This window comes from Bos mutus, chromosome 28 (genome assembly GCF_027580195.1).
Source record: "Bos mutus isolate GX-2022 chromosome 28, NWIPB_WYAK_1.1, whole genome shotgun sequence".
Classification (NCBI taxonomy): domain Eukaryota; kingdom Metazoa; phylum Chordata; class Mammalia; order Artiodactyla; family Bovidae; genus Bos; species Bos mutus.
Genome location: NC_091644.1, coordinates 14,556,057 through 14,628,145, shown reverse-complemented (window position 1 = coordinate 14,628,145; position 72,089 = coordinate 14,556,057). Strand labels below are relative to the sequence as shown.

Genomic DNA, 72,089 nt, shown 5'->3' with positions numbered 1-72,089 from the left:
TGCTGTCCAATACAGTAGCCACTGGCCACATGTGTCTATTGTGGTTATAGTGACTGAGGAACTGAGTCTTAAATTTTATTTCACCTTAATTAAATTCATTTAGGCTCATGTGACCAGTGGCTCCAGTGTTGGGGTGTGCCTTTAGAAGTTGTCCTCCTCTGCCTGGCTGTGAAAGGGACTCCGCCAATTTACCTTGTAGATTTCAGGATGGAGTGGAGGAGGAGGGGTGAGAAGCTTCTGAGGACGCACACGGTTCTTGTTGTATCCCGTCGGTCAAGACTGGAGGGACAAGCCTCGCTGAAAGGGAGTCCGGGAAGTGAAGTCTCTAGCTGGACAGCTGTGTGTCCAGCTGACACTCAACCGTTGCTGTTACTAAAAGGAAGAGGTGGTGGGGAATAGATATTGGTAGACAGTGAGAGACAAGGAAACTGGGTAGCTTTAAACTGTTGCCGGGAGTCAGGAGGTAAGGAAGACTGAGAACCACACCTTGAGGCCTCTAAGGCAGACATGAAGCTCAGAGTTCTCACTGTGTTGCTGATCCTGTATCTTTGTCACTCTGTGACTCCTGGGTCACAACTGTGGGGTTCATATTATCACCCCAAATCTTACAGCAGGATCCCCAAGTTCCATAACTAGCTGTATGTTCATCATTTCACCCTCAAATTCTTGGAGAAAAGAACTATCACTATTCTCCCTCCAATCTCAGCTTCCACCTTCACATCACCTTCTTCTCTTTGTGTCTGTCTTGAATCTCCCTGTGCCTCTCTCTCATGAGGACACTTGGCCTTGGATTTAGGGCCCACCTAGATAATACAGGGAATGCTCCTCTTCTAAAGATCCTTAACTTATTCACATCTTTTGCCATATAAGGAAATAGCAGTTCTCAGAAAGGACATAGACATATCCTTTTGGGGGTCACCCTTCACCTCTGCTGCTGCTGCTAAGTCGCTTCAGTCATGTCCGACTCTGCGACCCCATAGACGGCAGCCCACCAGGCTCCCCCGTCCCTGGGATTCTCCAGGCGAGAACACTGGAGTGGGTTGCCATTTCCTTCTCCAATGTGTGAAAGTGAAAAGTGAAAGTGAAGTCGCTCAGTCGCGTCAAACTCTTCGCAACCCTATGGACTGCAGCCTACCAGGCTCCTCCGTCCATGGGATTTTCCAGGCAAGAATACTGGAGTTGGGTGCCATCGCCTTCTCTGACCCTTCACCTCACTATAGCCCAACTCACAAACCTGGTAAAGAAGGTCGCTGGGTTTCACAGTTCCAGGGACATGGCGTTTAACCTGGTGGCCCTATTGGTGACAGCAGAGCTAGGATCTGAATCCAGGCCAGCCTGATTCCAAAGCCCACTGTTTCCATCTAGAATTTAACCTCTAGAGCTTTGAAAGTTAGGGCAGTTCAAGAACAGAGAGATGTGGTTGGTGGCACACTTTTCTCATCGTTGAAGAAGTTCTCATCCTGGATGAACTCTCAGCTCTGCCATTGTGGGTTTTCTTCCCTCTCTCTCTTCCCTCTCTTACTACTTAGTCCCTCCCCTGCACTGGTGGGGTGTGCTGTGCCTCTAGAAGAGAAGAATTCTTCACATCTGTAAAGTGCTTTACCCTTTATGAACAGTTTCATATAATATAAAGTTGAGGACATTTTTTTAAAGAATTGGCACCACTTATTATTCTTGATTTGAAAAGCAGAAGAGTTGAGATCCTTTGGTATTTTTCAAGGAAAAATAGCCTCCAGATTAAGTTGATTTTGTAGCTGACCCTTGCTTGATTTCTTCTTGAGGTCAGTTGCCTTTGATAGGAAAAAAACCCCAAAAACTCCCCACGCCTGCAGCCTGAGGAAATGAACAGATGAAGGAGGCATGAACAGCCCAAGGCAGCCTGTTGTGGGGGCTGCTGTCCAGGGCAAGGGGCTGTGGAGAAGGAGCTGCCCATAGGCCTTGCTTGCCTCTGTGCGGATGCTGGTTCTGGGCTCTTCAGGGCTGGGTGCCAGGTGGGGAAGCGGTACCCAGGGCACCAGCCTCTGACTGGTTGTGGCTGCTTTTCCCTGAATCCTGGTATGTACACCCTCGAGAGTACTCATGCCTGCTCACTGCAAAACTGCTCACATATCCATATTCAAAACCCACATCAACACACGCTGGTATATATGTGTGCATACACACACACACACACACACACACACACCCCGTGTCTATGCTAGCACTTTTTAGCCACTTACTGTGTACGAGGCTTCCCAGGCGGCTCAGTGGGTAAAGGGTCCTTTTGCAGTGCAGGGCACGCAGGAGATGTGAGTTCGACCCCTGGGTTGGGAAAACCTCCTAGAGAAGGGCATGGCTGCCCACTCCAGTATTCTTACCTGGAGAATCTCATGGACAGAGAAGCCTGGAGGGCTACAGTCCATGGGGTCGCAGAGAGTCAGACACCACTGAGTGAGTGATCACACATCTTACTTTACTGGCACCATTTGATCAAGTGCTTTTCATTCATGAATTTGTTTCAGTCATTACCACAAGCTTGTAAGATAGGTAATATTATTTTCTCTATTTAACAGATGTTGAAACTGAGGCACAAAGAGGCTCAGTCACTTGCGTGAGTTGGATTTGAACCCTGCCCATCTGGGCCTAGGGCTTCCCAGGTGGCGCTAGTGGTAAAGAATTTGTCTGCCAATGCAGGAGACACAGGAGACACTGGTTTGATCCCTGGGTTGGGAAGATCTCCTGGAGGAGGAAATGGCAGCCCCCTCCAGTATTCTTGCCTAGAGAATCTCATGGGCAGAGGAGCCTGGTGGCTATCGTCCATGGGACTTCAGAGAGTTGGATAAAACTGGGCACACGCACGTGCGTGCATGCACACACACACACACACACACACACACACACATCTGGGCCTAGAGTTTCCACACTGCTTCACCCTGGCCCCCATCTATTCTGCTGTGACACATATGGTTACACACACACACATGTTGCACCACTCACAATGCTACCAATTCGTGTGCAAATGCACTCTGACATACACACTCACTGCTGACCCTACATGTGCACTCTTGCTGCCCCTCTGGCCTTCCTTCCCCTCCCAGGGACCTGTTTTCTTCCGAAGCCAGTGACTGAGGCCAGGCCAGCTGGGTGTCAGGGTCAGGATGGGGGTAGGGTGGCTGCTGACAGGGTGATGGAAAGCAGGAAAGTCACAAATAAGCAAACAGCCCCGCCTGGACACAGCTTCGCAGAGTGTTTCCTGAATGTCCAGGGACTTGTTTATTTTTCGACGACTGTCCAGAGCCGACCCCATGTCTTTTCCTTCCGAATGGCCGTCTTGATGGAGCCACGGTGCTGTGGGTCTGGCTGGCTCAGAGCTGATGTTTACAAATGTCTCTCTTCTCTAACAGAGGCTGGGAGGCCCTCGTGGGGTGGGTCCTGTCTTACTTTTCAGCCTTGTCCTTCCAACCCTGGATTCCAGCTGCTGGCTGGCTTTGTGATCCCTCACCCTTTGGCCTACTCCAGCCCCTCTGCCTTTGTTTGAGCTGTCCTCTGTGTGGGGTGGCCAATTCCTGTTCTCTAGGTAAATCCCACTCTCCTTCCTGGATCCAACTCAAATGACACTTCCTGCAAGAAGCCGTCTAGGATTCTTTCAAGGTATAAGGAATCTCTTCATTTTCCTGGCACTTAAAAAAATTAAATTTTAATCATGGCAAAGTACACATAACATAAAATTTGCCATCTCTAAGTGTACAATTCGGGAGTGTTAAGTACATCCACATTATTGTGCAACCATCACTACCATGCATTGACAGATTTCTTTATATTGCAAAACTGAAACTCAGTTCCCATTAAACAGTAACTCTCCATTCACCTCTCTCTAGCCCCTGCAACTACCATTCTATACTCTGTCTCTATGAATTTGACAACTCTTGGTACCTCATATCAATGGAGTCATATAGTAATTTTTAATGGGACTGATTTATGTTACTTAGCATAATATTCTCAGTGTTTATCCATGTTTCAGCGTGCATCAGAATTTCCTTCCTTTATAAAGGCTGCATGTACATACCACATTTTCTTTAATCATCCATCAATGGACATTTGGATTGCTTCGACTTTTTTGCTATTGTGAATACTGCTATGAACATGCGTGTATATCCCTTTGGTACTTTGTTCTTTCACAGCCCTTGTTTGTCCATTCATTTGCTGATGGATATTTGACTGTTTTCCAGGTTTTGACTATTACAAATAAAGCTGCTATAAATATTTGTCTACAAGTCTTTCTGTGGACCTATGCTTTCATTTCTCTTGGATAGATATCTGGGAGTGGGGTGGAAACGCTAGGTGTATATTTAACTATCTAAAGAGACTGTCAAACTGTTTTCCAAGTGGTCATACCATTCTACATTCCTAGCAGCAATATGTGAGAGTTCCTGTTCCTTCATATCCTCACCAACACTTGACAAATCTTTTTAATTTAAACTAATAGGTTTGTAGTAGTGTCTCATTGTGTTTTTGATTTATATTTCCCTATTGACCAACCTAGATAGCATATTCAAAAGCAGAGACGTTACTTTGCCAACAAAGGTCCGTCTAGGCAAGGCTATGGTTTTTCCTGTGGTCATGTATGGATGTGAGAGTTGGACTGTGAAGAAGGCTGAGTGCCAAAGAATTGATGCTTTTGAACTGTGGTGTTGGAGAAGACTCTTGAGAGTCCCTTGGACTGCAAGGAGATCCAACCAGTCCATTCTGAAGGAGATCAGGCCTGGGATTTCTTTGGAAGGAATGATGCTAAAGCTGAAACTCCAGTACTTTGACCACCTCATGCGAAGAGTTGACTCATTGGAAAAGACTCTGATGCTGGGAGGGATTGGAGGCAGGAGGAGAAGGAGACGACAGAGGATGAGATGGCTGGATGGCATCACTGACTCGATGGACGTGAGTCTGAGTGAACTCCTGGAGTTGGTGATGGACAGGGAGGCCTGGCATGCTGCGATTCATGGGGTCGCAAAGAGTCGGACACGACTGAGCGACTGATCTGATCTGATCTGATCTGATCTGATTGACCATTGTGGAGAAGGAAATGGCAACCCACTCCAGTATTCTTGCCTGGAGAATCCCAGGGACAGAGGAGCCTGGTGGGCTGCCGCCTATGGGGTCGCACAGAGTTGGACACGACTGAAGCGACTTAGCATGCATGCATGCATGAGTGCATTGGAGAAGGAAATGGCAACCCACTCCAGTATTCTTGCCTGTAGAATCCCAGGGACGGGGGAGCTTGGTGGGCTTCCATCTAGGAGGTTGCACAGAGTCGGACACGACTGATGCGACTTGGCAGCATTGACCATTGTTTCTCATTTATATATGTATGTTTTTCTTTGGGAAACTGTTCAGATCTTTTGCTGATTTTTTTCATATTGGGTTGTTTGTTTTCTTATTACTGAGTTTTCAGAGTTCTTTATATATTCTAGATTTAATACCTCTATCAGATATGTGATTTCAAAACATTTTTCACAGTCTATGACTTGTCTTTTTTATTATCCTGATAGTGTCTTTAAAGAGTAGAAAAATTGAACTTTGAAGTCCAAGTTATTATTTTTTCCTTTATGTCTTATGTTTTCAATGTCATATCTAAAAAATTTTTCCCCAACCCAAGGTCAAAAAAATTTCTGAAATTTTTACAGTTTTAGATTTTGCATGTAAGTCATGATCTATTTTGATTTTTTTTACATATATATATTTAATATCATCTTCCATTATAGGTCATTATATGATAGTATAGTTCCCTGTGCTATATAGTAGGTCCTTGTTGGTTATCTATTTTATATGTAGTAGTGTGTATTATTTTAATCCCAAACTCCTCTAATTTATCCCTCTGGCCCCTTCATTTTCTTTCTGTATTTTTTTTAAATATTTTTAATTGGAGGATAATTGTTTGACAATGCTGCATTGGTTTCTGCTGTACAACAATGTCAATCAGCTATAAGTATACATATGTCCCCTCCCTCTCATTACCACTGCCATAAGTTTGTTTTCTATGTCTGTGAGTCTGTTTCTGTTTTGTAAATAGGTTTTTATTTGTATCCTTTATTTTTTAGATTCCATATATAAGCAATATTATATGATATGTCTTTCTCTGTCTGGCTTACTTAGTGTGATCGTCTCTAGGTGACATTATTTCATTTTCTTTTTATTCAGTTCAGTTGCTCAGTCATGTCTGGCTTTCTTTGACCCCATGGACTGCAGCACACCAGGCCTCCCTGTCCATCACCATCTCCCAGAACTTGCTCAAACTCATGTCCATTGAGTTGGTGATGCCATCCAACCATCTCATCCTTTGTTGTTATCTTCTTCTCCTGCCTTCAATCTTTTCCAGCATCAGGATCTTTTCTAATGAGTAGCCCTTTGCATCAGGTGGCCAAAGTATTGGAGCTTCAGCTTCAGCATCTGTCCTTCCAATGAATATTCAGGATTGATTTCCTTTAGGATTGACTGGTTGGATCTCCTTGCAGTCCAAGGGACTCTCAAAAGTCTTCTCAACACCACAGTTCAGAAGTGTCAATTCCTTGGTTCTCAGCCTTCTTTGTGGTCCAACTCTCACATCCATACGTGACTACTGGAAAAAACTTTCTGTAGCTGAATAATATTCCATTGTATACATGTACCACATCTTCTTTATCCATTCATCTGTTGATGAACATTTAGGTTGCTTTCATGTCTTGGCTATTATAAATAGTGCTGCAATAAACATTAGGGTGCTTCTTTTTGAATTATTTGTTTTTCTCCAGATATAAGCCCAGGAATGGGATTGCTGGCTCATATGGTAACTGTATAGTTTAAGAAACCTCCATACTGTTCTCCATAATGGCTGCAATTTATATTACCACCAACAGTGTAGGAGAGTTCCTTTTACTTCCCTAGCATTTATTATTTATAGACCTCCTGATGATGACTATTCTGAACTGTGTGAGGTGGCACCTCATTGTAGTTTTGGTTTGCATTTCTCTATAATTAATGATGTTGAGCATTTTTTCATGTGCCTTTTGGCCACATATATGTTTTCTTTGGAGAGATGTCTTTAGATTTTCTGCCTATTTCTTGATTTTTTTTTTAATATTGAGCTTATGAGTTGTTTGTATATTTTGGAGATTAATTCCTTGTCAGTGGCATTGTTTGCAAATATTTTCTACCATTGGAGAAAATATTGGTATTTTGGGTTGTCTTTTTGTTTTGTTTATGGTTTCCTTTGCTCTGCAAAAGCTTTTAAGTTTAATTAGGTCCCATTTGTTTATTTTTGTTTTCATTTCCATTACTCTAGGAAGTGGATCCAAAAAAATCTTGCTGAAGTTTATGTCAAAGAGTGTTCTGCCCATATTTTCCTCTAGGAAATTTTTAGTATCCAGTCTTACATTTAGGTCTTTAATCTATTTGAGTTTATTTCTGTGTATGATGTTAGAGAATGTTCTCATTTCATTATTTTATCTGTAACTGTCTAGTTTTCCCAGCATAATTTATTGAAGAAAGCCTTTTTTTCATTGTATATTCTTGCCTCCTTTGTTTCGTATTAATTGACTGTATGTGCATGGGTTTGTTTCTGGGCTTTCTGTGCTGTTCCTTTGATCTATATTTCTGTTTTTGTTCTATACTGTTTTGATGACTGTAGCTTTGTAGTATAGTCTGAAGTCAGGGAGCCTGATTCATCCATCCTCTGTCTTTCTTTCTCAAGATTGCTTTGGCTACTCACAATCTTCTGTGTTTCCGTACAAGGTTAAACTTTTTTTTTTTTTGCTCTAGTTCTATGAAAAATGTAGTTGGTAATTTGATAGGAATTGGATTGAGTCTTTAGATTGCCTTGGGTAGTATAGTCATTTTGACACTATTGATTCTTTCAATTCAAGAGCATGGTATATCTTTCCGTTTGTGTCACTGTTGATTTGTTTCATCAGCATCTTATAGTTTTTGGAGTACTGGTCTTTTGCCTCCTTAGGTAGGCTTATTCCTAGTTGTTTTATTATTTTTGATGCAATGGTAAATGGGGTTGTTTCTTTAATTTTTCTTTCTGACCTTTCATTGTTAGTATATAGAGATACAACAGATTTATGTATATTAATTTGTATCCTGCAAGTTTACCAAATTCATTGTTGAGCTCTAGTAGTTTTCTGGTAACATCTTTAGGATTTTTAATGTATAGTCACATGTCATCTGCAAACAGTGAAGTTTTACTTCTTTTTAAATTTGTATTCCTTTTATTTCTTCTCTGATTGCTATGGCTAGGACTTCTAAAACTATGTTGAATGTAGTGGTGAGAGTGAACATCCTTGTCTTGTTCCTGAACTTAGAGGAAATACTTTCAGATTTTTATCACTGAGTTTGATCTTAGCTGGGGCTTCCCTAGTGGCTCGATGGTAAAGAATCTGCCTGCAATGCAGGAGACCCAGTTTTGGTCCCTGGGTCGGGAAGATCCCCTGGAGAAGGGCATGGCTACACACTCTAGTATTCTTGCCTGGAGAATTCCACAGACAGAGGACCCTGGAGGACTACAGTCCATGGGATTGCAAAGAGTTGGATACAGCGATCCAAGGAGTCGCAAGGAGTCGGACACGACTGAGCGACTGAACTGAACTGAACTGAACTGAAGCAACTTGGCACTCATGATCTTAGCTATGAGTTTGTCATATATATCCTGTATTATGTTGAGGTAGATTCCCTCTATGTCCACTTTCTGGAAAGTTTTTATCATAAATGGATGTTAAATTTTGTCAAAAGCCTTTTCTGCATCTATAGAGATGATCATATCATTTTTATCCTTCAGTTTGTTAATGTGGTATATATCATACTGATTGATTTGCAGATATTAAAAAATCCTTGCATCCCTGGGATAAATCCCACTTGATCATAGTGATGATCCTTTTAATGTACTGTTATATTCAGTTTGCTTGGAGAAGAAAATGGCAACCCACTCCAATACTCTTGCCTGGAGAATCCCATGGACAGAGGAGCCTGGTGGGCTACAGTCCATGGAGTCGCCAAGAGTCGGACACAACTGAGCAACTTCCCTTCCCTTTACATTCAGTTTGCTAGTATTTTGATGAGGATTTTGTGTCTATGTTCATCAGTGATGTTGGCCTATATTTTTCTTTCTGTGTGTGTGGTATTTTTGTCTGGGTTTGGTATCAGGGTGATGGTGGCTTCATGAAATGAGTTGGGAAGTGGTCCTTCCTCTGCAATTTTTTGGAATAGTTTCAGAAGGATAGGTGTTAATTAATCCAATTTTTTTAGATGGTATGAGGTCTAGATTGAACGTGATTTACGTATTCAGTTGTTTCAGCATCATTTGTTGAAAAGACTATTTTTATTCACTAAATTGCCATTTCATCATTGTTGAAAATTAATTCATATCTGTTTATGTGTAGGTCTTTTTCTGTTCCATTGATCTATTTGTCCATATCAATGTCACTATCACACTATCTTGATCACTGTGGCTTTATAATAGGTCTTGAAATCAAGTAGTAATAGAGTTCCAGCTTTGTTCTTTTTCAAAGTTGTTTGGGCTACTCTAAGTCTTTTGTATTCCACATGGATTTTAGAATCAGCTTGTCAATTTTTTTTTTAAATCTGCTAGGATTTTGATTGGGATGGCTTTGATCCTGTACATCAATTTTTGGAGAAGTGATATCCTAACCATATCCTGACCTATGAACATATGATATGTCTCTCTATTTAGGCCTTATTTTTCCCTCAGCAATGGACATGAGTTTGGATAAACTCCGGGAGTTGGTGATGGACAGGGAGGCCTGCTGTGCTGTGGTTCATGGGGTTGCAAAGAGTCAGACATGACTGAGCGACTGAACTGAATGGTTTGTAGTTTCTAGTACACAGGCCTTACACATCTTTTGTTAGATTTATCCCTAGGTAGTTCATATTTTTGCTATTGTAAATGAGATATTTTTTCATTTTGATTTCCAATTGTTAATTATAAGTGTATAGAAGCATAATTGTTTTTGAAATTAATCTTGTGTCCTGTAATCTTTTAAACTAATGTATTAGTTTTAGTAAGTTTTTGTAAATTCCAATGGATTTTCTATATAAATCATCTTGTCATATACAAATAAAGACAGTTTGCTTTTTTGGCCTTATTGGATTGTCTAGAACCTCTAGCACAGTGTTGAATTAGAGTGACAAAATCTAACAGCTTTATTTTGTTTCTGATCTTAAGGGAAAACCATTCAGTCTCTCACCATTAATTATGACGCTGGCTGTGAACTTTTGATAGTGTCCTTTATTAGGTCAAAGATGTTTCCTTTTATTTATGGTGCCTGAAAATTTTCATCTTGAATGGGTGTTGGATTTTGTCGGATTCTTTTTCTGCATCTGTTGAGATAAGCAATTAGCTTTTAGCCCCTTCATTCTTTTAATATGATGTATCACATTAATTGATTTTTGGATGTTAAATCAACCTTGCATCTTTGGGGTATAAACCCTTCCTGGTCATGATATGTTACTCTTTATTTACCAGTGGATCCGATTTACTAAAATTTTGTTGATAATTTTTGTATCAAGTTTTATAAGTTATATTGGTCAATCGTTTTCTTTTTTTATAAAGTCTTTGGTATCAGAGTCATGCTAGTTTCATAAAATGAGTTCAGAAGTATTCTATGCTCTTCAGTTTTCTGGAAGAGTGTGTAAAATTAGAATTGGTATTCTTTCTTACTTAAATGTTTGATAAAATGCACCAGTGAAGTCTCTGGACCTGGGAAGTTTGTAACTACAAATTCCAATTCAATATCTATAATAGATACAGGAATAGTCAGGAAATCTATTTCTTCTTGAGTAAACTTTACTAGGTTGGTGAAATTTTTTGGCCATTATTTCTTCTTTCCCCTCACCTTTTCTTTGTGGATATATGAGGTATAACATCCACATATATAGTAGTCCGCTGGAGTTTTTCCACACTTTGCCGATGACAAGCTAATTTTATCAGGTCTTTTTTGTGTCTTCCATGTCTCTCCTTAACATGTTTGCTGTTTATTCTAGCTTTTAAATATGGATACAGTTATAATAACTGTTTTGGTTTTCTTGTCTGCTAATTCTAATATTTATATCAGTTCCAGATTTTTACTGATTGATTTTTCTCCTTTTTATTGGTTGTACTTTATTATTTTTTTTCTTTTTGCATATCTGGTGACTTTTGATGAATGCCAGGCATTTTGAATATTACTTTGTTGGTGCTTTGTATTCTTGTAAGTCTTCTTGGGCTTTGTTCTGGATGCTTGGAAACAATTTGATCTTTTTGTGTCTTGCTTTTAAGATTTGTTAGATAGAAACAGAATCATATTAATCTAGGATTAATCTTGTCTCACTACTGAGGCAAGACCCTTCTAAGTGTTTGACCCAATGCCTGTTGGAAACAGAAGATATCTATGTTCTTCTAATCTTTTTGGGTAGTTCTTCCCCTGGCCTTTGGTATATACATCCTTATATACCATTCACTACTCAGTACTCTGCTGGGAATCGAAGTGAGAGCCACCTATCCCTGGGGTTGTCTCTCTGTGCAGCCCTTCCCTCTCCAGAACTCTATCCTGCAAATGTCAGATGCTCTGGTTTCCTCAGAGACCATCATAGCTCCATCTCCTTAACTCATTAACTAAGCTCTGCCTGGGGCACCCCCTCCCTTTGCGGCATCCTGGAAAATCTCTCAAGGCAGTAAGTTGGGGAAAGTTCATGGCTCACCTCATTGATTTCCCATCTCTGTTGGATATTCAGTGGCACAAAATTTGTCTCGTATACTCTGTACCGTGCTTTAGTTGTCTCAGGAGGGAGGGTAAATCCAGTCCTTGTTGTTTTACTGTGGCTGGAAGAGGAGGGTGTTGGTGCCCTTTGGCTTTTAGCAATAGTGCCATCAGACTGGCAGGCAGCAGTTCTGGGGGAGACTGAGGAGGCTCATGGGGTTGACTGGAAGAAGGGTCAGTTATAGAAAGGGCGAGCATCTCTGAGCCTGTGGTTGCATATCTGTTATCTGTAACTGCACATCCATCTGTACGTCCATCTGCACATCTGACATGCATCCTGTTGGAGTCTGGGAAGCTGTCTATGGCTGGCCTCTGGAACAGAGTCCCTCCTTTTGTCTGCTCAGGTGAAACTCCAGGCTTTTCAAACAATCACTCTGCCAAATTTCTGGATGTCCCACACCAGAGTCCATGAGACCTGGGCTGGCCTGAGGACAGGCTGCAGATGAAGCAAACAGATGTTGCCTTTTGTAGTGTGGTTGGGAAGTAGAGTGGTTTTCCTATTTTGAATCAGCTGGGGCTCATTTAGGGCCCTGTCTTTCTTTCCCTGTCCACAGCAGCCCAGTAGGCCCCAGGCTGAACCTTCTGTAGTTTCTGGCTCAAATGCTGGGCTTTCTGAGCATAGAATGGGCCTGGTTTTTGCTATCAGCCCAGCCCAGGCCTTGGAGGGGCACGACTTGACGTTTTGCTCTTTGGATTTTTCCATGGGCCTCCAGCAGAGCCTGTACCATCACACTTCCAGGAGATCCAGTCTTTTCCAGGACTGTCTCCTATTCCTCTCCTGCTCGTGTCGCCTGTGTCAGGAGGTAAACAAGGGCTGACACTGCCCAGGCCAGCTCCAGAGCATCCAGCTCATTCTGTGGCCTTCTATCTAAGGGTGGACAGTAGTACATGAAACTGTGTCTATGGCAGGTAGCAACATTCCCATGACACTTGGAATAGAAGAAAGGTGTGCTTTTTCCATTTTGTTAACATATATATTTTATTGACATATAGTTGACTTCCAGTGTTTCAGGTACACAGGGAGGTGGTTCAGTTATATGTATACACATGTTATTTTTGAAACTATTTTCCATTATAGGTTACTACAAGATATTGACTGTAGCTCACTATGCTGTACAGTAAACCTTCATTGCTTGTTGCATATCTACTTTTTAAAATTAGAAATCTAGCATTCTATTTACACTAAGTCGAACAAGTAGAATCAAAATGTCATAAATTTTTAAATTAGGCAAAAGTTCGTAAGTTTTCTAAAGTATATATTATATATTATTTATATATATGCATACAAAACCTTTTTTATTATGCTTGATAAAGCCTTGAGAAAGGACATCAAAAAAAAAAAAGGAGATGGAGATATTGGAAAAGATAAGCTAAATGAAATGGGAGCACTGAATATGAAATCGAAAAAGTGAAACAAACCAGATAAAAGTGAAAGATCAGCATACGGTCCAGTTGTTTTTAAACATGACTGCTCACTAGAGGAAGGTGTATTTTTTAAAAATCAAATTAAAATTGGTTCAGAGCCCTGCTTATCAAGATGGATAATCAGTCCTAAAATTCTAGAACTTGTTCAGACCAAAAGAAGAGTGGGGGATTTAATGCAATCTTAATTGGATTAGGTATCAGATCAGATCAAATCAATTGCTCAGTTGTGTCCGACTCTTTGCGACCCCATGAATCGCAGCACACCAGGCCTCCCTGTCCATCACCAACTCCCGGAGTTCACTCAGACTCATGACCATGGAGTCAGTGATGCCATCCAGCCATCTCATCCTCTGTCGTCCCCTTCTCCTCCTGCCCCAAGTCCCTCCCAGCATCAGAGTCTTTTCCAATGAGTCAACTCTTCGCATGAGGTGGCCAAAGTACTGGAGTTTCAGCTTTAGCATCATTCCTTCCAAAGAAATCCCAGGGCTGATCTCCTTCAGAATGGACTGGTTAGATCTCCTTGCAGTCCAAGAGACTCTCAAGAGTCTTCTCCAACACCGCAGTTCAAAAGCATCAATTCTTTGGCACTCAGCCTTCTTCACAGTCCAACTCTCACATCCATACATGACCACAGGAAAAACCATAGCCTTGACTAGATGAACCTTTGTTGGCAAAGTAATGTCTCTGCTTTTGAATATGCTATCTAGGTTGGTCATAACTTTCCTCCCAAGGAGTAAGCGTCTTTTAATTTCATGGCTGCAGTCACCATCTGCGGTGATTTTGGAGCCCAGAAAAATAAAGTCTGACAACTGTTTCCACTGTTTCCCCATCTATTTGCCATGAAGTGATGGGACCAGATGCCATGATCTTCGTTTTCTGAATGTTGAGCTTTAAGCCAACTTTTTCACTCTCCACTTTCACTTTCATCAAGAGGCTTTTGAGTTCCTCTTCACTTTCTGCCATAAGGGTGGTGTCATCTGCATATCTGAGGTTATTGATATTTCTCCCGGCAATCTTCATTCCAGCTTGTGTTTCTTCCAGTCCAGCGTTTTTCACGATGTACTCTGCATATAAGTTAAATAAACAGGGTGACAATATACAGCCTTGATGTACTCCTTTTCCTATTTGGAACCAGTCTGTTGTTCCATGTCCAGTTCTAACTGCTGCTTCCTGACCTGCATACAAATTTCTCAAGAGGCAGGTCAGGTGTTCTGGTATTCCCATCTCTTTCAGAATTTTCCACAGTTTATTGTGATCCACACAGTCAAAGGCTTTGGCATAGTCAATAAAGCAGAAATAGATGCTTTTCTGGAACTCTCTTGCTTTTTCCATGATCCAGCGGATGTTGGCAATTTGATCTCTGGTTCCTCCCTGATGACCTGAGAAATCTATATTCTAGGGAAATTTTCTCACAGGTCCATAAGGGGACATCGAGATGTTCACAGAAACATTGTAGGTCGTGGTGTGGGTTTGGCGGCAGTCTGGCTGATATCCTGCCAGAGGTGGAATACCAAGCGCAGGGAAAGCCTTACAGTGCAGTCTCTCTCACTCTACCATGGCCTTTGTTTAAATTCCTCCTGTGACGAGCAGCTCAGAGTGACGTGCTATGTTGCTGGAAAGCTCAAATTGTGCCAGATTACTTCTCACTGCAGATGATCACAGTGAACTTGGTGGAGGTATGCATTTGGAAGAAACATTGTGTATTCATTCATTCATTCATTTGACAGCTGTGGGTCTACAGCCTCTGCTAGGTTTGGGAGATGCAAGGGTCTCCACTTACAGTCTAGTGGAGAACCAAATATTAAACAAATGTGTCGTCAAATCTGTGATTCTAGCAATAAAGAAAAATAACAGCACTGGTGTGATAGAATTAAAGTCCCTGGGGGGATAGATAAAGGAAGACCCCTCTGAACAAGGAACACTCAAATGAGACCTGAGAGCTGAGTAGAACTGAGAGGGGAAGGGAGTGGAGCAGTGTGTTCCCGGTGGGGTCCTAAGGCATTGGCCCCTTCAAGGAATCCTCTGTCTGGCTGGAGGGAGGTATGTGAACCAGAAGGAGCAGAGGAGAGGAGTCTGGGGACAGAGATAGGGAACATGCAGAGCCTGCTGCTTGATAAGGTGACCACGTAATTTATCATCCAGACTAGGACACATTGGAGACCGAAAGGGTGCTATTTATAATAACGATGGGATCACAGGTCACCCTACTGCAGGTCAACGTAAAGAGTTTGAGCTTTATTCTCAAGGATATGAGAAGCCTCTGGGGTCTGGAGGAAAGGGAGATATGACCTGATTTGTACTTGGAGGGCCTGAGATGGGGCCACAGGACTCAGAAACCTCCCACCTTTCTTCCCATCCATGTGGAGGAGCCTCTTGAGAAAGGTTTGGGAGATATCAGAAATCTTCAGGTGACAGCAGCAGCCAGGAGCCCAGAAATGGCCTTGGAGTCCAGTGGGAAGGGCAGGGAGCTAGTTACTGTGAGCGTAGCAACCCCACCCCACCTCCCACCCCCGTGGCCTTGGTTTAGGTGCTGCCTGTCTCTTGCCTGCTTCCTGACAGAGGCAGCTCCCAGCAAGTGAATCTGCCCCTGGTTGGATAAGGAAACAGTGATGAGAATTTTCCCATGGGTGCCACAGACTTGGGGCAGTGTCGGGGTGAGGCCCTGTCCTGCCCCAGCTGCAGGTAGAGGTGAAAAGGGAACAACCTTTGTATAATAGCCTAGATCAATTCGACTGTCAAAGATAATATCGAACAAGAGTGTGACATATATGAATAAGATGGTAAGGCTTCCATTTTGGTGCCCTTGGTCTCCAGCATGCTGGTCTCCACCTTCCTGTGGGCGAAGTCTGCTAGGAAGGGCTCTTCTTCCCAAATGAGCAGACAAAGGCTTGACTAGATAATTCCTTTTTCCCTCTCTCTAACCCTTTACCCTAAAACTAAACTAAGAGGAACTAAAAAGCCTCTTGATGAAGATGAAAGAGGAGAGTGAAAAAGTTGGCTTAAAACTCAACATTCAGAAAATGAAGATCATGGCATCTGGTCCCATCACTTCATGGGAAATAGATGGGGAAACAGGGAAACAGTGTCAGACTTTATTTTTTTGGGCTCCAAAATCACTGCAGATGGTGACTGCAGCCATAAAATTAAAAGATGCTTACTCCTTGGAAGGAAAGTTATGACCAACCTAGATCAGATCAGATCAGATCAGTCGCTCAGTCATGTCCGACTCTTTGTGAACCCATGAATTGCAGCATGCCAGGCCTCCCTGTCCATCACCAACTCCTGGAGTTCACTCAGACTCACGACCATTGAGTCAGTGATGCCATCCAGCCATCTCATCCTCTGTCGTCCCCTTCTCCTCCTGCCCCCAATCCCTCCCAGCATCAGGGTCTTTTCCAATGAGTCAACTCTTCGCATGAGGTGGCCAAAGTACTGGAGTTTCAGCTTCAGCATCATTCCTTCCAAAGAAATCCCAGGGCTGATCTCCTTCAGAATGGACTGGTTAGATCTCCTTGCAGTCCAAGGGACTCTCAAGAGTCTTCTCCACCACCACAGTTCAAAAGCATCAATTCTTCAGCGCTCAGCCTTCTTCACAGTCCAATTCTCACATCCATACATGACCACAGGAAAAACCATAGCCTCGACCAGATGAACCTTTGTTGGCAAAGTAATGTCTCTGCTTTTGAATATGCTATCTAGGTTGGTCATAACTTTCCTCCCAAGGAGTAAGCATCTTTTAATTTCATGGCTGCAGTCACCATCTGCGGTGATTTTGGAGCCCAGAAAAATAAAGTCTGACAACTGTTTCCACTGTTTCCCCATCTATTTGCCATGAAGTGATGGGCCCGGATGCCATGATCTTCGTTTTCTGAATGTTGAGCTTTAAGCCAACTTTTTCACTCTCCACTTTCACTTTCATCAAGAGGCTTTTGAGTTCCTCTACACTTTCTGCCATAAGGGTGGTGTCATCTGCATATCTGAGGTTATTGATATTTCTCCCTGCAATCTTGATTCCAGCTTGTGTTTCTTCCAGTCCAGCGTTTCTCATGATGTACTCTGCATATAAGTTAAATAAACAGGGTGACAATATACAACCTTGATGTACTCCTTTTCCTATTTGGAACCAGTCTGTTGTTCCATGTCCAGTATTGAAAAGCAGAGACATTACTTTGCCAACAAAGGTCCGTCTAGTCAAGGCTATGGTTTTTCCAGTGGTCATGTATGGATGTGAGAGTTGGACTATGAAGAAAGCTGAGCGCCGAAGAATTGATGCTTTTGAACTGTGGTGTTGGAGAAGACTCTTGAGAGTCCCTTGGACTGCAAGGAGATCCAACCAGTCCATTCTGAAGGAGATCAGCCCTGGGATTTCTTTGGAAGGACTGATGCTGAAGCTGAAACTCCAGTACTTTGGCTGCCTCATGCCAAGAGTTCACTCATTGGAAAAGACTCTGATGCTGGGAGGGATTGGGGGCAGGAGGAGAAGGGGACGACAGAGGATGAGATGGCTGGATGGCATCACTGACTCGATGGACGTGAGTCTGAGTGAACTCCGGGAGTTGGTGATGGACAGGGAAGCTTGGCGTGCTGCGATTCATGGGATTGCAAAGAGTCGGACAGGACTGAGTGACTGAACTGAACTGAACTGAACCCTTTACCCTACCTGAACTGAAGACATGATGCTTTCTGGTACAGTAGCCACTTTGTAACCAGAAGGTGAGAAGCTATCAATACAATGCAAGGATGGTGGGACAGGAAGATAGAAAGAGTCTCTGGGTTCTTGAAGTCATTGTTGAGCTGCACCAGTCCTGGATGACCTGCCTTGGCCTTCCTGTTATGAGAGACAATTAACCCATATTTGTGTAAGCTGCTATAGCCCAGCATTCAGTGTCACGCCTCCAATGTCTGGCCTTGACTTCCACCCCTGTGAAGCAGCTGAGGCTGAGTTTTGGGAAGCCCAAACTGGTCATAAACACCCTCTTCCAACAACACAAGAGAAGACTCTACACATGGACATCACCAGATGGTCAACACCGAAATCAGATTGATTATATCCTTTGCAGCCAAAGATGGAGAAGCTGTCTACAGTCAGCAAAAACAAGACCGGGAGCTGACTGTGGCTCAGATCATGAACTCCTTATTGCCAAATTCAGACTTAAATTGAAGAAAGTGGGGAAAACCACTAGACCATTCAGGTATGACCTAAATCAAATCCCTTATGATTATACAGTGGAAGTGAGAAATAGATTTAAGGGACTAGATCTGAGAGACAGAATGCCTGATGAACTATAGACGGAGGTTCATGACATTGTACAGGCGACAGGGATCAAGACCATCTCCAAGAAAAAGAAATACAAAAAAGCAAAATGGCTGTCTGAGGAGGCCTTACAAATAGCTGTGAAAAGAAGAGAAGTGAAAAGCAAAGGAGAAAAGGAAAGATATACCCATTTGAATGCAGAGTTCCCAAGAATAGCAAGGAGAGATAAGAAAGCATTTCTCAGTGATCAATGCAAAGAAATAGGGAAAAACAATAGAATGGGAAAGACTAGAGATCTCTTCAAGAAAATTAGAGATACCAAGGGAACATTTCATGCAAAGATGGGCTCAATAAAGGACAGAAATGGTATGGACCTAACAGAAGCAAAAGATATTAAGAAGAGGTGGCAAGAATACACAGAAGACCTATACAAAAAAGATCTTTGCGACCCAGATAATCACGATGGTGTGATCACTTACCTAGAGTCAGACATCCTGGAATGTAAAGTCAAGTGGGCCTTAGGAAGTATCACTACGAACAAAGCTAGTGGAGGTGATGGAATTCCAGTTGAGCTATTTCAAATAGCTAAAAGATGCTGCTGTTAAAGTGCTGCACTCAATATGTGAGCAAATTTGGAAAACTCAGCAGTAGCCAAAGGACTGGAAAAGGTCAGTTTTCATTACAGTTCCAAAGAAAGGCAATGCCAAAGAATGCTCAAACTACCGCACAACTGCACTCGTCTCTGATGCTAGTAAAGTAATGCTCAAAGTTCTCCAAGCCAGGCTTCAGCAATACATGAACTGTGAACTTCCAGATGTTCAAGCTGGTTTTAGAAAAGGCAGAGGAACCAGAGATCAAATTGCCAACATCCACTGGATCATCGAAAAGGCCAGAGAGTTCCAGAAAAACATCTATTTCTGCTTTATTGACTATGCCAAAGCCTTTGACTCTGTGGATCACAATAAACTATGGAAAACTCTCAAAGAGATGGGAATACCAAACCACCTGACCTGCCTCTTCAGAAACCTGTATGCAGGTCAGGAAGCAATAGTTAGAACTGGACATGGAACAACAGACTGGTTCCAAATAGGAAAAGAAGTACGTCAAGGCTATATATTGTCACCCTCCTTATTTAACTTATATGCAGAGTATATCATAAGAAACGCTGGGTTGGATGAAGCACAAGCTGGAATCAAGATTGCCAGCAGAAATATCAATAACCTTAGATAGGAAGATGATCCCACCCTTATGGCAGAAAGTGAAGAAGAACTAAAGAGCCTCTTGATGAAAGTGAAAGAGGAGAGTGAAAAAGTTGGCTTAAAACTCAACATTCAGAAAACTAAGATCATGGCATCAGGTCCCATCACTTCATGGGAAATAGATGGGGAAACAGTGGAAACAGTGTCAGACTTTATTTTGGGGGGCTCCAAAATCACTGAAGATGGTGACTGCAGCCATGAAATTAAAAGATGCTTACTCCTTGGAAGGAAAGTTATGACTAAACTAGACAGCATATTCAAAAGCAGAGACATTACTTTGTCAACAAAGGTCTGTCTAGTCAAAGTTATGGTTTTTCCAGTAGTCATGTGTGGATGTGAGAGTTGGACTATAAAGAAAGTTGAGCCCCAAAGAATTGATGCTTTTGAACTGTGCTGTTGGAAAAGACTCTTGAGAATCTCTTGGACTGCAAGGAGATCCAACCAGTCCATCCTAAAGGAAATCAGTCCTGGGTGTTCATTGGAAGGACTGATGTTGAAGATGAAACTCCAATATTTTGTCCACCTGATGCGAAGAGCTGACTCATTGGAAAAGACTCTGATGCTGGGAAAGATTGAAGGCAGGAGGAGAAGGGGATGACAGAGGTTGAATTGGTTAGATGGCATCACTGACTCAATGGACATGAGTTTGGGTAAACTCCGGCAGTTGGTGATGGACAGGGAGGCCTGGCGTGCTGCGGTTCATGGGGTTGCAAAGAGTCGGACATGACTGACCGACTGAACTGAGTTGAACTGAAACAGGTGGTACAGTGGTAAAGAACCTGCCTGCCAGTGCAGGAGACGTAAGAGACGCAGGTTTGATCCCTGGGTCGGGAAGATCCTCCAGAGGAGGGTGTGGCAACCTACTCCAGTATTTTTGCCTGTAAAATCCCACGGACAGAGGAGCCTGGCGGACTACAGTCCATAGCGTTGCAGTGTGACATGACTGAGTGACTCAGCAGGTCCCTATCCTTAAAGGAGGAAATGAATGGCAGAAAGAAGTGAAAGCTTCTCAAGATCATGAACCCGAGCCTGGCCTCTCTTCTAAAAGGATGACCTTGGGTGAATTAACCTTGCTGGATCTCGGTTTACTTATCTGTACTTTGGAGACAATAAGGAGCACTTGCCTCACAGGGTTGTTGTGAAAAGAATGAGGAAATAAATGGAATAATGAGAAGAAAAGAAAGACAGAAATCCTGGAATCCCTGGATGTAAAGTAGCTGATCAATAAAAGTCAGCCTCCTCCCCTGTCTGAGTTACAGGGAACCACTCCCCCAGCCCCGGCTGTCAATTCGTGCACACACTCACTGCGTATGTCACCCTTCCTGCCAGGAGAGGGTTTTGCATTATGGAACCCTGAGTTTTAAATTAAGTGTCAAATATAATTTGGCCACACTAAGAATTAATTATGTGACTGCCCTAGAAAAGCCAGGGAGCTCCACTCTGACTGTGAAATCGGTGTCCGCCCACAAGGGAGGGACCCCCCCTCCCCCGTTCCCTCTCCCCCAGGAAAGTGAACGGAGGGGGACAGGCCTTGTGCTTTGCCCGCTCAGCATCTTCCACCTGGACCCTCAGCAGCAGGGCTCCTTGAGGAGCGACCAAGGGGTGGGACTGAGGGCTGGAGCAGAAAGTATTTCTAGGAGGTGTGCCCCCTGTCACCGCGGGCCCCACCTCGGCTCCCTCCGCCCTCAGTGGCTTGTGCACATCTGTCAGCTGCAGAGGCACATGTGGCTGTGTCCGTCCTTCCCCTTTAAGGGAAGGGAAGCATTTCCTGAAAGGGTGGTGGGGGAGAGGGAGACAAGCGGCCAAAAGGGAGGCCACATTTGTCTCCATGACAAACCAAGGACAAAAGCTCAGCCTGGAGCATTGCGGGAGGGGCCTGCCTCCTCTGGAGGATGGACAGAGCCCTCCTCCTCTGGCCTGGGGTCCAGGGCACCTTAGGAGAAGGGAGAGACGGTGTGCGGGGAGTGAGCAGCTGGGCCTGGGCATCCAGAACCCTCACCAAGTCAGCAGCCGCCACCCCTCACCCAGGCCTCCCCTCGCTGAGGAGTCTGGGTTTAATTTTCTGGTCAGGCCAGAGAGGAGGAGGAAGTGGACGAGGAGGAGGAGAAGAAAGGAGCGAGCTGAAGTTCTAATGCAGTCGGCTGGGATCTGTCACTCAGCGCACAGCCCGCTGACGACTCAGGGCAGCCCCAGCTGTAAGCAGCCCATGATTTATGGACACTGAGTGAACTCCTGCGGCAGAAACCAGCCTTGAGATCAGAGCGGCAATAGGGCCCTTTTTTTGGCAGGAGACAGGGCCTGCATTTTTCTCATTCATGCCAAACTGCTTTGCACGGCAATTAGCTCTGTCCTCATTTACTCTCCAGTCCCAAAGGGTAATGAAAGTCATATATCATCTTCAAGACTGCTAATTATTGAGCTCGCTTACAGGTAGGCTTTGTAACTGTGAGAAGGGCCTGTCGGCCCAATATTTATTACTCTTCCAATAAGTAAGCAAAGAGGGGAGGGTGCTGAGGGAGAGGGGGGAGGGAGGGAAAGAAGAGGGGGAAAAACAACTTTCTTGAGAGGCCGCCCAACCCCAGCCCCAGGATCTCTGACATACCTTCTGCAAATGTGCTCATCAGAGGGGAAACATCTTTATTCCACAGAGCCATTTTTCATGTCCTAACAAACGAACCTGCGAGAGAAAGCTGAGAGTGGTGAGGAGGGAGGCCTGCGGAGGGGGAGGCTGGGGTCTGCTCAGGAGAGTGGGTAAGGGACAGAGTGTGGGCATGGGGAGGAGAGCACGGTAGAGAGCAGAGCAGAAGTGAAAGACAGAATCTGTCCCGCCGCCACCCAGGTCCTGAACATTCTCCCATCATCCTTGGGCCTGCCAGATGGATGGTGGGGGCAAGGGTCAGGACCCAGGCAGGGATTAGCTGTGTCTGTCACTTCAGGACCTGGCGTGTGGAAGGGCTGACGCTGGAAAGGGTTTCACCTGAGCCCTTTGCCTTTATTTAGTTGTCCTGCAACCAAATGGATTTGTGTCTGGATGGTAATCCAAACCAACAGATTTCTGTTGGTGTGGTTAATGGAGGGGAAGGTGGGCCCTTATTTCCACTCTTAAATATAATGACTTTTTAGAAAAACTAAACATAAACATTAACCGAGTTACTGATGGTTGTTTTAAAACAGTGTGATTCACTGAGGAAACCAGAATTGAAAGAGACACGTGTACCCCAGTGTTCATCGCAGCACTGTTTATAATAGCCAGGATATGGAAGCAACCTAGATGTCCATCAGCAGATGAATGGATAAGAAAGCTGTGGTACATATACACAATGGAGTATTACTCAGCCATTAAAAAGAATACATTTGAATCAGTTCTAATGCGGTGGATGAAACTGGAGCCTATTATACAGAGTGAAGTAAGCCAGAAAGAAAAACACCAATACAGTATACTAACGCATATATATGGAATTTAGAAAGATGGTAACAATAACCCTGTATACGAGACAGCAAAAGAGACACTGAAAAAAACAAAAAAAACAGTGTGATTAAAATCAGAGCTAAAGAAATACAAATATTTAAGGACCGTTAGATGCTATACTCAACGTGCAATTAATATTTATTAAGTGCATCCTCAGTAAACATGTCAGGTGTTGTTCTATGTCCGAGGTTACAGCAGAGATCATGATGGACCAGGTCCTTGCCCTCATGGAGCTTCTAGTCCAACTAGATCAATCCATTCTCATTGACTGTGGTTTATTTTCTAGCAGATGTAAATGATAATAGCAGCTGACTTGAGTCATAAAGTAACATCTGTTTAGTGTTTACTATGCGCCAGGCACTGCACTGAGATGTTTCTGTCCACATTTCTCATTGAATCCCCACAACCTCATGTGGTTGGCCCTGTTGCGATCCTGGTTTTATGGATAGATTCAGTTACCTATCCAAGGTCATACAGCTAGTTAGGACTGAACAGAACCCATCTGGTTCCAGATTCCATTCCCTAAACCATGGCAACGTATTTTCCTTAATTCATTCTGGACAATTTACATTTCTAGTTAATGACTTTGGTGCATTGGTCTGTTTGGGCATTAGAAGTCCTTATGGACAGATTTTCCTCTTCTGTCATCAGCAACCCTTTCACTCTGGGCCTCCATGGATGTCAGACACACTGATTTCAGGCTAAATTGGAGGAAGACTGTAAGGTTGACTGGAAAGTCCTTGCAGTTAGCACCAGATGCTCTGGAAACGTTCCTTGACGGTGCTGTGTTAGAGTCCTCCCAGCGCTATTCAGGGACATCACACTGGAACCTTGAAATTGACCATGGTAGGAGTGTTTGCAGTATGGAAAATGGCAATTGCTACAAGCCAAGTTTTGGTTGGTTTCTTTGTTTCCTGAAGAGATGATGTAACAGCACACCACAGGGAAGGACCCAGGAAAAAGGGGAAGATATGATGCTGTAGCTCATGGTAAATTCCTGGTAATTTCTCTGCATTCAACTGAAGTGCAGAGAATGCTAGAGAGAGAGTCTAGTGACCTGAGTTCTAGACCTGGTTTTTGCCTCTGAAGGATCCTGACTTGAGCTCTTTGTCCTCATTTGCATAGGGTGGCCTCTTGGGTGCTACCACAGTCATAGGATTAGGTATAAAAATACTTTCATAAAGAGCCTAGAGCTATAAAATTAAACTTTTAAAGGTTTTTCTCATAAATATAAGGCAGTTCCCATCAAATATATACAGTGGGCTAGGGCTGTAGATATATGTGCAAAACATATTGCTCTGTGAACCATGTGAGTATGGAGGACATTCCGTCTACTTCCTCTTTCTTTCTTCACCATTTCTGGAGCTAGACAAACAGAGTCAGAAAGCTACTTCTTCCCACCTCTGTCACCCTAGACAAGTTGCTTAGCATCTCTGTGCCTTAGTTTTCTTCTGTTTGAGATGAGGGTACTCAGTGGTGTCCACTCACAGGATGTATGAGGATTGAAAAGGATGCTGCGCATTGAATGCTGGGCACTGGCTTGACACAGAGGAAGTCCCAATACCTCCTCAGTGTTGCTGCCATCTTTCCCCTGCATTTTCTCTTTCTCTTGCAGGGAAGAGTGCTCTCTACCCACCTCCCAGCTGCCAGGGCCCCTGTATAGAGGGCCAGGGCTGAGACAGAGGGGCTGCCCACACCTTCCTGGGAGCTGACCTTCCTAGGAGCTGGCCTCCCCTGCTGGAGCCTCCCAGCCCGTAGCAGCTCTGCAAACCTTGCTTTTCATTCCTTAAGCTCCCACCACTGAGAGTGAGGTGTGCTCCTGGAATCTCCTGTTCTCAGGTGTGGAGGCTCCAGCTGAAGGGGTGTGGCCTGGACTCTGTGGGTGGGTCAGCTGGGAGGACACCAAAGAGGCCACAGGGTTCTCCAGTCCAAGCATCCTTGATGCAGTCTATCTTCTGCCCAAGCGATTCAGAAATGCCCTTATGCACAGCCAGCTTCTGGTCCTTGCAGGAGGGGCTCATGGTCCTCTCCTTGTGTGGTGACCATCTGTGGGGTAGCTGCCCCCCTGCCTGCTGCCTCCCATGCTGCTGCTCCCTGGCCCTGGTGCCTGGAGACTCTGGTTCCCTGATGCCATGCAGCTCCCTACTCCAGGTGACGTCCCCACAGTCTATGAACACGTGAACAGGATGTTCTCTTTTTCTGTCCGTCCCCTGCCTCTGTCCCCTGATCGTGGGGGACAGATGGATCTACCAGTTTGGCTGCATGCCCTGCCCCTCCCATCCTTGCCCCTCATCCTCTGTCCTGCCTTCTCTCCAGACCACCCTGGCACCCACTTTCTACTCCTCCCCACCCTGGGTTTGCCTCCATTTCCTTTCTCAGTCTCCCATTCTTGTTTCTTACCATCCTGTTCCCCACTTACCAGGGTCTGGCCTTGTGATAGCTTCTGGGCTTTTGACTTGAGGCTTCTCCAGAGTAGGTTGAACCCACCAAGTCTGGAGCAGGGCAGTGATGAGGGGAACGGGGGTCCCCAGCAAAGTCAGGCCTCAAGGTCCCTCCCTGGTCCTGCTGCTCTCTGTGGTGATGTCATCATCTGTACCCAGCTTCTCCTCTTAGCAGGGGCATGGCTGCCAAAGCTGTGGTCTCACATTAGTGCCCCTGGAGGATGAAGGCTATCTGTATGTGGTCTAGTTAAAAAATCCTTAGAAGGATCCTGTTGTCCAGGCTCAGGACCTGGACTCAACTCTGGAGCCATCACCATGCTGAGCAGATAGGATTCTAGGATGGGCCAGGCATTGGCCCCCTGCCCACTCTTGTTCATGGTCGGATAGAAGTGTTGTCCAGAACAAAGCAGAAGCTATGCTAGTATGGAGGCATGCCTGTCCGGCAGGTGGACGTGGACTGCCCAACATTCCACAGCGTTAGGGCAGAGCCAATCCTGATGGGTTCAGAAGTGCAAGTTGCTTGAGCCTGGCCTGAAAATGAGCTGTCTGCCTGGCATGAGGGCTGAGGTCAGAGGGAGGACTTGGGGGGAGGAAAAAAATCAGAAAAGACTCACTGCAGCCCGTCCTTGTTCTGGGCCTCAGCAGATTTTTATTCATGGACGAATATGTTAAAAAAGAAAAGAGTGAAGTGAAGTGAAGCCGCTCAGTTGTGTCCGACTCTTTGCGACCCCATGGACTGTAGCCTACCAGGCTCCTCAGTCTATGGGATTTTTCAGGCAAGGGTACTGGAGTGGGGTGCCATTTCCTTCTCCAGGGGATCTTCCCAACCCAGGGATCGAACCCAGGTCTCCTGCATTGTTGGCAGATGCTTTACCCTCTGAGCCTGAATCCTCTTGAACTGACACATCCCCTGAACACCAGCATGAGAATTCTGGATTGCAAATGACAAAAACATATCTAAACCTAGTAAAAGCAAGAAAGGGAATGTGTTGACTTCCCTGCTGTGAAGGTCAGTGGTAGAGTGGGCTTCAGGCTTAACTAGATCCAGGGACCTGAAGAAGTCATCAGACTTGTCTTTTGGGCCCTACTCCTCTGATTCGCTCCTGCAGTCAGCTGGTTTCCTCTTCCAGGCAGTGGCAGCCTAGTCTTGGCAGCTCTGGGGTCCTAGTCTCACTATTTTCAATCCAAAGGAATGGAGAACATCTCTCTTTCAGAATTTACCTATGAAGAGCCAGGGAAGGACTCTGATTGGCCTGACATAGGCCTCATGCCTATCCCTGGGCCAATCTTTATAGGCAGAATGATAGGATAGAATGGCCAGGCCTGGATCACACGTCTTTCCCAGAGGTCAGCTATCTCACAGGTATCCAAGGGCAAGAAGCAGTGCAACCAGGACTCATGGGCCAGGGATGGGCCAGTCAAAAACTGAAGCTATGCCATCTTCTGGATCTACCTGGGATTTCTCATCTGCTTCTTTTTGCCCACCTCCTAATTCTCTTACTTCACTTTGAAGATCAGCATTTCCCCCACTTCTCCCAGCATGTCCATGGCTCATCATGGTTGCTCCAGCCCCAAACACTACCTGAATTCATATTTTCAAGGAAAAGAGAATCTGATTGGTTGCAGGGATAAGCATTCACTACTGGAATGATCATCTGTGGCAGACGGTAGGCTTATATGGTGCAGACATGCCTGCAAGGTTTTCCTCTTGAGCAGACCTAGTTGTAGCCGTGCCTTAGAGAAGGGGGCTATGGGTGAGTGGGCACTTCAGAACAAGACCTCATCCTGGTCCCAGGTGACCCAGAGAAGAGCAGAGCATGGCACCACCATTCTAGCCCTCAAGTAGCTTAAAGCCTAGTTGAGCAGACAAGATGCTCATCTGAGCCAGGGGTTATAGGAAGTCGAGGAGGGCACGGTCACTGTACGCCAGGTAAGCAGAACAAGCAGAAAGGTGGGGGGAACAGAGCTGGCCTTTCCAGGTGGGCAGAGAAGAAAGGACAAGCTTCTCTAGAGTGTGGAGCAGACGTTTCCCCAACAGATGCTCTCTTCTTCACACCTGAACTGACTCACTTGACTTAATATGCACATGTATTTGAATTATTACAGGCCTTCTTGCCTCCACGCCCAAATCCCCGCCAGACTCCTCATAACACCCTTGATCCTTGGCTGACTATAAAGTGACCCATCCTCTCTGTTGCTCACCGTCTCTGGATATGTGTGTGGAGGTTGTAGGGAGTTTTTCATGACTTTTTGGAAGGTCAAGAATGTCTTCTCTCCCCAAAAGCCAAAATGAAAACAAAAAAGCCTTCTAAGAATAAAAGGAGGAAAATAACTTTGCACCTGGAGAAGGTAAAGAGCCCTGCAGCAGAGACTTCACCCATGTTTGGATGAAGAAATAGAGGTCTGGGAAAATTTGAGACTTGTCCATGTTCTCATGGTGGGACTGGGAACCTGACTTCTCATCATGGGCCCCTGCTGGCCAGTGGGGAGTGGGCCTGGCTAGGGGTAATCTGCATGTGTGGGCTGAGGTGATGCCCCACCTTCGCACAGAGAGAGTAGAGGCTTGGCCCAGGAAATGTGACCCAAACCAAGTTCTGTTGGGAATCCTGGAGGGTCCAGAGAGTGGCTGAGAGGTTGGGCAGCTCTGTCAGGTGGCGGGGTGAAGGTTCATCCAATATGCTTTATCTGGGGAGATTTCACTTCCTGCCAGAGAAAAAGGAAGAGATCTTTGTGTTTCTCTGCTGGTTTTTTTTTTTTTTTAACTTTTCAGACAGATCAGAAATCAGATCCTGTCAGATAAGCCCAGTTGAAAGGAAAGAGGCAGAGGCCAGCACAAAGAGGTTTCCTGGCCAAAATCACACAGGAAAGACCCAGAGAGACCCTCCCCCTGCAAAGGAGGGAGCTCCGGCTTCATGTGGGCCTCACACCTCGCTTTCTCTAAGGATCTTGCTTTAGACTTTTAATATTTCCAAATGAGGTTTTATTTATAGTGATTATTTTATTATTGTTATTTGTATGTGGCTAAAAGCCACGGATTGTAAATATAAACTTGAAGATCTCACACTTCTCACCAGGATGTGGCATCTCTGCCTAATTTCAGGCAGGGGCGACCTAACCAAATGGAAGTAACTCAAACCTCACTTGACCTCTGAGAGGCCCAGAAGGCAGTCACCCGAGGGCAGAGGACTGTGAGGAAAAGGAGGGAGGGTGGAGAGGCTCCGAGAGAGTCTGGAAAAGAGGGGTGGGGGAGCCAGGAAGGAAAGAAAGAGGAAAACCAGAGGGAGGAAGAAGGGAGAGGGCCAGGGCGAGCGGGGGAGAGGGCAAGGTGACCGCGGGTATCAGTGAGGGGCCAATTGTCAAGGTTCTATCTGCGCGATGATTGATGGGAGCCTGGGTTTTTCTGTCAGCCTGTCACGGCGCAGGAATGTTTAATGTTCTCATTATTGGTTACGCTGTTGTGTATATTTCTCTGTCAGCACCGCGGACCCAGCTGAACTGGCAGAGCACTTCAAAGGCCTGCGGGTCATTCATCATCCCCATGACGCTCCGGCAAATGCTCAGCTTCAGCTCCGCGCCAGGGATTTGTTATGACTTGCGAGCCGGCTGACAGACAGGGCTGTGGCGGCCGTGGGAGGGGACGCAGAGGGGAGGCAGCCGCGCAGCCCTTTTTGTCACTCTGGGTCCATGGCAGCGCCCAGCGCCCGGGCTCTGCGGCTCCCGGGGGCCATAGGTGCAGACCCGCACAACGCCCCCTCCCCTGGCGGTCACCGGAAGGGGGCCGAGGAGCACCCCGACTAGGGGCCCAGGTCCCGCCCCGCTCGCCTCCTGCTCTCCGGTCAAGTCCAGCCGGCGGCGCCCTCTCCCTTCAGTCCCACCCTTCTCTCCGCTGGCGGTGGGTCTCCAAAAGTTGTGCTGAAAACCCAGAGGTTGGGGGAAAAAAAGGGAAACTTGCAACCGTCCGGGGCCCGGGGAGCGGCGGGTGGGGAGGGGTGAGGGGAGAGCTGAATATCGGAGCTTTGTTTCCTTTCCCAGGCCGTGACATGATTAATCGTTTTCTTCTGATCTAATTTTGGAACATGAAAAACAGCACATTTGTCTTGAAGAAAAATGATGTGCCGAACTGCGCAGATGGAAATTTCGAGCAATGAGAAAGATTAAAGTGAAACCCCACTCCTTAGACCTAATCATGAGTTGTAGATTATTCTGTCGGCCCAGCCAGATGGTAGCTCTGATTCCACAGCCCCTTCTTATATTAATGAATACTAGACTGTTATATTTGACTTAGGTAAGTGAAATGTCTATCAGAGCTAATGGACTGCCAGCCAGCATAACACATGTTGTACCGCTAAGGGTCCTTGCTGCATTTTTCATGTTTTATACTAATGTAGAACATTTTGTTTCCTACTGTTTTTCATCATTGTCACTGTTTGCTAAATATTTTCACATGGAAGTGGGGAGAGGGAGACAAAGTCAGGAGGAAAAAGAACCCCCCTCCAAACTTGTGTCCAAAGCTAATTTCCTCCCGTTGGGCTTGGCTATAACTCTACAAGTAAAACAGTCACCCGGAGCAATGCGTACAGGAACTCAATAGTAACGTGATTAAGTTCCTAGTCAACAAGACTACACTCGACTGTATGTTAACAAACCTAATTATAGCCCCGTGGTGATAGATTGGGCCTGGGCCCTTGCTGCACATTTCTGAGGTCATGTCTCCAAGAGCAGCTTGACCCTCTTGTCCCAGGGGAGGGGACTGTCCCAGAGAGGAGTCCCAGGCTCAGCTTGGGAGAGGGGCTGTTCCCCCCTAACCCCTTGGTCCAGCCCCTGAGGAAGGTGGGCAGATGCCAGGAAGCACTGCAGAGCAGGAGGTCAGAGGTCTGAGCATCTGGGTGGTAGGCTTTCATGATGGAGGCTGAGTGGGCGCTGGGAGCTATTGGCCCCATCCCCAACGTGAGCAGTATCAGAATGTCTGAGATGAGAGTGTAGTGATCCCAGATCGTTGGTTCCGTGCCGGCATGGGGACTTCCCCACTCTGGACCCAGTAGAGGGTGGCTCAGGCCCTTGCCCTTCTTCTAGATGCCTTGCTGGTACATTGGGAAGGCCCTGAAGAGCTTGTTTGTGAAGGACCTCAGCCTGGGGTAGGGGGTGGTGTTCTGGAGAAAATGAATCCCAGAGATGGACTCTGAAAGGTGTCTGGGTACAGATAAGATGGAGACAGTTGAAGGACATCTTCAAGGGGTGATGTGTTGAGGAAAAAAAGGAAAGAAATACTCAGATGGAGCAGAAACATGAAAATGCCTGGAGAGAGAGAGGAAGAGAAGAATGCAGAGAGGCATAGACGCAAATATGCAAAGAAATGTACATACCAACCGAGTAGATGGCTCCTGAACTCAGAGGAACTCTTCTTGCTCCAGCCAACATGAGTTCTCTGAAAAGCAAGTCTGACCCCTGCTTAGAATTCTCTCTTGGCTGTGACTCCCACAGGAGTTATTTCAAGTGCCTTGTCTGGGAATTGATGACCCTTTTCCCTCTGCACCTAGCTTACCTCTCTCGCCTCTTCTCTCACCTGTCCTCAACTCTGAACCCTGCACTTCTGGGTATGAACCTTCATTTGAGCCTTCTCTAGGTCTGCAAGAATGCCAGACTTTTTCAGAGCAATTTGCTTTTGTTTGGGTTTATCTCTGTCTACCCCTCTTCCTTGCATTCTTTCTCTGGCAAACTCCTACTCATCCTTTAAGATCCATTTCCCATGTGTTCTTGATTTTCCCCAGGAGGCAGAAACTCATTTAGGTTAGCTCTAGTAATGGGGATTAGTGTTAGAAGGTGGCAATAAAGACACAAAAATCTAGGGATCCAAGAACAGCTGTATAGCTGAGCCTCTCAACTTTTCTGATAACTGGCTCATCGATGAGCTCTCCCATTTTTTAAACCTTTTTATTATGGTATAATACATGCACAGAAATGTGCACATATCATTAGAATATAGCTCGATGAACTTTCACAAACTGTAACCCACAAAGAGCTCAGAAAATAGAACATGCTGTACTCTAGTACCTACCCACTGCCTCCCACTGGTTCCCCTTCTTTGTTTAATTTTTAAGTGCAATTTTCACCCCAACTTTTGTCCACTGTTTACTATGACATTTTGTGGGTTTTCACTGGGTATGGGGTTTTTTGAACAGCTTTATTGAGTTAAAATTTACATACCATAAAATCACCCATTATTAGTGAACAATGTAATGATTTTTAGTAAACTTTAATAATAGAATTGTGCAATTATGATCGCAATCCAGTTTTAGAACATTTCCATCATCCCCTCCCCAATCCATTCTCTTGGGCCATTTTCAGTCAATACTGGGTTCCAGCCCTAGTCCTAGGCAGATTTAGGTCCATGATTCATTTTAAAAAATATGTTACAAGTCTTTTGAGACATTACTCACATGCCATACATTTCATTCTTTAAAAAGGTAAAATTCAGTGGTTTTTACATATATTAACAAAGTTGTGTAAATATCATCACTGCCTAATATTCCAGAACATTTCACCACCTGAAAAACAAAAACAAAAACACACCCATTAGCAGCCACTCCCCAGTCCTCCTTCCGCCTGGTCTCTGGAAATCACCAATCTACATTTTGTCTCTCTGGATTTGCCTACTATAGACATTCAATATAAATGGAATCATATGATATGAGGCCTTTTGTGTCTGGTTTCTTCCACTCAGGAAAATGTTTTTAAAGATTCATCCATGTTCCAGCATGTATGAAAACTTATTTCCTTTTTATGACCAAACAGTATTCCGCTTACATGGATTTGCACCGTTTTGTCTTTTCATTTCTCACTGATGGACATTTGGGCTGTCCCCACTTTTTGGCAGTTATGAATAATGCCGCTATCAACATTTATGTACACGTTTTTGTGTGCACATATGTTTTCAGTTTTCTTGGATGTGTATTGTAAGTAGGATCGCTAGGTCATATGCTAACTCTGTGTTTAACTTTTTGACTGTGATTCATTTGAAGTTAATTTTTGTCTATGGTATGAGGTAAGAGTCTAAGTTCATTTGTTTTGCGTGTGGATATCCAGTTGTCCCAGCGTAACTTAAAAAAATCTTGAACTAGCCCTGAATTTTATCAAATGCTTTTTCTACATCTACTGAGTGAGGTATTGAAATTTCCAATTATTACTGTTAAATTGTCTGTTTCTCCTTGAAATTATTATATGAGGTTTGTCCTTTATTCTTTTAATATGATATACTGTATTAATCTTTAAATATTAAACCAACCTTACATTCCCATGATAAATACCACTTAGTAATGGTGTTTAATCCTTTTGATACATTGCTGAATTTGGTTTGCTAGTATTTTGTTAAGGATTCTATTGTCTCTGTTCATGAGGGATATTAATTTTCTTTTTTGTGATATCTTTAGCTTTGCTTTCTGGGTAAATCTAGCCTCATAGAATGAACTAGGAAGTAATATTCCCTCCTCCACTGTTTCCTGAATTTGTAAAAGACTGGTTTTATTTCTCCTTTAAATATTTAATATTTGATTACCAATAATTCCATCTGTGATTATGGTTTGTGTGTCTGCCCTCTGAGGCCTCTCGCAACACCTACCGTCTTACTTGGGTTTCTCTTACCTTGGACATGGGGTATCTCTTCACAGCTGCTCCAGCAAAGTGCAGCCACTGCTCCTTACCTTGGGGGAGGGGTATCTCCTTACAGCCTCCCCTCCTGACCTTGAACGTGGAGTAGCTCCTCTCGGCCCTCCTGCGCCTGCGCAGCCACCGCTCCTTGGACGTGGGGTTGTTCCTCTCGGCCGCCACCCCTGACCTCGGGCCTGGGGTAGCTCCTCCTGGCCGGCTGCCGCCCCTGACTTTGGGTGAGGAGTAGCTCCTCTCGGCCACGCTTTTCCTATTTGGAACCAGTCTGCAGTTCCATGTCCAGTTCTAACTGTTGCTTCCTGACCTGCATATAGGTTTCTCAAGGGGCAGGTCAGGTAGTCTGGTATTCCCATCTCTTTCAGAATTTTCCACAGTTTATTGTGATCCACACAGTCAAAGGCTTTGGCATAGTCAATAAAGTGGAAATAGATGTTTTTCTGGAACTCTCTTCCTTTTTCCATGATCCAGCAGATGTTGGCAATTTGATCTCTGGTTCCTCTGCCTTTTTTAAAACCAGCAGAGTACATCATGAGAAACGCTGGGCTGGAAGAAGCACAAGCTGAAATCAAGATTGCCGGGAGGAATATCAATAACCTCAGATATGCAGATGACACCACCCTTATGGCAGAAAGTGAAGAGGAACCCAAAAGCCTCTTGATGAAAGTGAAAGAGGAGAGTGAAAAAGTTGGCTTAAAGCTCAACATTCAGAAAACTAAGATCGTGGCATCTGGTCCCATCACTTCATGGCAAATAGATGGGGAAACAGTGGAAACAGTGTCAGACTTTATTTTTTGGGGCTCCAAAATCAGTGCAGATGGTGACTGCAGCCATGAAATTAAAAGACGCTTACTCCTTGGAAGGAAAGTTATGAGACATTACTTTGCCAACAAAGGTCAGTCTAGTCAAGGCTATGCTTTTTCCAGTGGTCATGTATGGATGTGAGAGTTGGACTGTAAAGAAAGCTGAGTGCCGAAGAATTGATGCTTTTGAACTGTGGTGTTGGAGAAGACTCTTGAGAGTCCCTTGGACTGCAAGGAGATGCAACCAGTCCATTCTAAAGGAGATCAGTCCTGGGTGTTCTTTGGAAGGACTGATGCTAAAGCTGAAACTCCAGTACTTTGGCCACCTCATGCGAAGAGTTGACTCTTTGGAAAAGACTCTGATGCTGGGAGGGACTGGGGGCAGGAGGAGAAGGGGACGACAGAGGATGAGATGGCTGGATGGTATCACTGACTCAATGGACATGAGTCTGAGTGGACTCCAGGAGTTGGTGATGGACAGGGAGGCCTTGACGTGCTGCAATTCATGGGGTCGCAAAGAGTCGGACATGACTGAGCAACTGAACTGAACCGAATTCCATCTGGGTATAGACTTTCCTTTGTGGGAACATTTTTAATTACTCTCAGTTTCATTTTTCATCGTAACTTTATTCAGATTTTCAATTCTTTTTGAGTCAGTTTTGGTAATTTGTGTACTTCTAGAAATGTGTCCATTTTATCTTAATTGTCTAACCTAATGACGTAAAAGTTGTTTATGTTTTCTCTTATAAACTTTTAATTTTTATAGTATCAGTAAGTATATAACTTCTTTTTTCTTGATTTGAGTATTTTCTGTTTACTCTCTCACCTTCTAGATAATTTGGCTAGGGGTTTGCCAATTTAGTTAACTTTTTCAAAGAACCAATTTTTGGCTTCATTGATTTTCTCTACTTTTCCTTTCACTGATTTTTTTCTCTGTTGCTGCTGCTAAGTCGCTTCAGTCGTGTCCGACTCTGTGCGACCCCATAGACTACAACCCACCAGGCTCCCCTGTCCCTGGGATTCTCAAGGCAATCACACTGGAGTGGGTTGCCATTTCCTTCTCCAATGCATGAAAGTGAAAAGTGAAAGTGAAGTCGCTCAGTTGTGTCCGACGCTCAGCGACCCCATGGACTGCAGCCTTCCAGGCTCCTCCGTCCATGCGTTTTTCCAGGCAAGAGTACTGGAGTGGGGTACCATTGCCTTCTCCGGATTTTTTTCTCTAAGGATGTTGTTTAATATACTTTTTTTTTTTTTTGGCATTTTTCCCTATTTCTTTCTGTTAGGTTTCTGATTTAGTCTTGTTCTGATTACAGAACATACTTTATATGATTGCAATCTTTTATAAGTTATAGAGAACTGTTTTGTGGCCATGCATATGGTTTATGCTGAAGAATATTCCATATCCTGTTGAAAAGAATGTTTATTCTGCAGTCTTTGGGTGGGGCTGTTATATAAAATGTCAATTGGGTCGAGTTGATTGATAGTTATTCAATTATTATATATCCTTTTATCTGGTTGTTCTATCAATTATTAAGAGTGAGATGTTGAAATCTCTGTTTATTATTATTGAAATATCTGTTTCTCCTTTCACTTCCATCAGTTTCTGATTTATGTATTTTGGAGCTCTCTTGTTAGGGGCACATACATTTATAATCATTACTTCTTCATATTAACTTATCATAATAAAATTTCCCCATTTTATCTCTAGTGATAGTTCTTGTCTTAAAGTCTATTTTGTCTGATATTAATATAACTACTCCTGCTCTTTTATGATTATTATTTTCCTGAAATATATTTTCCCATCTTTTAACTTTAACCTATTTATGTCTTTGAATCTGTGGTCTTGTTTACTGCACTTGGTTTGTCCTGGCTTTTTCCTTTTAAATCCAGTTTGATAATCTCTGCCTTTGAATGGGGTTCCTAATTCATTCCCTTTTAATGTAATAATTGATATGGCTGGATTTATACCTCTCATTTTTCTATTTGTTTCATATCTTTTTTGTTTTATTGTTCCTCCTTTACTGCCCTATTTTATGTTAAATAATTATATATTTAGTTAAAAATATTTTAATTTCTATCTTGTTTTCTTACTGTATTACTTCAAGTTATTTTCTCAGTGGTTGCTCTAGAGATGATAGTATTCATTTTAACTTACTTCAGTCTATTTCAGAATATTACTGTCTTAATTCTGGTAAAATATAGAAACTTTTTCTAACACATCTTTCATTCTCCTGTTTGTGCTATGATTGTTATATGTATTATTACATCTGTGTGTGTTAATAAAGTAAACAGTACTGAGTTATTTATTGTTACAATCTTGTATTTTCTGAAAGAAATTAAGAAAAAATAGAAAATATATATACAGGGTTTTCTTATATATACTCATGCATTTATCATTTTTGGCAGTCTTTGTTTCTGTGGATTTATGTTATTAATTTGGGTCACCTTCTTTTATCCTGGTTAGTATTTCTTGCGGACAGACATGGTAGCAACAAATATTCTATATGTTTATCTAGAAATGCTTTTATTTTACCTTTATGGTTGCAGGATTATTTTAGCAGGATACAGAATTCTTGATTAAACAGTTTTCTTTTCTTCCAGTATTTTGCATATGTTGATCCACTGCTTTCTAACCTTCATTTTTTGTGATGAGAAATCAGCTGTTAAGTGTATTTTTATTCTTTTGTACATGATGAGTTGATTTTTGCCTGCTGCTTTCAAGCTTTTCTCTTTGTCTTAGGCTTTTAACAATTTGACTATGTGGATCCAACTTTGAACCTCTTGTATTGATCCTGGTTAGGATTTATTGAGCTTCTTGGATATGCAAATTAATATTTTAAATACATTTAGAAAGGTTTTGTCTATTATATCTTTACTTTTTATACCCCTTTCACTTTCTACTTTCTTTCTAAGATAACCTTTACAAATTTGTTGGCACCCTTAATATTGCCTCACATCTCTGCGTGTGTGCACAGGCTTTGTTGACCATTGATGTATGGGTATCTTTGGCCCTCTTTGGTCTCTGCTGTACATGCACAGTCTCTGGTCAACCCAGGATATGTGAGAAGATTGTCAAGTCCCTTATGGCTATCTTAACTCCTGAAACTTCTTGATAAATTCCTGGCTAGCCCACTAGTCATTTGTTTGTCTGCACCAACCCTAAAACCTCAGCTTAATGAAGATGATGGGCCTCCCTGTTTGCTTGCTGCTGGGATTATCTCGTCAGCTGACAATGCTATAAATAAAATGTGCCCCCTCTAGCATCAGTAGTGAGGCTACTGGTTGTCAGGTCACTGATAGAGCTGAGGGAAGGGGAATGGGGTGTGAACAGCCCTAGACTCGTGGTATTCTTATGCATGGATTGATAGTTTTAATAAATAACTTTTTCTTAGTTGTTGTGTGCTTTTGGTTGAGTTCCAAAGTGTGAAACATTTTGGTTTGCTTGCTTTTTTGGCTTGGTTTGTTTTTTGTTTCTGCTGATTGATCTCCATTTAAATATTTCTGTTTTCTCTGTAACAAAAAAAGGAAATAAATGGTGCGCTGATTAGAAAACAAGTCATTACTAATGAGAAATGAAAAGTTATGTGTACACAGAAACCCTTGCATAAGTGTTTTATAGCACTTTATGTACAATAGGTAATAAGAGGACACAACTCAGATGTCCTTCAGTGGGAGAAGGATTCAACTGTGACACATCAATACCATGGAGCACCACTCAGTGATTAAAAGGAACAAGCTATTGATACAGCAACCTGGACGAAGCTTCAGAGAATTGAGCTAAGGGAAAAAAAAGCCAAACCCTAAAGGCTCTATACTAAATGATTGCATCTATGTACTGCTCTTGAAATGAGAAAATTTTAGAATGGAGAACAGATTAGAGATTACCAGGGGCTTAGGTGGGGGTAGGAGCTTGAAGGAAGTGGGTATGACTATGACAGTGTAGCATAAGGGATGGAAATGGTCTATATCCTGGCTGTATCTCTGTGAATATCCTGGTTATGGTACAGTTTTGCAAGATGTTACTATTTAGAGAAACTGGGTAAAGGGTATGCAGGATCACTCTGTATTACATAAAAATAAGGAGTTTAAAGAAAAACTGGCCTCTCCTAATCATCTGTATATGTATATGTGTCAGCTCTGATACTTAGAGTAATTAAAAAATATTCTTTTAAAAATCTATATCTTCTTTGATATATGCTGTGAATTATTAAGGGAGGTATGTTAAAATAATCCATTATGATTGAGAAATGTCTGTTTCTTCTTTTAGGTCTGTCAGTTTCAGTTTTACATATTTTGAGGCTTTGTTATTGCATGCATATACATTTAGAATTACTCAATCCTCTTGGTTGATTGTGCTTTTAATCACTGTGAATATCACTCTTAATATCTTGTGATGCTTTTTTCCTTTAAGTCTATTTTGTCTGATTTTAGCTTAGTGACACCATCTCTCTTTTTGTTAGTATTTGCATAGGACTCCCTCCTAGTCTTTTACTTAAAATTTTTTCTGTATCTTTATTTTTTTATGAACTCAGCTTAAAGTTTTCTTTATTAATGACATTAAAATTTTTGAAAATTAATCATGCTTGTTATAAAAATATTATAACATACTAATAGAATGAAGCTCAACAACTCAGAAATAACCATGAATAATATCTGTATGAATTTCCTCCCAGAATTTTTTATACACATAATTTTACATGATTTATACTCATCAGTATTTTTAAAATTCATGTCATAATAGTTATGAAAATATTTTCACTTTGGCAAGTATTCATCTATAACATTTTAAGTTGCTGGAGAGTATTTTATAATATGGATATACTACAGCTTATGAGAAATATGTTATTAATAAAATATATCTTTATTTTTAAAGCATCTCTCTTATAAACAGGGGCTTCCCTGGTGGCTCCGTGGTAAAGAATCTGCAATTCAGGAGTCGTGAGTTTGACTCCTGGGTCAAGAAGGTGCCCTGGAGAAGGGAACAGCAACCCACTCCAGTTTTCTTGCCTGGGAAATTCCCTGGACAGAGGAGCCTCATGAGCTATAGTACATGAGGTCACAAAAAAGTAGGACACGACTTAGCAACTAAACAACAACTCTGATGAACAACATCTGCAATTGTTTTATTTAACATAATATGAAAATTTTGCTTTTTAATTGGGCTATCTTGCCTAGTTATATTTATTTATTTATTGTGTATTGTTATTTTTTTAAGAAATAGAAACCACACCACTTCATTTGTTACAGAGAAGAATGAGAGGCAATAATTCGAGGGCCCCAGGAAGCTTTTTCATCCATAAGATAACAGAAAGGATTATCACCTTCACTGCCCAAGCCATTTATTAACATTTTCTTTTGATCTCTGATCTCCCACCCACATCAGCGCGCCACTTCCAGAATGGAACCCTGCCTTCAAATCTTCTACTGGTTGGAAGGCTGGTCTATCAGTTTGTCTTAGTAACGGAATGGAGGTCCCCAACTCAGCTGAGGAACCTGGACAAACCTTCTTTGATTTCAGCCTCATCCCAAGGCCCATAAAAGTTTTCTTTAAAAAGCTGCAAGTGAATGAGGTAGAAAGGGCAGAGACATGAGATGGAGACCAGCAGAAGGGCAAAGGGTATGGCTCCCACAGCACTGAGGGACGGCAGGCCTCCTAAGGCTGAGAATGCAAAGAGCAGTGTGACCCCCACATAGCTGCGGGGCATACATGCCTTCAGTTTCTTCTGTAATATGGGCCACAGGGCAAAAATCTGGATGGCAGACATCGCCATGATGAAGGCATGGAGGGATCGGGGCAGGCGGGAGGCAAGGCAGACGGAAGCAAAGACGGCCACGTTCAAGGACAGAGTGCAGGATGCAATGGCAGCATTGGCGCCGTAGTCAAAGAAGATGAGGTGACCTAACAGCATGAAGGCTGCCAGGGCATAGATGGTGTCAGTGCTGACAGACTCTGTCAGGGTCTTCAGCACTGGTGAAAAGCCATATGTGAAAGTAATGAAGACTTGGGCACCCTTCAAGTCAGCCCTCCGGGTCCGCACACTCTTCTTCCGTCCTTCATCTCCATCAGTGAGATAAAACAAAACATAGCCAATCAGTGAAGAAGCCAGGCCGGTCCCAAAAAGCCACTGAGGGGCCAGAAGACCCTCATCCATATACCACCAGATAACCACAAAAACACAGACACTGCACAGCTTCTGTATCACCACAGTGGACTCAAACACCACAGCCCAGTATTGGTATTTCTAGGCATAGATGTTTTTCCAGAGCTCTTCGAGGAACCTCCGATCCACGTAGTTATCAGGAAAGGGCTGTCGCTCATACAAGACCTAATGCCACCTGGCCTCTTTGGTGTTAGCTACAGGCTGGGCACACACTATCCTTTCGTTCAAACTCAGGCGACTTCAATCTCCCTTACAGAAGTCCATATTGTTCTTGTTCTTTATAAAGTTGAAGTAAGACTTCTCTGGAAAGTCCATGCTGAGTTGTGCTTGATATTGTACTGACCTTCCCTTGCTTTCAAAGGCAGCAACCCAGGCCAGGCCTACAGTAGATGAGTTTGTTCTCTGAGGCAGGACAATGCAGCTAAGTTCCTGCCCTCGAGTTCCTAGGGGTGCGTGGCCGGGGAAGGGCGGCCGCCTGCTGCTTAGTTATAGTTAATGTAACTACAAGTGTATTAGGGTTTATATCTATCATTTTATTTATTCAGTATTTATCCCACGAATTCTGTATTTCTTTTTTCTCTCATTTCTTGCCTTCCTTTAGATTAAACAAATATTTTTATTATTCCATTTCTTCCCTCTATTGTCTTGCTATTTGTAAATTCTTTTATTATTATTTTTAATAGTTTCCTTAGAGCACTGTACATACGTCTTTGATTTACTCAAGTTGAATATAAAATAGTACTTTTAGCACTTTCCATATCATGCAAAAGCTTTAGAATGCTTTAATTCTATTTTCCACCTCCAACTTTTATGCTTTTATTTTCATATATTTCAATTGTACATATATTTTACACCTTACATGATATTATCATTTTTCTGTAGAAACAATATTCATTTTTTCATTTCTTACAGTTTGCCTTTCACTTGGGGTTCTCTCCATATCTTGATTTTTTAAAAACGTTTACATATAGTAAGCTTTATTTTTTGTGTGTACTGTTTTATGGATTTTGTCCATAAAATTCACAGAGTCATTTGGTGACTCTCAGAATGGCACAGAGCCACCACCAAAAACTCTTGGTATAGAGCAGTTAATCACCCTTAAATTCCCCTGTGGTCAACTCTGTTCCCAACTCCAACCCCTGAAGATATATGTAGCCTCCCAGGTCTGACTTCTTTCGTAGGACTATACATTTAAGATTCATACATGTTATCGTGTGAATCAATAAATTGTTTCTTTTTACTGCTGAGTAGTATTCTATTGTATAGGTGTCCTGTATTTTGTTTATCCATTTGCTAGCTGAAAGATATCTGGGTTGTGTCCAGTTTGGGATAATTATGAATAAAACTTGTATAAACATTCATTTATCATAAGCATACATTTTTATTTCTCTTGGATAAATACCTAGGAGTAGGATTGCTGGGTCGAATGGTATGTGTATGTTTAATTTTTTAAGAAACTGCCAAATTTTCAAATTTGGCTGCCAAATTATTCAAACAAGTCAGTCAGTCTTTTTAGTTTTAGCCTGTCTAATAGGTATGTAGTGTATCTCATGGTGGTTTTAATTTGGTTATCCCTAGTGACTAGTTCGGAGAAGGCAATGGCAAGCCACTCCAGTGTTCTTGCCTGGAGAATCCCAGGGATGGGGGAGCCCGGTGGGCTGCCGTCTATGGGGTCGCATAGAGGCGGACACGACTGAAGCGACTTAGCAGCAGCAGCAGTGACTGGTTATGCTGAACATCTTTTAATGTGCTTGTTAGCCACCCATCTATCTTCTTTGGTGAAGTGTGTGTTTGGGACTTCTGGCAAGTTAGCTATTAGGTTGCTTGTTTTTTCTTTTTATTGTTGGGTTTTTAAGAGTTATTTATATATTCTGTATACAACTCTTTGTCAGAAATATAATTTGCAAATATTTATTTTGAGCCTATGGCTTGCTTTTGAATTCTCTTAACAGTGTATTTTGGAAAGCAAGAGTTTTTTGTGTTGTTTTTTTTTAATTGGAGGATAATTGCTTTACAATATTGTGTTGGCTTCTGCCATACAACAGTGTGAATCAGCCATAAGTACACATAAGTCCCTTCCCTCCTGAACCTCTCCCTCACTCCCCCACCCCATCTCACCCCTCTGGGTTGTCACAAACCACCAGGTTGAGCTCCCTGTGCCCATACAACAGCTTCCCAGTGGCTATCTATTTTACATATGGTAGTGTAAATATGTCAGTGCTAGTCTCTTAATTCATCCCACCCTCTCCTTCCCCTACTGTATCCAAAGTCTGTTCTTTATGTTTCTGCCTCTGTTGCTGCCCTGCAAATAGGTTTATCAGTACCATTTTTCTAGATTCCATATATATGTTAATATACAAAATTTGTTTTTCTCTTTCTGACATATTTCACTCTGTATAACAGGCTCTAGGTTCATCTAATTGTGTCCAACTCTTTGTGACCCCATGGACTGTAGCCCATCAGGTTCCTCTGTCCGTGGGGTTTCTCCAGGCAAGAGTACCGGAGTGGGTTGCCATGCCCTCCTCCAGGGGATCTTCCCACCCAGGGATTGCACCCAGGTCTCCTGCATTGCAGGTGGATTCTTTTATCATCTGAGCCACCAGGGAAACCCCATGCAACACGCACAGGTTCTTCTACCTCACTCAGTTCAGTTCAGTCGCTCAGTCGTGTCCGACTCTTTGCGACCCCATGAATCGCAGCATGCCAGACCTCCCTGTCCATCACCAACTCCCGGAGTTCACTCAGACTCACGTCCATCAAGTCAGTGATGCCATCCAGCCATCTCATCCTCTGTCATCCCCTTCTCCTCCTGCCCCCAATCCCTCCCAGCATCAGAGTCTTTTCCAATGAGTCAACTCTTCGCATGAGGTGGCCAAAGTACTGGAGTTTCAGCTTTAGCATCAGTCTTTCCAAAGAAATCCCAGGCCTGATCTCCTTCAGAATGGACTGGTTGGATCTCCTTGTAGTCCAAGGGACTCTCAAGAGTCTTCTCCAACACCACAGTTCAAAAGCATCAATTCTTTGGCGCTCAGCTTTCTTCACAGTCCAACTCTTACATCCACACATGACCACTGGAAAAACCATAGCCTTGACTAGACGGACCTTTGTTGGCAAAGTAATGTCTCTGCTTTTCAATATTCTATCTAGGTTGGTCATAACTTTTCTTCCAAGGAGTAAGCGTCTTTTAATTTCATGGCTGCAGTCACCATCTGCAGTGATTTTGGAGCCTCCCAAAAATAAAGTCTGACACTGTTTCCACTGTTTCCCCATCTATTTGCCATGAAGTGATGGGACCAGATAGCATGATCTTAGTTTTCTGAATGTTTTAAGTTTAATGGTTTAATGTTTTCTGAGTTTTAAGCCAACTTTTTCACTCTCCTCTTTCACTTTCATCGAAAGGCTTTTTAGTTCCTCTTCACTTTCTGCCATAAGGGCGGTGTCATCTGCACAGATATCTGAGGTTATTGATATTTCTCCCAGCAATCTTGATTCCAGCTTGTGTTTCTTCTAGCCAAGTGTTTCTCATGATGTACTCTGCATAGAAGTTAAATAAGCAGGGTGACAATATACCTCACTAGAACTAACTCAAATATGTTCCTTTTTATGGCTTAATCATATACCATTGTGTATATGTACCACAGCTTCTTTATCCATTTATCTGCCTATGGACATCTGGGTTGCTTCCATATCCTAGCTTTGTAAATAGTGGTGCTATGAACTCTGGGGCTTCCCTGGTGGCTCAGACAGTAAAGAATCTGCCTTCAATGCAGGAGACCCAGGTTTGATCCCTTGGTTGGGAAGATTGCCTGGAGAAGGAAATGGCAATCCACTCTAGTAGTCTTGCGTGGAGAACTCCGTGGACAGAGGAGCCTTGTGGGTTACAGTCCATGGGATCGCAGAGAGTCGGACACAACTGACTGCTAACACATTCATGATCACTGGGGTACATTTGTAGTTTTCAGTTATGGTTTTCTCAAGGTATATGCCCAGTAGCAGGATTTCTGGGTCATATGGTAGTTTTAATCCTAGTTTAAAATTTTTTAAATTTATTTTTAATTGAAGGATAATTGCTTTACAGTATTGTGTTGGTTTCTGCCAAATATCAACATGAATCATCCATAGGTATAAATATGTCCCCTCCCTCTTGAACCTCCCTTCCTATCCCATCCCTCTAGGTTGTTCCAGAGCCCCAACTTGAGTACCCTGAGTCGTACAGCAAATTCTCTATTTTACATATGATTATTGTATGTTTCCATGTTACCGTCTCCATACGTCCCACCCTCTCGTTCCTCCCCACCGCCCCCATGTCCGTAAGTCTGTTCTCTATGTCTGTGTGTCCATTACTGTCCTGCAAATAATTTCATCAGTACCATCTTTCTAGACTCCATATATAGGTGTTAGTATACAATATTTGTTGTTCTCTTTCTGACTTAGTTCACTCTGTGTAACAGGCTCCAGGTTCATCTACCTCACTAGAACTGACTCAAATGCATTCCTTTTAATGACTGAGTAATATACCATTGTATATATGTACTTCTTTATACATTCATCTGCTGATGAACATCTAGGTTACTTCCATGTCCTAGCTGTTGTAAATAGTGCTGCTATTAACATTGGGGTGCACTCGTCTTTTTCAGTTATGGTTTGCTCAGGGTACATGCCAAGCAGTAGAATTGCTGGGTCATATGGTAGTTTTCAGAGAAGGCAATGGTACCCCACTCCAGTACTTTTGCCTGGAAAATCCCATGGATGGAGGAGCCTGGTGGGCTGCAGTCCATGGGGTCGCTAGAGTCGAACATGACTGAGCGACTTCACTTTCACTTTTCACTTTCATGCATTGGAGAAGGAAATGGCAACCCACTCTGGTGTTCTTGCCTGGAGAATCCCAGGGACGGGGGAGCCTGGTGGGCTGCCGTCTATGGGGTCGCACAGAGTCGGACATGACTGAAGCAACTTAGCAGCAGTAGCAGCATGGTAGTTTTATTCCTAGTTTTTTAAGGACTCTAAATACTATTCTTCATAGTGGCTCTACCAATTTACATTCCTACCAACAGTGCAACAGAGTTTCCTTTTCTCCGCACCCTCTCCAGCATTTATTGTCTGTAGATATTTTGATGATGGCCATTCTGACTGGTGTGAGATGATATCTCATTGTAGTTTTGATTTACATTTCTCTAATAATGAGCGATGATGGGTATCTTTTCATGTATTTGTTGGACATTTGTGTCTTCCTTTCACTTTTTAATTGGGTATGTTGTTTTTCTAGTTTTGAGCTGCACAAGTTGCTTGTATATTTTGGAGATTAATCATTTGTCAGTTGTTTCATTGGCAATTATTTTCTCCCATTCTGAGGCTGTCTTTTCATCTTTTTACAGTTTCCTTTGCTGTGCCAAAGCAAATCAAGTTTAATTAGGTCCCACTTGTTTATTTTTATTTTAATTTCCATTACTTTTGGAGGTGGGTCAGAGAAGATATTTCTGTGATTTATGTTAAAGAGTGTTTTGCCTATATTTTTCTCTGAGAGTTTTATAGTTTCTGGCTTTACATTTAGGTCTTTAATCCATTTTGAGTTTATTTTCACGTATGGTGTTAGGAAGTGTTCTAATTTTATTCTGTCCAATTTTCCTAGCACTACTTATTGAAAGGGCTGTCTTTTCTCCATTGTATATTCTTGCCTCTTTTGTCAAAGATAAGAAGCCCATAGGTATGTGGGTTTTTCTCTGGGTTTTCTGTCTTGTTCTATTGATCTGTGTTGCTGTTTTTGTGCCGTTACTATACTGTCTGATTACTGTAGCTTTGTAGTGTAGTCTGAGTCAGGAATGTTGATTTCTCCAGCTGCATTTTTCTTTCTCAAGATCGTGCAAAGCAAGAGCTTATTTATTTATTTTATTTATTTTTATTTCTTTTTTTTTTTTGTGGATCACGCTTTTGTGGATTGTGCTTCTAGCGCCTAATGTAGGATTATGCAGATTTTCTCATGTATTTCTAGATATGAGAAGTTCTGTAGTTTCATGTTATACATTTAGGTTTATGACCCGTTTTGAGTTAATTAAAAAAAACATTTTATTTTATTGAGATATAATTTGCATACCATAAAATTCACCCTTTGGAAATGTACAATTCAGTGGTTTATAGTGTATTCACAAGGTTATGCAACCATCACCACTATCTAATTCCAGAGCATTTCATCATCTTAAAAAGGAAACCCCAGTAGTCACTGCCAAAGGCCCTCCCCCAGCCTTCGGCAGCTACTAATCTACTTTTCGCCTGTATAGATTCTTTCACTTAGCCTGTTGTTCTCAAGTTTCATCCATTTTGTAGCAAGTATTGGTATGTCATTCCTTTTTATTGCTGAATAATGTTGCATTGTATGAATACATAGATTTATTTATCCATCATTCAGCAAACATTTGGATTGTTTTTGGCTATTATGAATAATGTTGCCATGAATATTCATATAGAAATTTTTAGGTAAACACATACTTTCAATTATCTTGCATATATACTTAAGAGTGTTTGAGTTAATTTTTATATAAGGTGTGAGGCATGGGTTGAGGTTCTTTCTTTTTCTTTTTCCATAAGGACATATAGTTATTCCAGCACCACTTTTGGAGATAACTATACTTTCTCCGGGCTTCCTCCATTAAATTGCCTTTGACCTTTGTCAAAAATCAGTTGAATCTGTCTTTAGATTGTTTTGTTCTATTGATCTATATGTCTGTCTCTTTGCTAATATCACATTGTCTTGATTACTATAGCTTCATTGTTTACGCTAAAGCCTTAGACTGTGTGGATCACAACAAACTGGAATATTCTTAAAGAGTTGGTAATATCAGACCACCTTACCTGCCTCCTGAGAAACCTGAAGCAACAGTTAGAACTGGACATAGAACAATAGACTGATTCAAAATTGGGAAAGGGGTACATCAAGGCTGTATGTTGTCACCCTGCTTATTTAACTTATATGTAGAGCACATCATGTGAAATGCCAGCCTGGATGAAGCACAAGCTGTAATCAAAACTGTGGGGAGAAATATTAATAACCTCAGATATGCAGATGACACCATCCTTATGGCAGAAAGCGAAGAAAAACTAAAGAACCTACTGATGAAAGTGAAAGAGGAGAGTTTAAAAGCTGGCTTAAAACTCAACATTCAAAAAACAGAGATTATGGCACCTGGTCCCATCACGTCATGGAAAATAGATGGGGAAACAATGGAAAGAGTGAGAGACTTTATTTTCTTGGGCTCCAAAATCACTGCAGACGGTGACTGCAGCCATGAAATTAAAAGACATTTGCTTCTTGGAAGAAAATCAGTGACAAACCTAGACAGCACATTAAAAAGCAGAGACATTACTTTACAAACAAAGGTCCATCTAGTCACAGCTATAGTTTTTCCAGTAGTCATATATGGATGCCAGAGCTGGACAGCAAAAAAGGCTGAGTGCCAAAGAATTGATGCCTTCAAACTGTGGTGCTGGAGAAAACTCTTGAGAGTCCCTTGAACTCTAAGGGGATCAAATCAGTCAATTAAAGGAAATCAACTCTGGATATTCATTGGGAGGACTGGTGCTGAATTTGAAGCTCTAATACTTTGGTCACCTGAAGTGAACAGCTGACTCGTTGGAAAAGACCCTGATGCTGGGAAAGATTGAGGGCAAGAGAAGAAGGGGGCAACAGAGGATGAGATGGTTGGATGGCATCACTGACTCGATGGGCATGAGTTTGAGCAAACTGAGGGAAATGCTAAAGAACAGGGAAGCCTGGCATGCTGCAGTGCATGGGGTCACAAAGAATTGGACATGACTTAGCGACTGAACAACAACATTGCTTTTTTTTAAAGCTTTGCAATTAGGTAGTTTAATACCTTCAACATTGTTCTTCCTTTTCAAAACTGTTTTGGTAATTCTAGAGCCTTTGCCATATATATTTCAGAATCAACTGGTCAGTCATGATTCAAAAGAGTATACAGAGATTTTGATTGGGATTTCATTGAATCTATAGGTCAATGGAAGGTATTGTTATCTTATTAATTTGATTCTTCTAATCCATAAATACAGATTATCTTTTTATTTATCTAGGTCTTTGCTTTCTTTCATCAATATTTTGCAGTTTTCAACACAGAGATCCTGCACATATTTGTTAGATTTATAACAGTCTTTCATTTTGGGGGTGGTATTTAAATGGTTGAATTGTGGTGCTGGAGAAGACTCTTGAGAGTCCCTTGGAATCAAGGAGATCAAACCAGTCAACCCTAAAGAAAATAAACCCTGAATATCATTGGAAATGAAATGGGACTCTGAGTTCTTGTTTGCAGAGCCGAACAATGAACTTCACGAACACACAGACACTCATGGTAGTAAGTGAATAGGATTTATTGAAGAGAAGGAAAGTATAAAGCTCTCAGCATAGGCACTGAGAGAAGATAAAGAGTTCCCCAAAGGCAGGACTTACAGTAGTTTATATCCTTACCAGTATTCTGTACATTTTTGGTTGGCTCCTGTCCTTAAACTATGTCATTTCTAACTAATCCGTTTAAAGGTCAAAATGTTTAACTTAACATCTTTATGGCTTCTCTTGCTCCTTGGATTAAGTCATCACCCTTTTTCATGACCCCTGGCCATTTTACAATGGACCAGATGTATGAGCTAAAGATTAATGATAACCGTTTTTTTTCCTTTTGGGCATATGAAATAGAAGTTAATTACTACCCTTCCCTGGATAATATCAGACCAAGGACACATTCCAGAAATTTGGGACAAAGGGTATAGCGTTAGGTTAATGGAGCGAGATGTTTATTGAAAACAACACCGAGGTCTCAGAGTCCTACACTGACTGCCTAGCAATTTCTACCTCAGAAAGACGGATGTTGAAGCTGATGCTCCAGTACTTCGGCCACCTGATGCAAAGAGCTGACTCATTGGAAAAGACCCTGATGCTGGGAAAGAATGAGGGCAGGAGGAGCAGGGGGTGACAGAAGATGAGATGGTTGGATGGCATCACCAACTTAGTGGACGAGAGTTTGAGCAAACCCTGGGAGATAGTAATGGACAGGGACGCTTGGTGTGCTAGAGTCCATGGTGTCACAAAGAATTGGACATGATGGAGTGACTGAACAACAACAGCCTTCTTTATGGTCCAGCTCTCACATCCATACATGACTACTGGAAAATCATAACTTTGACTATATGGACCTTTGTCAGCAAAGTAACGTCTCTGCTTTTTAATATGCTGTCTAAACTTGTCATAGCTTTTCTTCTAAGTAGCAAGCATCTTTTAATTTCGTAGCTGCAGTCACTGTCTGCAGTGATTTTGGAGCCCAAGAAAATAAAATCTGTCACTGTTTACACTTTTTCCCCATCTGTCTTCCATGAAGTGATGGGATAGGATGCCATGATCTTAGTTTTTGAATGTTGAGTTTTAAGCCAGCTTTTTCACTCTCCTCTTTCACCTTCATCAAGAGGCTCTTTAGTTCCTCTTCACTTTCTGCCATTAGAGTGTTGTCATCTGCGTATCTGAGGTTATTGATATTTCTCCCTGCAATCTTGATTCCAGTTTGTGATTCATCCAGTCCAGCATTTCACATGATGTACTCTGTGTTGACGTTAAATAAGCAGGGTGACAATATACAGCCTTGTTGTACTCCCATCCCAATTTTGACCCAGTCCATGGTTCCGTGTCCAGCTCTAACTGTTGTTTCTTGACCTGCATACAGGTTTCTCAGGAGACAGGTCAGGTGATCTGGTACTCTCATCTCTTTAAGAATATTCTACAGTTTGTTGTGCTTCACACAGTCAAAGGCTTTAGTGTAGTCAATGAAACAGATCTTTTTCTGGGATTCCCTTGCTTTCTCTATGACCCAACAGATGTTGGCAATTTGACCTTTGGTTCCTCTGCCTTTTCTAAATCCATCTTGTGCATCTGGAAGTTCTTGGTTCATGTACTGCTAAAGCTTAGCTTGAAGGATTTTGAGCATAACCTTACTAGCATGTGAAATGAGTACAACTGTGCATTAATTTGAACATTCTTTGGCATTGCCCTTCTTTGGGACTGGAATGAATCCCAAAGACCTTTTCCTTTCCTGTGGCCACTGCTGAGTTTTCCAAATTTGCTGACATATTGAATGCAGCACCTTATTTAATAGTATCATCTTTTAGGATTTTAAATAACTCAGCTGGAATTCCATCAGCTCCACTAACTCTGTTCGCAGTAATGCTTCCTAAGGCCCACTTGTGGATTGAACTAGTTTAAATCTGGTTTTCAGCTTTTCTGATGGCTTATCTCTTTATGTAATCTAGAAGTAAGGTTAGCTCTTACTTTTTGGCTATAACTTGTTACATGTCCCAACTGAAAGCTGGAGATGTTTTCTAAGTTACCTATTTTTGGCATCCCAGAATTCATTTTTTAAATTCGTCCAAGGAGACTGCCGAATATCTACTCAGCTTCTGGGACCCTCACATTTGTCTACAAATTTGCAGATGCTTGCAGGGGAAAATGTTCCCAAATATTCAGGTTCACACATTGGTCTTCGTTTATCTTTGCTATCTCGGACTCTCAAGTCTTTAGTGCCCTGGTAATTTTTCTTTTTGTTCAAACTTGCTTTCCTAGTTGCTTTTGGTGAAGAGGTTGGTCTGAATAAGCTAATCTACCATATCCAGAAGCAAAACAAAGGTCATGGATTTTGGAGCCAGACCTCCGGGATTCAAATCTCAGTTCTGTAGTTGACTTGTCCTCTGATCCTGAACAAGGTGTTAACGTTTTTTAAGCCTCACTTTTCTCATTACTTAAAATGGTGATAGTAACAGTAGCTCCCTTCTAGGGTTATTGTGATGATTTAACAAGTATACATAAAGTAGTTTGTATACACATAAGTGTACTTTCCTACTCACCTTCTTGTTCTGGCCTCCACTGTTCTTATAGAGAAGCCAGTTATTGTTATTATTACTACTTTGAAGGTAATATTTCTTTTTCCCTCTGTTTTTTAAGGTTTTTCTTTGCCTTTGTATTTTGGTAGCTTTACTCTGATATGCTGGAGGTGTGAGTATGGTTTTATTTATTTATTTATCCTGTCTGAGCTTCTTAGCATTTCTTATATCATATATACTTTTAAAATATGTAGTATATGTCTAAGAAAAGAGCCTGGAATCCAAAAGCTGCTCTATTGTTATTCACTTATTATTTTTACTTGACATGGTCTTCTTTCCAATCAGTGTTGTTTCCCACTGTGCTATGTGATTTACAAATCTTTAATAGGCTCCACTGGCTAGTAGATGAAGTCCAAACTCATCTTTGTTTAAGTCTTTATTGAATTTGTTACAATATTGTTTCTGTTTTATGTTTTGATTTTTTTGACCATGAGTCACGTGGGATCTTAGCTCCCCGACCAGGGATTAAACCCACACTCTCTGTATTGGAAGGTGAAATCTTAAACCACTAGATCACCAGGGAAGCCCCAACCTGTGATATATTTAAAACTCTGAGGCCCAAATCAAACCAGGCCAATTGTATCAGAATTTTTGAGGTGGGATACAGATATTAATCAGTATTTTTGAAAGAGCCCTGGGTGATTCCAATGTTCAGCCAATGCTGGGGGCTTTTCACACCTTAGCTTTCCTTCCTTTGAGCAACTTTTGAGGGCCTGGAGAAGTACCTGGAACGTGATATGTTCTAGGGAGAGAGAGGAAACGGATGCAAAAAATAGAGGGAAATAATTCATGGTGGCACCATGGTGATATGCCTGTGGGAACTCTCCACTCTTTGGAGTGTATGCTCCATTTTGTGGTTTGGTTTTGGGAGGGGGCAATGTTGGTGACCCCCCTTTTATCTCTGTATCGATCCTTCTCTCAGTTCATGCTCACCTTTCCCTCCTGAATTTGCCTCCCTCCTTTATTCAAAGAGTTGTTGAAATATCTCCAAAAGAAGACTTTTGGGTTTATTTGAAGGAGGTTGCATCTCACACATACTAAAAAAAAATTTTCAAGGTGGGACTGTCTGAGGAGGGAGATAGGGTTAAGGATGGGAACTTGGGATGGCCAGAGGACCATGTGACTTGGCAGCAAGTGAGAGAGGAGCATTGGAGAAGAGATGGGAGAGCCTCTGGAAAACTTATTGGAACATAAATTGTCACCCAGGATAACCTCTGAATGTTTAGGGAGCTGCTTAGTGTGTGCCACTGATGGTAGAGTTTTAGGCACTGACTTTGGTGGGCAGATATTTTTTCAAGAGATAAAGGGAGAAGTCCTATTCTGTGGGCATCTGCCAGCAGTGAGGCAAGCCCTTTGTGCCACATCTGCTGATGGCTTCAGGGAAGGGAAGTCCTGGGTGGAAAGGAGGAGACTGGGGGAGAGGGGATGGCGTGGTAGGGAGTGATTTTAAACATTTTGGTGCTACTTAAGCTATGATGACATAGCGTGCAGGTCTTCATGAGAAGACCTTAACCAACTGTGTTTCTCCTGAGCCAATGGAATGGCAGTTTGTGAGGTGCTGAGATTCAGAATGCTTTCTTGGGCTACCTCTCTGCTTAGAGCAAGAAGAAGTGACATGAGATTTAGAATAATAATAATTGCATATAATGCAGGGAAAGGTCTTTCAGCTGTACTGATGGGAGTATAAATTGTTCAGTTTTTCTTGAGGCGTGTGGGCAGCATGAATCAAAAGCCTTAAAAATGTTCCTACAATTTGACCCATCAATTCCACTCCTAGGAATATGGTTCTGAAGAAATAGTTGACAAGCGCACACAGATCTGTGTATATTGTCATTCATTTATAAGCTTGTTTACAATAGCAGTGGACTTCCCTGGTGGCTCAGACAGTAAAGAATCTGCTTGCAATGCAGGAGTCTCAGGATATACACAGTTTGAACTAAACTAGGTTACCTGAGTTATAATGAATCGACTGTAGTGATTTTTAACTACAGTCTTAAAGTAATATATCTTATTAAGTATAGATTTGTGTGTTTGTGAATCTGTGCTGGAGCTTCCCTGGTGGCTCAGGTGGTAAAGAATCTATCTGTAATGAAGGAGACCCAGGTTCAATCCCTGGGTCAAGAAGATCCCCTGGAGAAGGGAATGGCTACCCAGCCTAGTACTCTTGCCTAGAGAACTCCATGGACAGAAGCAGGCTACAGTCCATATGATGGCAAAGAGTCAGACATGACTAAGTGACTAACACTTTATAGTAGTAAACTGAAAATAGCCAAAATTTCCAGCAATTAGGCATTAAATAATTAAATAATAACTGGGGACATGGAATACTATACAACTAGGCAAACAGATATTACTGCTCCTCTGTATTTATTGAAATGGAAAACTGTTTATGATAATCAAGCAAGAAAAGCAGATCCCAGAACTACACTCACCATGAGCTTGTTTCATTTATTTTGTTTTTTTTTTTCCTCTCAGACCATTATTTTATTAAGGATGACTTCACACTAAGACTGTATCATGTGGGGAGCTCAATTTTACACTGACTACTGCCACAGAGTAGTTTATTACTACCAATAATAGGCTGCGGTCCATGGGGTCTCGAAGAGTCGGACACGACTGAGCGACTTCACTTTCACTTTTCACTTTCATGCATTGGAGAAGGAAATGGCAACCCACTCCAGTGTTCTTGCCTGGAGAATCCCAGGGACGGCAGAGCCTGGTGGGCTTCCATCTATGGGGTTGCACAGAGTCAGACACGACTGAAGTGACTTAGCAGCAGCAGTGTATAAATTACTTTGCATAGTGTTTGACATATAGTAGGTTGTATAGAGGTAGAAAAAGTAAATATCATTTTCAGAAAGTCTTTTTAATTGTTAGAGACTTTAACTCTTTGGAATGGTTTGGTTCTTTAGTTGAATAGTAAGTAGGATACAAAATTTGAAGTTTGGTGGCAAAAAATCATGTAGTTGGTATAGCCTCAATTTTGAAAAGCACGGAACATGTGCCTGTAAGGAAAGTCTGCAAAGATATGTTTATCTTATTAATGGTGTTTGAGTAATGTTGCATTATAAGTGATTTTTATGTCTCCCCCTTTTTTTGCTTTAATATGCCCAACTTCCTTGATAGAACAAACTGTATTTATTACTCTTTCTCTTCACTCAAAGTCCTAAAAAAGAAAAAACCCCAGACTTTAATTACTGATATAAAGTAAAACAATAACTTGTTGGTTGGCTGAGAATTGCTAGAAATTAATAAATAGTTTGGAAATTATTTAGTAAATTCTAATTACTTAGCAAAAGTAATTAAAATATTTATAAGCGAACACCCATAAAACACCGCCAAGCAAATACATTACTCAATAAATGGTTTAATTAGTATTTCATTACCAGAAATTAATCTCAGTAACCAAACATTACTACAAATTACATGTAGGGTGGACAACTTATTTTACTGCTATTAATGATTTCAATTATGAAGTTTGTGCAAGTCTAATTCCTTCCCGCTTCTCCCGCCCTCCTCCCACACCCACCTGGGTGAGTTCCCACACACTGGGCCTGAGTTAGGGTACTTGGGACTGGTCTGACATCTTCCACATTGTTGAAAATCCCGGGTTAACAGTTTCCCTCAGCTTATTTCCCAGCTGTCTTGCAGAAATACTTGCCCTGGGTGCCTCTTAATCAGCTGGAATCAGACTCCAGGAGCAGGTGGGCTTCTTACCACAGATATACTCTCCTCCAGAGTCTTCTAAATCACTTGGCAGCAAGGCCCAATTCCCTCCCCAGGACTGTGCCAAGGCCCTCCAGCACTGGTTTGCACTCCTGGTTCAGCTCTCAGGCTGGGCTGGGCTGCTGCTAAGTCATGCCAGGAGCATCTTCGTGCAGTTGAGAAAAAAATGAGTCCTTTCCACCAGACGCAGTCACACATGAAGGTGGATTTTTGCCCAAACGTGTTTCTTTCTCACGTTCCCATGGAACAGACTCTGAGACTTGAGATTTGCATGCAGGCATCTTCCTGGGGAGTGGTCTCAGGAACAGTCCCTGAGTGAGTGGTGAGGGAAGTAGGATTGGGTCGTAAGGAATACAGCCCCACTGGAAACTCCTGGATTGAGGCAAGGAAGGGGGCAGGCCTTTGTTATTTCAAATGAGCAGACAGCAGAGCAGATGTCACTCTGGGGAATGACATGCCTCTCTTTGGCTGAGGACAAATCCTGGAGAGGGGCTCAGTTGCCAACCATTACTGGGCAACACTCTCGGCAGCTGAAGGAGGAATATGAGCAGCACACCTTGCAGAGAGACCTAGTTTGATCCCTGGGTTGGGAAGATCCCCTGGAGAAGGGAAAGGCTACCCACTCCAGTATTCAGGCTTGGAGAATTTCATGAACTGTATCGCAAAGAGTTGGACACGACCGAGCAACTTTCACATTCACATTCACATACCAGCATCCACTCCAGCCCCCTCGTGTCATGGACAGCCTGAGCAGCCACACATGAAGGTCCTCATGGGAGGGGCCTGAGGCCATGAGTAGAATGAGCTTGAGTTGTCGCATTGTCTTATTTGGGTTGGGAGGAGTCTTACTTCTGGAGTTAGGATCCCCACTTAGGTACCAGCTGAGACTTATGCCGAGACCACAAGCTCCGTGAGGGCAGGTCTGTATTTCATCGTATCTCCAGAACTTAGCACAGTTCATGGCTCAGTGAATATTTGCTGATTGAATCTATAGTAGTAAAGACAGTCACCCAAATGCATTAATATCCAAATGCATTAATGTCCTGTATTACACTTGATGATGGGAGATACATAAAATCTGATCCTGGAGGGGTCAGGGGAAGAAATGAACTTGAGTTGAGACTCAAAGAATGGGTAAGAGTGAGCCAGACAGAGTAGGGTGGGAGTAGGGTGCTTCCCAAGCCTCTGAAGATAGGGGTTTGCCTTGGCCACCTCTTGAAGGATGTCTCCACCTGGGGAAACAGAAGGGACTTGAGAAATCACACTCACTGACTTTCTCTTGTTATCTGTTGGTGAAATGTATCCTTTGTTCTTACCACAGCCTTATCTGGTAGAAGACTCACATGTCAGAGAGCTTTTCCACTGTGGTTTGGCTGGGCAATGGTGGCATGAAGGTAGCCTACAGGTGCTTTCTGAAGTGAAAGGTACAGGCCAGGATCAGGATCACACCCAGAGGTGGGGACGCAGATCCCCTGGGGCTCCCCTTCCAGGCATCAGGCATGAGGACATCACGTGTTGTGGAGGAGCTGAGACTGGAAGAGCTGGGCTGCACTGTATCTAATCTCTTCCTCCCTCCGTGTACTCATCTCCCTCCTGCCTCTGGCTTTGTTCTGCTCCGGGCCTGTCTCCAGATTCCTCGCTGCCCCAGGAGCGCGTTCTGCTCATTTCACCTCCACTCCTGTGCATGTGTCCTCCCCTTTCTCCAGGACCGCTCCACTCAGAAAACCTACCCAAAGCCCCTCCATGGAGCCCTGACCCATGACTCCAGGTCATAGTGAACTCACCCTTTCTGCCTTTCTACAACCCTCAGTTGTGGATTCTTTAGAATGGAGGCTGGTTTAGAAATCCTCGGCCTGGTACCATACCTAGTTGAGAGCAAGGAGGTGGGGAAAAGCTGGAGGTGAGCAGGAGACCTGAAGGAAGACCCAGTGTTGCCTGGTCGGCACTGGGCAATGTGAGCAGTGGCTGGATATCTGCTGGCCTCCCACCCAGGTGTGCCATGAGGGGTACCGTGGGCCTGGCTTCTGCTGTTGATAGTGGTGGCAACAAGGAAGGGAGGGAGGAAGATGGAAAGTTCCTGTTTATCATGTCTGGGACTTTGCCTGCCTTGTCCTTAATCAGTCTACAGCTAATTAGCCGCCTCCCCCACCCCACTCCCTGCCCCGCCGACGCAGAGCTGAACACCATTAATCACCAAGGAGAAGGCTGAAGTCAGCAGGCCTCCTGCTCAGGAGAATCCCGGCTCCTTGGGTGGGCCCTTCTTGCCTGGGGCATTGAGAGGACCGTGGGATGCAGGAGCTCCTTTGGTAGGAATTTGGGGCTTTTGAGAAGGTGCCGTGGAGCCCTGTGCCACCTAGAACGACCGTAGGGGGAAGATGCGGCATCTTCCTCTTTGCTGCGACACTCCAGTTTTGCTTGTGGTGACAGTGTCTTAGCCCCAGACAAACGGCTCACTTTCCCAGACTCCCTTGTAGCCAGGAAAGGCATGGGACACAACTCAGATCAATGGGGCATTGAGCTGAAACCTGTGGGCTCTTAGGAAGGCTTTTCCTTTCTTGCTGCTGGTGCTGCCCCTTCTTGCCCTTTCTCCTTTTTGCCTTGAATGCAGACTTAAGGGCTGGAGCTGCAGCAGCCATCAGCCTCTATGAGGGAAGGATCAAGAGAAGTGTTTTGACACCACCATGAGCTGATAACCAGTGCCAGTAACTTGCCTACCTCCAGATTTCTGTCAGATGAAAATAATCTCAGTTTAGTCCACTATTGGTTGATATTCTGTCACCTGTAGCTGAATCCGCTTCTAATACAGAGGGGAACTCTGGATGGTGCAGGCTTAACTACAGAGATACCCATGGTACCCAGAGTAATCCAGATGTTCCTGGACTCACTAGCCAGTGTTCATGAGGGAGGTTATAGTCCTCACAGGCCACCTGCTCTGCCCTCTCTCCTATCCTTCAGCCTTTAAAGTCTCATTTTCCAATGGTTTTTAGACATCCATGTTATTAAGAAAGTATCTGGGTGTGACACTGATGCACCAGTCATGTTAAACTCTGTGTAGTGGAGTGCCTGGGAAGACAAAACTAGATTTTCTGGCAAATGAGTAGTGCTCTTTGCTTGTTATGCAGTGCTTTGTAAAGTAGGCAAGCACATTGCTCTGGGAAAAGGCTGAAGAAAGGAATTATGTGATTCTGAGAAGGTTTTGCTGAGCTGATCACAGAGGCAGGATATTTGCATTTGGGAGGACTGAGGTCGAGACCCTGACTGACCTTTCCCTTTTGAGGTTTAAGATTACTGGAGCCTTTCTGATGAACGGAATTGGGCCTCTCTGAGATCCTTTGGCAAGAAAGGATGGAAGGGGTCCCACAGGAGAACCTCAGGATCAGGAAATGGAAAATCTGGATAGGTGAACCAAGCTAATAGCAGGCTTAGGTGCTTGTTAGGGAGGCTGGTACCCACCCAGCAGTTGACAAGGCAGAGACTCCCAGGCTTTCTGGTTGAGGTCGTGCAGTGGGAGCAGTGGATGCACTTAAGAGTGTGAGATAAAAGAGCTGTAGCCTGAAGTTCAAATGTGGAGCCCTGCTGTATCCAGGGCTGGGTCAGGACTGAACTGTGGATGTGGAGATGGCGAACTGCGCGGGACCAGTTTTCAATAGCGACTCCTTGTGGCAGCAGGCCGGGCAGACTGTTCTGTTCCGTCTAAGCCCGGCTTTCAGACATTGGACACATCCTGGTGCACGGAGTACATGGCTCCAGTTCCTGCGCAGCTTGTGGAAGGTAAGGGGAGAAGGACCCTAAGGGCAGAGGGGTAGTATATCACAGTGGTTAGGAGGGTGGACTCTGGAGTCAGACTGTTGGGTTCAAGTTCCTACTCTGCTACTTCCCTGGCCTGACCTCATGGGTTGCAGACCTGTACGGTCTCATAGGGGCCTTCCTTAAACAGGCCCCGTGCTGGGCTTAATGCTTGCTGTCTTGACTGTCTTAATAAATTAAAAAAAAATTCTATGAACCATATTTTAGTTTTTGGCTTCTTTTTCAAAACTGAGGTATAGTTGATTTACAATGTTGTGTTAGTTTCAAGTGTATAGCAAAGTGATTCAGTTACATGTATATATATATAACTGAGAAGGCGATGGCACCCCATCCAGTATTCTTGCCTGGAGAATCCCATGGACGGAGGAGCCTGGTAGGCTGCAGTCCATGGGGTCGCTAAGAGTTGGACCCGACTGAACAACTTCACTTTGACTTTTCACTTTCATGCATTGGAGAAGGAAATGGCAACCTACTCCAGTGTTCTTGCCTGGAGAATCCTAGGGATGGGGGAGCCTGGTGGGCTGCCGTCTATGGGGTCGGACAGAGTCGGGCACGACTGAAGCGACTTAGCAGCAGCATATACATATATATATATTTGTTGTTGTTTAATTGCTAAGTTGTTTCTGACTCTTTGGGATCTCATGGACTGTCACCTGCTGGGTCCCTCTGTCCATAGGATTTCCCAGGCAAGAATACTGGAGTGAGTTGCTATTTCCTATATATATACATTCTTTTTAGGTTCTTTTCTCTTGTAAATTATTACAAAATATTGATTATAGTTTCTTGTGCTATACAGTAGGTCCTATTGCTTATCTATTTTATATATAGTGCTGTGTATATGTTAATCCCCAAATTACCCCTACTTTGGTAATGTAAGTTTTTTTCCTGTGTCTCTGAGTCTATTTCTGTTTTGTAAATAAGTTCATTTGTATCATTTTTTAAAGATTCCACATATCATATGATATTTGTCTTTATCTGGTCTACTTCCCTTAGTATGATAATGTATGCTGCTGCTGCTGCTGCTAAGTCGCTTCAGTCGTGTCCGACTCTGTGTGACCCCATAGACAGCAGCCCACCAGGCTCCGCCGTCCCTGGGATTCTCCAGACAAGAACACTGGAGTGGGTTGCCATTGCCTTCTCCGATGATAATGTATAGGTCCATCCATATTGTGCATTGTTTCATTCTTTTTTTTTATATTGAATAATTTTTGAACAAGTACTCTCTTCCATTTTCATTTTGCACTTGGCCCTGCTAATTATGCAGTCAGTCCTTCTTGGCAAATGTATTCTCTGTGCCACAATTTCCCCATCTATAAGATGGATTAAGAGAAAACAGCAATGACTCTGCCTATCAGAGAGTTGTTGTAAGATTAAATAAGTTATATACATAAAGTAGTTAGAATCTGGCATGTAGTGAGCTCCATGTAAGTGTTAGCCGTTGTTCTTGTTTCTGTTAATTTAGGGCGATGAAGACTCCAGCAATTAATCTGCAAAGCACAGAGACATGACTACATTTGCATCTCCAGCTAGTGAAGCAGATCATGTCAAGCACATGGGGAACAATGCAAGGAGAGGAAAATGTGACCCCTGGACTCGCTTCTCACACAAGATGAGATGCCTCATTAAGCCCACATCCTTCTGGGCCCACAGGGCTGACAAGAGAGGGGAACACGGGGCCTGAGAAGTGTGGAGTCAAGGCCACCTTCCTGCGACAGGGGCTGGCAGCAGAAGTGGGCATGGCCCAGAGGGGCAGGCTGGGGCACCTCCGGAAGCAGCCTGCCCCCTCCCCGCAGGGTCAGGCTGTCATCGGACTCGCGTCCTTCCTCTCAAGGAAGAATGGCCCCGCCCCAGCCTTCCTTCCAGCCTGGACCCATCTTGCATTTACAGACCCAGAGCAGAGGATAGGATGCTGGGAAGGATGCTCTATTAGGATGATGATTCTAAATAAACTGTATCTATTGGCACATTACCTACTCACAAAAAGAGGAGAAATCGTAGGTGCCCAGCCCAGTGAATCCTCTAAATGTGAACTCACTCAGTTCAAGAAATAGGACATTCACAGAAGTCAGGAAGCTCCCAGCCATGCTCCCCAACTAGTCCCTGCCTCCTTCCCCAGTCAGCCACTAGCTAGAATATCATTTTCTAAAACCACTAGATTTCACTTTTCCAAATTGTTTACTTTGGAAAATGTAAAATCTACATTCCAAAGTAAGTTGGAATAATAGAATAGGATCACCCATATACTCATCTAGATACACCAATTGTTAACATTTTGCTACATATTCTCCACTTTCTCTTTCTGTCTTCCTTTCTGTGTCTTGTTTTTTCTCCCCCATCTCTACACATAAGATTTTCTGAACCATTTGAGAGTTATTTGCAGATAGCACAACGTATTTCAGTATACATCCTGAGAATGAGATCATTTACATGGTGCAATTATCACAATAAAGAAATTTAACATTGCTGCTGCTGCTAAGTCACTTCAGTCGTGTCCGACTGTGTGTGACCCCATAGACGGCAGCCCACCAGGCTCCCCTGTCCCTGGGATTCTCCAGGCAAGAACACTGGAGCGGGCTGCCATTTCCTTCTCCAGTGCATGAAAGTGAAAAGTGAAAGTGAAGTCGCTTAGTCGTGTCTGACTGTAGCAACCCCATGGACTGCAGCCTACCAGGTTCCTCCATCCATGGGATTTGCCAGGCAAGAGTACTGGAGTGGGGTGTCATTGCCTTATCCTATAATATCATTATATAGTATACAGTTGATTTTCATATCTTCCAATTATCCCAGTGATATTATACACACACACGTGTGTGTATATAACCCAAGCATGGATCACAATTTGCATTTAGTTGTATGTCTCTTTCATCTTCTTTCATCTAAAACAGATTCTCTCTCTGTTTTCATGACACTGACATTTTTGGAGAATATAGGCAAGTTTTCTAGAATATTTCTGAGTTCAGATTATCAGATTGTTTCCTCATAATTTAGTTTAAACATTCTTGGCAAGAATGCTATAGGAATTTTATTATATATAGATATATATTCTTTATAATTAATTTAATGAATGATAGTAGCTTCAACTTATCAAGTGCCCATCGTGTGATTTGGGGATTATGATGTCCATTTTACAGACCAGATGACTGAGGCAAAGATTGGCTTTAGTAGTTTTCCCAAGGTCACATGGTCAGAAAGAGGAAGTACCAGGATTGGGTTTGTCTCACCCTACGGCCCGTGCTCATAGCCAGTTCAGCCCACTGTTGGTGATGACTAATCTCACCCGAAGGAGGCCTGGGACCGCACCCTGGAGGGCAAGGATGTGTTATGTTCTCTGCTGAATTCCAAGCTTAGCCAGGGCCAAATCCAGAGTGAGGTTCCATGATTGTTTATTGAGTGAATGGATGAATGATTGTTTAATGGACAAAGATTAGCCTGGAGTCCATGGACCATTGGTATCAAAATCATGCAGAAAGGTTGTCAAATACACATCCATGGCCACCACTGTCAACCCATGGAACCTGAAGCTCTGTTGGTGGGACCTGAGAATCTAATGATAGTTTTCCCCAATATCCTGATTGAGTGAAAAAAGCATGTTTCAGAACAGAGTGTGCTGCATAATTCTGTATGTCTTTTTCTCTGTGGTTTAAGCTTGTGCATGAGTGCTCAGTCATGTCCAACTCTTTGTAACCCCGTGGATTTTAGCCCGCCTGGCTCCTCCATCCCTAAGATTTTCCAGGCAAGAATACCAGAGTGGGTTGCCATTTCCTCCTCTAGGGGATTTTCCCAACCCAGGAATCAAACTCTTGTCTCTTGAATCTCCTGCATTGGCGGGTGGATTCTTTACTACTGGCTCCCAAGGTTATGTGGTTAGATATAGAGTTACAGTTTCGAGAAGGATGTGAGAACTGTTAACAGTATTTACCTCTGAGGAGTAGGGCTGGGGCCCTGGAGAAGGAGATGAAGACTTGACCTTCTCCTGATGCACTGTTAGAAATGACACAAGTGATTACTTCATACATTCTTTTTGTAAAAAATTAAGCCCTACAGATAAGTAGATTAATTAACTTATCACCCAAACTGAACATCTTTGAGAGTGAAAGGAAGCGCTGTTATAAGTTAAACCAGCAACAGAGGAAACAGAGGTCATTCTGGGCAAGTGGTCCCCCTGCGCAGGCCAGCATCCCCTTAGATCACCTACCCTCCTGGTTACAGCCACCCTCTTAATCCGTGATAACCACTGTTTACCAGCCTGATGTGTATTTTACAGACCCTTTAGTATGGTATATAGCCACTGAAGGCACCTTGTTTGAGACTTCTCTTTTAATGCAAGTGATATCACAGTAAATATATCAACATGTGAGTTGTTTTTTCTCACTCGACAATATATGTCTTGAAGATTTGGCCATGTCAAGCCCATATGGGGGATCTGCTTCATTCCTTTTAACTGTTGCTGAGTGTTCCATACATGGACTTTTTTTCCATTCTCTGGTGGCTGGATATTTGAGTTCTTTCCAGCCCCTTAGAATGACTAACCACACTGATGATTATGCCGAGTGCGATACTGTCCTGACAGCAGAACCACCTCGTGTCCATCAGAGGTCAGTCTAACGTTAAAATAGTCTCAGGAGATGACATTTTTGAGGAATAACTGGACTTATGAGCAAGGTTCCTCACCAGGCTTGAGGTTCCTCCACATGCCCTCTTCAGGGAAGGTAGGGGTTTAAGAGATGGGACTGCCCCCAGCTTGACCCTCAGAGACTCTCCCAGTGGCCTGGGCCTCTCCAGGCCGTTCCTGCAGTTGAGGTCCACCAGAAGCTCCTGTCCCCAGGCCTGGCTCCTCCAGTCCCGCTGCTCTTCCTCTTCTCCTCTTACCGCTCCTGCTCATGAGGTTCTTGCACTCATCTGGGGTGACGCTGGCTGTGGTGGAAAGAGACAGAGTGTTTGATTCCCAGTTCTACCTCTGATGGGCTATGTGACCTTGAGTGAATCCCTTTCCCTTTCTCGGTCTTCAGTTCTTCATTTGTGGGATGGGGAAAATGGTGCCCACCTCCTGGGCTTGTGAGCTCTTATGTGGGATAACACAATAGGTCACACGTGTGCCCCGTGACTACCATGAGAGTGCTCCATAAGTGGTCACTTCAGTCCCCTTCCCCTGTCTCCCCGTTTGTATGGATTAGTGTCCACACAAACGGAAAAGCTGGTGGGTGCTCCTGAGGATAGAGGTTGTGTCATCTCTCGCTTTGGCACCATCCCCACCCCCTCAAGTCCTGGCACAAGTTCAGGACACATTTGGGGGTCCCAGGAGGGAGGGAGTGATATAAGGAGGCTGTATTTATTCACAGTCCTGGGAGGCTAGAGTGAGAATGACAGGGAGACAATCCCTGCTCTTGGACAGGTCCTTCGCTCGTGGGAGTTTTTAATCTGATGGGGCAATGGTTCCTAATTCTAGGATCTCCTGTTTGGTGGAAGAGACCATTTCTGCCTCTAGAGGATTTTTACTCCCCTGTTGGGAGGGGAAGTGGTCAGTATACCCTGAAGTACCTCGCCTGTTGATGGAGACGTGTTATCAATTCCCAGGGAAGTTTCCAGACTGATTGAGGAGACATACATCTGGGGTGTCTCCCTAACTTTCACTGACGATTTCCATTTTGTGTGAACTTTCCTTCCAGCATCCATTCCTTAATATATACATGTGTGCTGGCTGCTCTGTCTGTAGGACTGTGAGTTTCATGAGGGCAGAATTGATGTCTCATCTTTGGAATTTCTGGTCCCAGCCTGTTGTTGGGCATCCTAAGGAGTGCTTGAAGATTGGCCACATTCTCAGGGGCTCCCAAGAGTCAGCATTCTCAAGCTACTCAAGGGCAGACGAATCAATCAAGAGAATGAGTGAGGCCTCAGAGGGGGCAGCAAGGGCTGGCCTGGGGTCTGCCCTCACGGCCTCTCTCTGCTCCCTTCTGGAAGCCACCGTAGCTGCATCTATGGCATCTCACAGGAGCGCCCCCGCAGTCTCTCCCCTCACGGGAGCTGGGTGCTGAGGTGGGCCCCTCCGTCTGCGTAGGAGAGGAGACACATCAGACCCAGGGCTGACGGGCATTTATGAATTAATGAAAGAGAAAATAGGCACATTATACATACAGATTTGTCCTTAATGAGGGGAAAAGGCATTGTTTACTGACGTTCGGTTCTAATTATCCATGCACAGGGCCAGCTTTTCTCCAGCAGCACCATGTGCCCCCATTCTCCTGTCTTCCATCATGTTCCTTTAGCCTCTTCAGTGTCCAGCTGGGCACCCACTCATCCCTCGAAGCATCAGCTCCCTGTACTGCCCGAGTAGCCAGCTCCTGGGTGAGTCTGCAGGACCTTTGACCCTGAGACTCCCAGCTTGTATCATCTCCTCTGCTCAGCGGGCAGGCAGATATGAGGACAGTGTTGCTAAGGCTGTCAGGGCAGCACCCTTGGAGAACTCAGGAATGGCTGCTTTTCTGGGGGAAGGGGCTGCATGGTAGCAGGCAGGACCCAACGGCGAGGACAGATGGAGGCTGGGGGCTACAAGCTGGGGACTCCCCAGGAGGCAAGGGCTCGGGAACACTACCCAGCAGTCCCATCCTTTGTGGGTTCTCTGAAACTATCAAGAGGGAAGGGGGCCCCACTGAGAAAGGTGAATAGCAGCGTCCGTCACACCTCCCTGAAGCCATGGCTGAGGCGACACCTGTCCATTTTCTACTTTAGCAGCAGCACAGATGAGGTCACTCTGGGATAAACAGATAACTCCTTGCTGCCCCATGAGCTCCTCTTTCCTCCCCAGGTCCCAGCCCGCTACCTGCTGCTTGTCCTCCATGCGAAAACAAACTTGCAACTGAGATGGGAGTTGGGACATGTGTGACTATTGCCAAGGTGAGGTCATGGATGTCCCTGCCCAGCTGAGGACATCAGTGAGGAGAGAGGAAGCTGAAGGAGTGATGCACTGGAAGGCGGTGGGGGAGGTGGCTCGGTCAACCCCAAGCCCTTATCATCAGGGGCACGCTTGATCTGTCTTCTGGAGCCTAGGCTGGGAGGGGATGTGGTTTTCCCTTGAACTTTCTGGGTGGGTTACAGGTAGGAGTTCTAACTTGTTGATGCTCAGAGTGCCTTCACCACTCTGGCAGTAGGGTGTGGGGAGGGGGAAAGTTGGGGAGGTGAGAGAGGTCCAGGAAAGTGTGGCTCAAGTTTACTCACAGGCCGTTACACTGGAGGCAAAAACACTATCTCTGTGACCCCTGGACAGGAGCACATGCAGTGACCCCACAGCACAGTTCTGAGGGCTTGACAGAAGGGAGGACTCAGTGGCTGATTCAATAGGCAGCTGAACAACTTCTGTTTGAAAGTACATTTGAAAATTTAGATAAAATGGACAAAGTCCTGGCAAAACACAAATGACCAAAGCTGACGATGTTGCTGTGTGTCGTGTGTGAGTTGCTCAGTTGTGTCTGACTCTTTGCAACCCCCATGGACTGTAGCCCACCAGGCTCCTCTGTCCACGGGATTCTCCAGGCAAGAATACTGGAGTGGGTTGCCATTTCCTCCTCCAGGGGGATCGAACCCAGGTCTCCTGCATTGCAAGCAGATTCTTTACCATCTGAGCCACCAGGGAAGCCCCAAACTGACAATAGAAGGCCTAAATCATCCTATAACTATGAAAGAATATGAACCCTTTAAAAAAATTGAAGTATAGTTGATTTACAGTATTACACTGTGTTAGTTTCTGGTGCATAGCAAAATGATTCAGTCACACACACACACACACACACACATTCTTTTTCATATGCTTTTCCATTATGCTTTATCACAGGATATGGAGTATAGTTCCCTGAGCTCTGCAGTAGGGCCTTGGTGTTGACCTGTTTAATCTATGGTGGTGTGTATCTGTTAATCCCAAACTCCTATTTTCTCCCTCCCTCACCCCCTTTCCCCTTTGGTAACCATATGTTTGTTTTCTGTCTGTGCATCTGTTTCATAAATAGATTCATTCATGTCATATTCTAGATTCTGTATATAAGTGACATCCTATGGTATTTGTCTTTCTATTTTTGGCTTACTTCACTTAGTATGATAATCTCTAGGCTTGCTCATGTTGTTGCGAATGTTATTATTTCATTCTTCTTTATGGCTAAATAATATTCCACGATACATACACATATACCATGTCTTTTTTATCCATCCTCCTTTGTTGCACCTTTGGTTGCTTTCATGTCTCGGCTGTTGTAAATGGTGCTGCTCCGAGCTCGGGGTGCATGTATCTTTCTGAATGACAGCTTTTGCCGAACAGATGCCCAGGAATGGAAATGTGGATCATGTTGCAGCTCTATCTTGAGTGTTTTCAGGAACCCCACACTTTTCGACAGTGCTGCACCGATTTACATTCCCACCACAGTGTAGGAGAGTTCCCTTTTCTCCACCCTTTCCAGTATTTGATATTTATAGATTTCTTAAATTCTGACTGGTGTGAGGCAGTACGTTGTTGTAGTTTTGAGTTGCATTTCTCTAATAATTAGTGATACTGAGCATCTTTTCATGTGCCTGTTGGCCATTTGTGTGTCTTCTTTGGAGAAATGTCTGTTTAGGTCTCCTGCCCTTATTTTGGTTGTTTTCTTTTTGTTGTTGTTGTTATTGACTTGTATGAGCTGTTTATATATTTTGGAAATTAAACCCTTGTCAGTGCCTCATTTGCAAATATTTGCTCCCAGTCTGTAGTTGTCTTTTTGTGTGTCTTTGTGTGTGTTTCCTTATTGTGCAAAGGCTTATACGTTTGATTAGGTCCCATTTGTTTGTTTTTGCTTTTATTTATATTGCTTTGGGAGATTAACCTAAGAAAAGATGAGTATGTTTTATGTCAGAGAATGTTTTGCCTGTGTTTTCTTCTAGGCGTTTTATGATATTACATCTTGTCTGTAAGCCATTTTGAGTTTATTTTTTTGTACAGTGTGAGCGTGTGTTCTAATTTCGTGGACCTATATGCAGCTGTCCAACTTTCCCCACACTATATGCTGAAGAGACTGTCTTTTTTCCATTGTATATTCTTGCCTCCTTTGTTGAAGATAAATTGACCGTAGGTGTTTGTTTATTTGGGGGCCTCTGTATTCTGTTCCACTGATCCGTGTGTTTGTTTTTGTGCCAGTACCATGCTGAGTTTTTTGTTTAGTTTTTCTAAAAAAAATATTTATCTGTTTTGGCCATGCATTGTGGCTTCTGGGATCTTAGTTCCCTGAACAGGCATTGAACCCCAGGCCATGGCAGTGAAAGCACTGAGTCTTAACCGCTGGGCCACCAGGGAATTAACCTACCACACTCTTTTGGTTACTGTAGGTTTGTAGTATTATCTGAAGCTGAGAGGGTTATGCCTCCAGCTTTGTTCTTTTCCCTCAGGATTGCTTTGATAATTCTGGGTCTTTCATGGTTCCATATAAATTTTAGGATTATTTATTATTATTCATCCTAGTCCAATGAAAAATGTCATGGCTAATTTGATAGGGGTCACAATAAATCTGCAAATTGCTTTGGGTGGTGTGGTCATTTTAACAGTAATAATTCTTCCAATCCAAGAGGATGGAATATCTTTTCATTTCTTTGAATCATATTCAGTTTTCATTGTTGAGTGTTTTATTGGCTGTGGGTTTGTCATAAATAGCATTTATTATGTTGAGAGATGTTCCCTCTATATCCACTTTGGTAAGAGTTTTTATCATGAATGGATGTTGACTTTTATCAAATGCTTTTTATGCTTCTATTGAGATGATCATGTGTTTTTTTCTTTTGTTGATATGATGTATTGCATTGATTGATTTGCACATATTAAACCATCCCTGTGACCCTGGGATGAGACCAGCTTGATTATGGTGTATGATCTTTTTCACATGTCGTTAGATTTGGTTTGCTAACATTTTGTTGAGAATGTTTGCATCTGTGTTTGTCAAAGTTATTGGTCTGTGGTTTTCTTTTTTGGTAGTGTCTTTGGTTTTGGTGACAGGGTGAGGGTGGCTTCATAGAATGACTTTGGGAATATTCTCTCCTCTTCAGTCTTTTGGAAGAGTTTGGGAAGGATTTGTTTGTTTGGTAGAATTCCCCAGTGAAGCCATCTGGTCTTGGACTTTTGTTTGCAAAGAATCTGAATCCTTAATTGAAGATTTTCTCACAGAGAAAACACCAGGCTCCAACTGCAGCCCTTCCTGTGGCAATTATTGGGCATTTGCTGCTATTAATAAAGCTGGGACTTCAATCCACATTCACTTTCCTATACCTGTTTTCTATACATTAAAACCCTGAGAGAAGTGAGTTATGTTTTAATCCTTACTCAACCCAGAAGAAATGTCCTGCAGCATCTTTTCATAAACACCTCCTATTTATTTGCAGATTTGAGGGCAACCAAAGGGCCTTTCCAGAGAAGGAAATGGCAACCCACTCCAGTACCCCTGCCTGGAGAACCCCATAGACAGAGGAGCCTGATAGGCTGCAGTCCATGGGGTCGCTAAGAGTCGGACAGGACTGAGTGACTTCCCTTTCACTTTTCACTTTCATGCATTGGCGAAGGAAATGGCAACCCACTCCAGTGTTCTTACCTGGAGAATCCCAGGGATGGGGGAGCCTGGTGGGCTGCCGTCTATGGGGTTGCACAGAGTTGAACATGACTGAAGCGACTTAGCAGCAGCAGCAGCAGCAAAGGACCTTTCATGAGAATATTTTTTAAGGGTCTGTGTGCCAAGCAAGTCAGCTCTATTGATCTTATTTAATCCACACAAGCATACTGCAAGAGAGACATTATCATCTTCATCTGAGGTTCAGAGAAGTGGACTGACCTGTCCAAGCCATAGAGTTAGTGGGGGCCATCTGACTCCAAAGTCCCCTCCTTTCCCACTGGGCCGCCATGCTGCCAGGACAAGCCTGCCCCTTCCTCAGGGAAAGGAAGGTCATGACTAAGTCCTCTCCCCTCCCCACATACCAGCTCCCATCTCCAGCTTTCAACATCTGGGTTAGAGTTCCAAGTCCCTCCCACTGTGACTTCAGTGCATGGAAATTTCTTCAGTGGGTCAATGACCCTCTTACATAATAGCCCCCAGAACTAAACCTGGCATCGAAAGGCATAGATGGATATTCTGGTTATCTATTGCTAGGTTAAAAATTACTCCAAACGTAGTGGTGTGAAACAACTGTTGGTTACGCTTTTAGACTCTGTGGAGCAGAAGTTCAGATAGCATACAGCAAGGGTGCTTGATCTCTGCTCAGTGATGTGGGATCCTCAGGTGGGAGTTTCAAAGGCCGAAGGTGACTCAGCCACCGGCGCTGGAGTCATCTGAAGGCTTGCTCACACATGTGTCTGGTGGCTGGTGCTGGCTGTTGTCTGGGACCTTAGCTGGGACTCTCAGCCAGAATATCTTCATGAGGCCTCTGCAGATAGCTTTGGCTTCCTCACATTATGGTAGCTAGATTCCCATGAAACAACCAAGTGTAAGCATATTGGCTTTTTTGACTAGCTCTGCTAGTTATACAATATCATGACTGCAACATTTTGTTAAGTAACCATGAAGCCCAGCCCAGTTTCAAGGGGAGGAGAAATAGATTCCACTTCTTGATAAGAGAATGTCAAGGTTCTAGAAAGACAGGTGGGACTGGAAATGTTACTGTGGCCATTTTGGGAGAATACACTGTACTTCACCGGCCCAGCTTAAGAGGAAACTCTCCACACAGGAGGAGCTGAGAGGTGCGCATGATTTACTTCATTCAGTCAGTCCACACGTGGTGTTCGCCACACGCCAGGCATTGCCTCCCCTCATGGTCCCCGGCTGCCCAGCTGTTCCGCCCCAGCCCCACCCCCACTCAGGTGCATCCCGTAAGGCCCCAAGAGATTTGATCAAGCGGAGAGAACTTTGGGCTTAACTTTCTCCAGCCTTCCGGGAAACATTGCTCTGGGTCACTGTGGCTACAGCCCAGAGAATAATTTCTCCCTCTGGGGACTGCTGTTGAATTGAGATTTTATACCCCTGTTTCTGCAAGAGCAGACATATTGAACAGTTTCTGTTTTCTGAAGAAAATAATAAGTTGTTTTTTACTTATATATATAGCTCTTATTTTGTGGCCCTTGTGAAACAAGTGGTTTCTTAATAGGAAAGAGGTTCCTGCCCTTTGGTGAGACTCAGAAGTTGCAGAATCTTTTTGGTCCCTGTGGTGTAAAGCAAGAAGCTAAGAGAGCTCCTTAACCCTTTTCTTTAGCATGTGAATGTGGCTAGTATAACTGGTTCACTAACTATCACTCTGAAAAATATAATGAGCTGGTCAAGACAAGTTCGGGCTTAGCTCGTATAATGATAATCACAATAATAACCAATATGTGTCATACTCCAAGCTCTGGGTTGAACATTTTATACACTGTTCATTTAATACTATTAATAATGCTGTGAAGAAGGTACTAAAATTGTTTTCACAGATGAGGAAACTCCTTACTAAGGTTCGGAGAAGTTAAGTGATTTGCCCAAGGACACACAGCTAGGCAGTGGTTGGACTGAGATTTGAATCTAGATCCACGAACTGCAGAGACTGTTCTCTTAACATTGCACCATGCGGTACAGATAGAAGTCCTGGTAGCTTACAGGGAGAGTCAGGAATCAGAGTACCATAGGCTGGGTGTTGGGCCTGTCTTGGGTACCAAGGGGTTACTTTGATGCCTCAGTCTGCTTCTCTGTAAATGGGGATAATACCTACCTGAGTTAGTTACATAAAGCACCAGCATTGTCCTCCAGACCCAGTGGACATTCAGTGCTGATTGGGGCATCCCCTTCCCTCCCTCCTTCCTCTGTAATTTACTTGAGCTTCTCCTTAGGGTGGGGGGGCCTCCCTGCCCAGAAGTAGAGGGATGGACAAGATGACTTACCCTTGACTGTTCTAAAATCCCTGGTTCCCTGACCTCCTTCTGGATTTCGAGATTCCGATCCCTCTCACTGTGCTTTTCCTTGGGAGAACTTGAAATGATTTTTATAAAAACTGCAAATGTACAAGGTAATTGAGTCTTCTGTTTTATTACCCTGAGCTGCCTGGACCTTGCCTGGCCTCCTCCTCACTCACTAAGCTGCTGGAATAAAGTTGGAAGTGTTTGCACTGGTAATATATAGGACTTAATTAACCTGGCCTTTTATAGCATTTCCAATGGAGGGTTGGAACGAACTTCGAGGCAGCTTGAGAAAAGGGAAGGGGGGCCGGGGTGGGAGTGTGTATGTATGTACAACGCTCGATATTGTTTTTTTTTTTTTTTTCTTTCCTGTTCTTTTTTCCAGTACTTTAATCAGCATTTAATGGCCCAGTTGAAAATCCATCATTCGGACCCAGGCACTGGTGGGAAGGGCTGGAAGGGAAGCCTGCCTTCTTCCTTCCAT

At 43.5% G+C, this 72,089-nt stretch overlaps 1 pseudogene; it reads right to left on the bottom strand.

Moving 5' to 3' along the window:
* Positions 1 to 39,555: 39,555 nt before the first annotated feature.
* On the bottom strand, positions 39,556 to 65,530 carry LOC102285785 (phosphatidylinositol N-acetylglucosaminyltransferase subunit C-like; annotated as a pseudogene).
* Between the last annotated feature and the right edge of the window lie 6,559 nt (positions 65,531 to 72,089).